General features: G+C 32.4%; 3 protein-coding genes, 1 long non-coding RNA gene and 1 other non-coding gene across 8 annotated transcripts; 3 read left to right on the forward strand and 2 right to left on the reverse strand.

The window, feature by feature from the left end:
• Positions 1-10,695: 10,695 nt before the first annotated feature.
• LOC120084111 (uncharacterized) lies at positions 10,696-12,643 on the reverse strand. The gene is made up of 2 exons (XR_005483585.2): positions 12,288-12,643; positions 10,696-12,150 (listed from the first exon to the last, which is right to left on the reverse strand). It is a non-coding gene; the product is annotated as an uncharacterized LOC120084111 (long non-coding RNA).
• An 8,219-nt stretch (positions 12,644-20,862) lies between these two features.
• On the forward strand, positions 20,863-27,857 carry LOC120073288 (uncharacterized). 2 transcript variants are annotated; one of them, XM_090311699.1, is made up of 6 exons: positions 20,863-23,433; positions 23,532-23,572; positions 25,275-25,795; positions 25,889-26,113; positions 26,190-27,146; positions 27,229-27,857. In XM_090311699.1, the coding sequence occupies exons 5-6, from the start codon at positions 27,063-27,065 to the stop codon at positions 27,781-27,783; spliced, it is 639 nt and encodes a 212-aa protein (XP_090167825.1). In that variant the 5' UTR covers positions 20,863-23,433; positions 23,532-23,572; positions 25,275-25,795; positions 25,889-26,113; positions 26,190-27,062; the 3' UTR covers positions 27,784-27,857. The 2 variants fall into 2 exon arrangements, with proteins under 2 accessions (XP_090167825.1, XP_090167831.1); XM_090311705.1 differs by having other exon boundaries at positions 25,275-25,788.
• A 16,392-nt stretch (positions 27,858-44,249) lies between these two features.
• On the forward strand, positions 44,250-44,321 carry TRNAQ-CUG (transfer RNA glutamine (anticodon CUG)). The gene has a single exon. It is a non-coding gene; the product is annotated as a tRNA-Gln (tRNA).
• Positions 44,322-44,325: 4 nt separating this feature from the next.
• On the forward strand, positions 44,326-48,513 carry LOC120070296 (zinc knuckle (CCHC-type) family protein). Its single transcript, XM_039022214.2, has 4 exons — positions 44,326-44,812; positions 45,238-45,343; positions 46,675-46,765; positions 47,279-48,513. Exons 1-4 carry the CDS (start codon positions 44,501-44,503, stop codon positions 48,144-48,146), a joined length of 1,377 nt encoding a protein of 458 aa, XP_038878142.1. The 5' UTR covers positions 44,326-44,500; the 3' UTR covers positions 48,147-48,513.
• A 5,534-nt stretch (positions 48,514-54,047) lies between these two features.
• LOC120075252 (transcription factor MTB1-like) lies at positions 54,048-57,854 on the reverse strand. Of its 3 annotated transcripts, none has more exons than XR_016523710.1 (3): positions 57,312-57,641; positions 55,060-57,149; positions 54,048-54,558 (listed from the first exon to the last, which is right to left on the reverse strand). XR_016523710.1 is itself a non-coding variant. In XM_039028478.2 (2 exons), exon 2 carries the CDS (start codon positions 57,009-57,011, stop codon positions 55,158-55,160), a length of 1,854 nt encoding a protein of 617 aa, XP_038884406.1. In that variant the 5' UTR covers positions 57,012-57,149; positions 57,312-57,854; the 3' UTR covers positions 54,778-55,157. The 3 variants fall into 3 exon arrangements, 1 of the variants encoding a protein (XP_038884406.1); XR_016523709.1 differs by having other exon boundaries at positions 54,048-54,599; XM_039028478.2 differs by lacking the exon at positions 54,048-54,558 and having other exon boundaries at positions 54,778-57,149; positions 57,312-57,854.
• Positions 57,855-72,089: the final 14,235 nt, after the last annotated feature.

The following is a 72,089-nucleotide window of genomic DNA, read 5'->3' on the forward strand; positions in this document are numbered from 1 at the left end:
TGTAGGGAAAAGAAAGGGAAAAGAAATGACCAGCTAGAAGCAAAGCTTTGTTTCCAGCGGATGTGCGTCAAGGCTACCAATGGTGCCATGGATGGGCGAAGGAGCTAACTCTCTCGAGATCTAACTCTGGTAGAAGGCTCCAGTCATCACTCGGAATGGATGAAGGAGGTGAAGAACTCTTAGGTGTCTTCTCACACATTTTGTCTGGATCACAGAGAAAATCCCCGGTTGAGGGATAATCTCTCGGATGATTGAATTTCAGCTCTTCGGCCTTTATTTATAGAGCTTGAGTTGCCGACAGCATTAATCGGACTGCTCTGAGTTTGATGTTCGGCGTGTTCGTCCTTTCTAAACTTCTGCCACTAACGGCGTGGTAGGAGAAATGTCAACATTAGCTTTGGATTTGCGTTCATTTCACCTATCTTGCGTTGATCCATTAGTTTGCATTGCCGTGTAGCCGCAATCATTCAATAGCCGCATTCGCTTAATACTGCAACTCTACACGATGACCGCAATCGCCTGACGAGCGCAATCCTCATGCGATGGACGCATTTGGCTGATCACCGCAACACCCATGCATTGATCGAAGCGTTTGCCTTGCGATGGAGAGCTTCTCCGCATGCAGTCATCTATGTGGTGGTCCAGTTTCCGCGTTTGCGTTCATTTCTTGTATTAGCTACAAAGATAGAACATTGAATGCATAATTAAAACAAAGTAACGGGTTAGCTAAGTTTCAACATGTTGATCGACGCAAACTCATATTCTCGTGAATTCCTATCATGATCGATGCATATTCTGCCTAACAACCTTCATAATTCTAAGTAAAAGGCCTAAGATGACATGCATTTTTGCATGTCATCAAAGAACATCCTCAAGTATCTTCGAAGAACGAGGGACTACATGCTCGTGTATGGATCTAGGGATTTGATCCTTACTGGATACACGGATTCTAACTTTCAGACTGATAGGGACTCTTGCATGTCCACTTCAGGGTCAGTCTTTACTCTTAACGAAGGAGCTGTAGTATGGCTAAGCACTAAGCAGGGGTGCATCGCCGACTCCATTATGGAGGCGGAGTATGTAGCGACATGCGAAGCTGCTAAGGAGGCCGTCTGGCTCAGGAAGTTCTTGACAAAACTGGAAGTTGTTTCAGATATGTCTAGGCCCATTACCCTTTATTGTGACAATAGTAGGGCTGTGGCAAACTCCAAGGAGCCTCGGAGTCACGGGCGCAATAAACACATAGAGCGGAAGTATCACCTGATCCGCGAGATAGTGCATCAAGGAGAAGTGATTGTCACGAAGATCGCTTTAGAGTACAATGTTGCTGACCCATTTACGAAGGCTCTCACGGCTACCGTGTTTGAGGGTCACCTTCAGAGCATCGGTCTACAGGACCGCCTGCAGCTGGACTAGGGCAAGTGGGAGATTTTCTTGTACGAACGCTTGTGATGTATAATATATGATATTTTACTTCATTTCTTGATTTTACTCATCTGAATGTTTTATTTGCTTTACCACAAACCAATAAACCTAAAATCTCTGGTTATCTTTATGTAACTTAAGCATGTATGTGGTGACATACAAATAGATCATGTCTTAAGGGATAACCAAAAGGGTTTGTAATATATGGATATAGGAGGGAAACTTTGTCCTGTTAACGCTACGGATGCGACCCACTTTGTGGAATAGTTACAAGTGTTGTAACATGTCACAGATGGTCTAATCCTGATCATTCGTGTAGGGGACATGCAAGTGGGGGCATCCTATACAAAAAGTTTGTATAAGACCTAACCACAAAGTGTTAACGTCTCATTATATAACACCGTTCATGACAGAGACTTCACTTCACTAGGATGACCATAGGTAACATGATCTCAATCCTGAATGAATTGGGAACTCCTGCCATTGACGGCGGTTCTTTGATTTGCATGGGTGCGAGTGGCCAGGTCACCGACTCAAACCTACCACTTTGGAGATTCGTCTGATTTGAGAGTTGGGAACTCAGTTACACAAGATGGAATTCACTCCTTCCCCGAAGCAGAGGCAAGTAGATAGATAGCTCCCTTAATGGCTGATTCCAAGGCTTGAACGATGTAGCGCCATATACCTTCTTTTGACCCGAGATGTGTTCACACATAGTTGGACTATGTTGTATTGTTCATTAGAGGGATCAGTGGTACTTAAGAAATGAGATGTAACTACAGGGGCAAAACGGTAAATTAGCCCAGGTGTACTTACGAGCATCTGTGAAGGGTTATCGTACTCATGATTGGTTATATTCAATGGACATAGAATTATATCTGTGGTAAGAAGAGTTCAGTTGTCGGTCTTTAGTGGAATGCCTGGCAGTTAACGGATGGTGGATCTCGTGGCTAAAGAGTTTAGTGAGCTATTCATGTACCGTTGGAGCTTCGAGCAATAGGTCCAAAAGGTCTGGTAGCATGGATAAAGTTGAGAATCAGTTTTTGAGTCGGTTTGAAATGTTCAAATTGACAAGAGGGAGTTCAATTATATTGATATAATTGAAGTGGTTAATTATATATGATATAATTGACTAAATGTATGAGATACATTATTTTAGAGGAAATTGGATATAAATATGATTTATATCAAGTAGAGAAGAAAACACTATCGTAGATATATGATATCAAACTATAGGTTAAGAATATAATATGATTATATCATTACTTAATTAGGCGGTTATGAGATAATTGGCCGAGTATTTCTCCGGAATCGTGTGAAAGTGGGAAGTTCGAATTCAGTTCTTGTAACTGAAGAATAAAATGAAAATTGTTTTCATTTTGCAAGAGACGCAGAAAAATAGCTCACGGTATGAAAGTATACGATTGCATAGTGTTGAGAGCCTATACAATAGTGCCCGTCTTCCTAAACGATCGCACACCCGCGCACTAAATGATTGCCCGTGATTTCTAAACGATTGCTTGCGGTTTCTAAACGATCGCTTACGTTTTCTATACGATCACTTAGTGCACCGAGCAGACCTAAATGATTGCTTACCATTTGATAGACGGTCACTTAGCTAAATCTACACAATCTTGTACCTTTTTCTAAATGAGAAGCACCCAATTATACGATAGTCTTCTACTATCTCCCACTTGCTTGTTCGTTCTACACGATCTCTTTTCCTCCTTCCCTCTTCCAATTCCATCAAAGTCCACCCTTTAGATTCTCACTTTGAGAATACCGATGTCTTCGAGTGGTGGTGTCGTCCCTAGTTGTTGTTTGTTCGTGCGCTGCTGTTCGTGTAGATGACCGTGGTGCTGCTAGGCAACTGCTTGCTGGACGATAAGGAGCAAGAAGAGTTCGCTTCCGCTGTACCGAGTTTGATTGATGATTGTCTTCAATTGGTAAGTCTCTCGGTCTTTTGTATTTTATTTGTTAAAGCATGCCAGTAATTAGTGTTACAATGCATATATGTTTGTTCGAGTGTATGTGTGGTAATTTTGTCACAATGAAATCGGAAAGATCCGCTTCTGCTCATGGATTCTCTTGTTTAAGAGTTCCTTCAACAGGGAGAGATGACTCTTCGAGTTGGTAGTGGTGAGGTTGTTTCAGCTATTGCTATAGGCAGGCTGAAGTTATTTTTGGACAAGAAATGTTATCTGTTACTGGATAATGTTTTTATAATTCCTCATATCAAGAGGAACTTAATCTCAGTTTCTTGTCTCATTGAACAAAGCTATATCGTCTCCTTTTCTGAGAGTAAAGTGTTTATTTTCAAGAATGGTATGGAGATTGGTTTTGGTTCAATGGAAAATAACTTATATGTACTAAGCCATTAGTCATAAAAGCTTTGTTTAATACTGAAATGTTCAATACGGCGACAACAGCTAAAAGACCAAAGGTTTCTCGTAAGGAAAATGCCCATCTTTGGCATCTAAGGTTAGGTCACGTCAATCTCAATAGGATTGAGCAATTTATGAAATGTGGACTTCTAAAAAATTTAGAAGAAAACTCATTGTCGGTGTGTGAATTATGCCTTGAAGGCAAGATGACCAAACAACCTTTTACTGAAAAAGGTTACAGAGCCAAGGAAGCCTTGAAGCTTGTACATTCAGACTTCTGTGGTCCAATGAGTGTTAGAGCTCGAGGTAGGTATGGATATTTCATCTCTTTCAGATTATTCAAGGTGCAGGTATCTCTACTTAATGCAATGTAAGCTTGAAACCCTTCACAAGTTCAAGGAGTATAAGGATGAAGTTGAAAACTTGTTAGGTAAGAAGATAAAAACACTACAATCTGATCATGGTGGAGAGTATATGGACTTCCAATTCTAGAACTATATGATAAAACATAGACGTACATCCCAACTATCAGCCTCAGGTACACCTCAGCAGAATGGTGTATCAAAAAGGAGAAACAAAACCTTGTTAGACATAGTTCGGTCTATGATGAGTTATGCTCATCTTTCAGACTCATTTTGGGGTTTTGCAGTGGAGACTGCATGTTATGTTCTGAATAATGTTCCCTCGAAAAGTGTTTCTGAAACACCTTTTGAGCTATGGAGAGGCTTTAAAGGTAGTTTATGCCACTTAATAATTTCAGGGTGTCCGACCCACGTGCTTATGACTAACCTGAAGAAGTTGGAACCACGTTCGAAAGTTTGCCTCTTTGTAAGCTACCCCAGGGAAACAAGGGGTGGATACTTCTATGATCCGAGTGAGAACAAAGTGTCTATTTCTACAAATGCTATCTTCTTGGAAGAAGACCACATTAGGGATCATAAACCACGAAGTAAGCTTGTTTTACGTGAGATTTTGAGTGAGACTACTGAAGGTTCAACAAGAGTTGTTGAACAGACTGACAGATCAACAAGAGTTGTTGAGGTCGGTGCATCTAGTTAACCATCTCAAGAATTGAGATTGCCTCGACGTAGTGGGAAGGTTATGAACCCACCGGAACGCTACATTGGTTTGACTGAAGTCTAGAATATCATTTCTAATGATGGGGTCGAGAATCCATTGTCTTCTAAGCAAGCAATGGAAGATGTTGACAAATATGAGTGGATTAAGGCCATGAACCAGGAGATGGTGTCTATGTACTTCAATAAAGTCTGGGAACATATGGATCAGCCTGATGGGGTAAAACCTATCGAATATAAGTGGAACTACAAGCGAAAATGAGGTGTAGATGGAAAGGTGTAAACCTTTCAGGCTAGACTCGTGGCAAAGGGTTATACCAAGTCGAGGGAGTGGACTATGAGGAAAATTTCTCACCTGTTGTCATGTTGAAGTCAGGATATTCATGTCCATAGCCACATTTTATGATTATGAGATATGGAAAATGGACGTCAAGACTGCCTTTCTTAATGGTAATCTTGATGAGACCATCTACATGGCTCAACCAGAGGGGTTTATAGTTCCAGATCACGAGCAAAAATTTTGCAAGCTTAATAGGTCCATTTATGGGCTCAAACAAGCGTCTAGATCGTGGAACATTAGATTTGACAATGCGATCAAATCGTTTGGCTTTGATCAGAACGTTGATGAGCCTTGTGTTTATAAGAAGATCATTAACAGCTCAGTAGCTTTTCTGGTATTGTATGTGGATGATATCTGATAACTTGTAGAAATACAAGTTATTTACGCTGCCTTATTCAGATATTGCGGCCAAAAGAGAGTAAATATGCGTCGATTGTATGAAAATTAGCTCAGAAATACAATAATTATGAATTATCGCAATTACACCAACTAACATCATCGAGATGGTAGAAGAGGATATTTCTATTCTGTTTTGCAGGAAACCAAGTCACCGCTTACGATCAAGGCTCAACGAGAAACTGAATAATGCATCTCTGTCACATTGTGCCAGCCAATCAACAATGAAGAGACGATTAACGCAATGATGGCGCAATGCAACAATCAATCTCGAGCTAAATTTCAACCGCATGCGGTAATAAAAACAACACCGCATGCGAGCAACCGATCGAAAGATACAACTGAGCAACGCAAATGCGGAGGATTGCGACACGTGTACAACTAACCGTTGTGCAGATTTGACGGTCTGATTTCATAACAGAAGGAATATTTATTCCTCCATCTTTGCAATTTCTATAACAAGAAGTGGGGTCCACAAGCCAAGAGTCAAAGCTTTTCACCTATAAATACCCCTATAGAATTCAGAGAAGATATACTTGATATGAGGGCTAATTGATGCTAGATTATTGAGAGAGAGGCTGGGTTGAGTACTGATTGGATGAAATCTGGGAAGAGAAGAGATAAGGCCGAGAGGTGAGTCTTAATGCGATTCTGCCAAATCCCCGCCGTGAAGCTTTGTGCTTAGATCCCTGCTACCGATTGAGTAAGCCTGAGAGGGAAGCTCATCCTTCTACACGATCCATCCATGCCGACAAGCAAATCTCCATCTAGATCGACGCCAAGATGTTGGCATTTATTTGTATTTGTTTCTAACTCTATTCATCAACTGTACTTCATCTTCTTAATCCCTTCATTCACAAATCATGTATCAGATGCTAAATAGTTTTATTGAATGTCTCAATCATTTCCGTTTCCACTTCTCTGTCTATTTCCATTCCTCCATTAATCGTTTTCTCCATGAAGTTTTCTTAACCATTAAACGAGTAACTTAATCTGTGATAAAGAGATAAATGCATTTAGCTAAGGCATGCTAGACGGCATCTTCACCTGTGAAAGCAGAAGTGAAGATGTCATTCTGATCTGTCGAGAGAAGGTTAGAAGAATGCGTTAACTAAAGCGAGTAGTACTTCCAAAGATGGAAGCAATCTTGCGTTCATTACGTTCGTCCCTGTTTCACCACAGAGATGTAGGAACGCGGCCGATCACCGAGAGGTGTATGCCAAGGGAAAAGCGGAACCGTACCTATATCTTTAACGCAATTAAGGAACTTGTGATGTTTGAATTAATTATCTTTTCTCTTTCTGATTCACACAAAAGACTTGTCACCGCATTACACGATCTTTGTATAATCTTCACAGCCAGCCTTGACCTCAGTATCTTGTATCATGAAACCTGTATCTTGTATCATCTTAGCTTAGATTTAATTTATCGCAATTTACTTTATCACAATTTAGTTTATTATCGTATTTTTACTGCTTTACTTTACTTTATCGCATGTTTAATTACTTGTACAGAAAACTCTTTTATAAATTGAAAAACCCCTGGTCGCATATATCACAAACATAACGCAATAACCTCAAACATTCCCTGTGTTCGACCTCGGATGACACCGAGAAACTTGCGGTGAAATTATACCTGGTTTCAACGCAAGGAAACTTGTGACAACGCACAGAATACTACAAGAGCATTCATTAATAACACATATCTAGAAGTAGTATCGCATATCATCGCATAAAATCTATGTCATCAAGTTTATGGCATGAACTTGCATCGTACAAAAATTTGCGTAACAATATCCTACTCATTAGGAATGATGTAGGGTTTCTGACTGACATTAAGAAGTGGCTAGCCGCCCAGTTCCAAATGAAAGATTTGGGTGAGTCGCAGTATGTTCTAGGGATCAGATTATTCGGGATCGTAAGAACAAGAGGTTAGCCTTGTCTCAGGCATCGTAAATAGATCAATTGTTGATCAGGTACAGGATGCAGGATTCCAAGAGGTGTTTGCTATCCTTCAGGCATGGAATCATTTTGTCTAAGGATCAGTGTCCTAAGAAACCTCAAGAGGTTGAGGAGATGAGACGGATTTCCTATGCTTCAGCTATTGGAAGCCTAATGTATGCAATGTTGTGTACCAGACCCGACATTTGCTATGCAATAGGGATTGTCATTCGTTATCAGTCCAATCCAAAATTAGATCATTGGACGACGGTCAAAACAATCCTCAAGTATCTTCAGAGAACGAGGGACTACATGCTCGTGTATGGAGATAAGTATTTGATTCTTACAGGATACACAAACTCTGACTTTCAGACTGATAGAGATTCTTGTAAATTAACATCGGGGTGAGTGTTCACTCTGAATGGAGGGGTTGTAGTGTGGCGAAGCATCAAGCAAGGATGCATCGCAGACTTCACTATGGAAGTCGAATACGTAGCCGCTTGTGAAGCAGCTAAGAAGGTTGTTTGGCTTAGGAAATTCCTTATAGATTGGAAGTTGTTCCAGCCGATCACACTTTATTGTGACAACGTCGGTGTTATGACAAATTCGAAGGAACCTCAAAGTTATCGTAGAGGAAAGCATATAAAACGAAAATATCACTTGATCGGGGAGATTGTGCATCGCGGTGATGTGATAGTCATGAAGATCACGTCAGAGCACAATGTTGCTGATTCGTTTACAAAAGCTCTCACGGCTAAAGTGTTCGAGGGTCATCTGGAAAGTTTGGGTCTACGAGACATGCGGCATCTTGTCTAGGGCAAGTGAGAGATGATACTAGGGTATAGAGTATGCCCTAGTTTATTGTATATTGTACTTGTATTTTTCATGTATTGTACATTAGTCTCTCGAGGCATTAGAACAAATGGGAGATTGTTAGGATTGGTGTCCTAATTCTCCCGGAGTGTCGTAGTTTGTAAACTGTACACATTATTATGAATAAAATAAGAGTTATTTTATTTTGCATTTACTCTATCTAATAAACAAAGCTCCATGGTTATTTTATGTAAACTTAAGCATGTATATGAGATATACAAGTGGATTATGCCCTAAGTGATAACCTAAAAAAGTTTGTAGTATAAGGATTAAGGAGGGATACCTGATCCTGGTGACACTATAAATACAACCTACTTTGTAGATGTTTACAAGTGTTGTGAACTAATACAGATGGTTGATCCTGAATATTCATATGGAGACATGCGAGCGGGAGTGTCCTATACAAAGAGTTTGTATAAGACTGAACCACGAGATGACTAGTCTCTTTATATAACGTCATTGATACTTGAGACTTACATCTCACCTAAACGACTATAGGTGACATGACCTTAATCCTGAGTGTTTTGGGAACTCCTGCCTTTGAGGACGGTCCTTTGATTAGTATGGGTGAGAGTGGCCAGATTGCAACTCAACAAGCCTACCTTTTTAGGGATTTTTCTGATTGGGGAGCTGAGAACTCAGTTACATAAGATGAAATTCACTCCTTCTTCGAAGTAGGGGTAAGTAGATAGATTGCTCCCTTAAGGGCTAATTCCGAGTCTTGAACATAGTGGCCACAAATTCTCTTTGGAAGAGAGAACTTAATCATAGTAGGACTATGCTTATGTTCATTAGAGGGATCAGTGGTACTTAAGAAGTTGGATGTTACTATAGGGGCAAAACGGTAAATTGGCCCAGCTGTACTTACGAGCGATCTGTGAAGGGTTATCGCATTATTGATTGGTTGATATGGACACAAAATATATCTGTAGTGAGGAGAGTGTAGATGTCGGCCTTTGGTGGAGTGCCCGACAGTTAACAGATGGTTGATCTCGTGACTAAAGAGTTTAGTTAGTTATTCACGTACCGTTGTAGCTTCAAGCTACAGGTCCATAAGATCCCCTTAGTAGCTCAATGGATTCAAGTTGAGAATTAATTCTTGGTGTTGATGTGAAATGCTCAAATTGACAAGAGGATATTTGATTATATATGATACAATCAGTATGATGTATGAGATACATCAAGTGGGGGATTGATGTAAATGTGATTTACATTAAGTGCCATAAAATAGAAAAAGAACTATGGTTTATATGTTTCATGAGATGAAATATTAAAATCATAGGTTATAAATATAATATGGTAAGTTGGTTATCATATATATTTATAATAATATTAATTATTTGATAATTATCTCGTTTCTCTAATAACCAATTGAGTAGGAGGTTTTTGGTGGTTTTATGGTAACGGTGAGATAAAAGAAAAAATGTTTTCTTAATTTTAGAAGAGTTGCTTAATTCGGAAAGAAACTCACAGAAAGACTATCAAGTGAAATTTTTCACTAAACAATAGCTCACAGAGAGACTAAACGATCGTGGAGTGTCACTATATGATAGTTCACTCAACTGGTCGTAGCTAAACGATCGCAGGGCATTGTCTATACGATAGGCTGCCTTCTTCTACACGATTGAACATTCGTCTATACGATTGACACTTCTCATCTTCCACTTGCTCAATCGTCTACAAGATTATTGTTCCTCCAGTCTCTTCCTCTAACCAAGTCCATACAGAGCCACAACTCCTGGATTCTCACACCGAGAATACCAAGATAACCATTGTGGTGGTATCCGCACTCAACTTGATTGAGTTCGAGGTTTTGGAGGTCGTTCGTTGTGTGTTCGCATAGTTCGTGTGGTGGTTGTTGTTGATCGTGTTGTGTTGCGGTCGTTGTGCTCGAGCGTTCGTGTATTGCTGTCTTGGAGACTGAACGAGCGTTCGTGATCGAGGGAGTTTGAAGAATGAGTCTTCAAGGGTATGTATACTTTATCCCTTGATCTCATCTATAAGCATGTTGTAATTTCGTATTGTGCATGACCTATTAATTTCCGTTTCTTGACTATAATTGTGTGTGTTCAATATCGAATTGAATTTGGAACGATCATTACACTGCTCATGGAAATCCTCATGTTTGATTTCCTTCAAATAGATGTAGAGAATCGTAATGATCGTTTCCATCGGAAGGGCAACCCACCGGAAAGGCATACCTCAGGAGCACCCCCGGCAAACATCAAGATGCATACCACATATATTAGTTGGAGTGTAAATTTGAAAATAATCCAAGGTCAAATCTCATCAAATTTATCCAAATTATAAGTACATGTCAATTCTCAATTTAATCCTTGTCAACTACCACATAATTGAAAACAAAAATGAATAATAAATGATATAGTAAAAATCGTTTCTAATGTTAATACAACATGAATCACAAGTTAGTAATGTCGATAACAAAAAAGATCAAACTAATCATAACCAAACATCAAACTTCCATAATTTCCTAATGGGGATTAAACACAAAAACACTTTAATAACATATTGATAACAATTAAAACAATCTAAACAAATCGGAATCCACCACATACATTCAAACAAAGTCCAAAAAAATTAGTATATAAGAATGATATTAAAAGTAATAAGAAGCCCAAAGAATCAAAACAATCCAAAAAAGAATCAACCACCTTTAGTCCAACAAAGAAAAAAGCTAATCATGTAATTAAGATAACAGAGGTCTCCGGTAGGATTTGTGGTCATTGAATAGAAAATCCTATAACAAATTATTCATCATCGACCTTGGGTTAGAAATTAACCTGTGCAATGTAGATCAAAGAACCTCACCCACCAAACTTCAATCATCAAAATCCAATCTCCTACCATGCCTCTAAAATTATGGAACCACGATAAATTTTCTTTTAAGAGACGGCAAGAGGTGGATTTTGGTCAGCCTCAAAGAATCAAAACAATCCAAAAAGAATCAACCACATGTAGTCCAACAAAGAAAAAACAAATCATGTAATTAAAATAACAGAGGCCTTCGGTAGGATTTGTAGTCATTGAATAGGAAATTCTACAACAAATTACTCATCATCGGCCTTGGGTTAGAAATTAACCTGTGCAATGTAGATAAAAAAAACCTCACTCACCAAACCCCAATCATCAACATCCAACCTCCTACCATTCCTCTAAAATTATAAAACCACAATAATTTTTCTTCTAAAAGGCAATAAGAGATGGATTCTGATTAGCGAAAGGGAGTTTCTAAGAGAGTGGATCTAAACAAAAAGAGTAGATCTATAGCAACTAGAATAAGGAGAGATTTTAATTTACCCATCTATTGAATCAGCTTAAGAGATGCCAAAGAAATTGTAGACATCGATTGGAAGAAAGAAGAACAAATCCAAGGGAAAAAAATAGTATAAATCTGAGAATCAGAACAGTTGGAATCAAAAAGAGAGATCTAAATAAAAAAGTGTTTGTGATGTTCTAAAAAGTGAATCAATGAACACCACAGACCATCAATGAAACATCAAACTGTGGCTAAAAAAAATAAATAAAATGTTCTAAAACTTGTTGACAAATTGTGCCTAAAAAGAGCAGTCACGAAAAAAACGTCAAGAAAAAAGGAAAAGAAGAGGGAGATGAAATTATGGTCAACGTGGAAAGAATTGCAAATAGATTTGAAGAGGAAGAGCCACAAAACACCGAAAGAAGTGGATTATGTACCTCTGAGGAGCATCGATTGACATGCAAGGCAACAAGGAGGAAGGGAGAGTTAGGGCTTCAGTGGGGAATGAGAGAAATAGAGGAGGAATATAAATTTGGATTTCATTGGGGAAGAAGGAGAAGAGAGATGGAGGAATACCTTTGAGGCACATCACGCGTGAAAATGAGAAAACCTGTCAAGTTACCCCTTTGGAATTCTGAATGAAAACCTGGAATATCTACCTCTTAGGCCAACCCAATTCCAATCCCATGGGCCAAACGGCCCCAAGAGTTTTAGCATCATTATCAACAGTTTTTGCAAATAGCTCCACCTTATAACTTGTAGGATCTTGAGGTATAAAGTTATTTGAAGTAGAAACCTCGTTTGAACTCATGTAAAATTCTTCCTCTCTGAAGGTTACACCTTGGCTAATTAAGCTTTTACTTGATTTGAAATCCCACAGTGTATAGCCTTGAGTGCCCTCAAGATAACCTATAAACATACACTTTAGAGTTCTAGTATCACATCCCGCCCCAAGTTACTCTACCAAACCTAGAATGTGGCATGAAGACAATAAATTTCAATTAGACTATGAAATCCATTGTCAAATCTAAAAATATTTTTCAAAAAAAGTGGCTAGAAAATATATAAGATTCTATGAAAATTTAGGCAGGGTCTCCCCTAAAAAGTGGACAAACCACACGTGAAAAGAAAACTCTTAAAAACACTTCCAAATAGTATACAAAAGAAAATCCAACACGCACGTTATTGTAAACTATTAAGAAACCAGCTAAAAAAACCATTAACCATAATAAACCAAAGCTAATGAAGAAGTACAAAATTTTAATTTACCAACCAACATAAACTAAAACGATATGATGTTAAAATCATGCTAGCCACCTTCTTTGATATAAAATCAAATTTCAATACTACAATAAAATGCAACAATTGCTATGTCATTTATATACAATTGGTGGCAGATCTTCAATTCCTGTAGGTCTGTTGGAACTTCAATACGGCTAGGTACATGGCAGAGCGAATCTCTAATCATATTATGCACCGAATAACCTTCAGGTACATAGCAAAGCAAATATCTAGTCATACTATGCACTGAGTAACCTCAGGTACATAGTAGAGCAAATATTAGTCATACTATGCACTGAGTAACCTCCAGGTACATAGCAGAGCAAATCTCTAGTCATACATGCACGTAGAGCAGCCCCCAAAAGGGCAAAACACCCCTACACATAGCCAAAGCCTATGTGTGTGCCAAAGTGGATCTCAAAGACTTCATACATATTATATCCAGACTACAGAAACACATTCACGTAGGTGTATCTGCACCATGGGTAGAGAGTTTAATAGTTTGATAACTGCTTTCAACTTAAAACTCCTCATCCTCAAGCACTCTAAAAAAAATCCTCGACACAATCCTCAAATAATTCTACAATCATGCTCTTCCTCTCTTAAACAAGATTTTCAAAGTCACACGCATAATTCATTTCATATCCAATAATTTTGAAACTTTTGTCAAACAGCTGAAATCAAGAAATTTATAAATATTTTCCTTTCAGGAGCCAAATTAAACAAATAATGCACTATAGATAAATTGCACACAAATGTAGATATTTTTTAAATTCAACTATGCTAAACCAAGAAATCATAAACATAAATCTTTCAATAGTAAACGATTACAAGATGAGCATAAGTTCCTTTGGATAATAGTAAGAACATATACCATAGTTGGTTTTAAAAATTCAAAGACCATATAGATTGTTAAAATAGTAAAAATATTTTGCAAAATAACCACTTAGAATATTATAACCGCGAGGATTCCAAGTCGATTAGAACGCCATACTCATTAATTCCAAGATCCAAAAGTAACATCCATCATGCAATTAATTTCGCAAAATCCCCCATTTTACTATTCATCTTCTTCTTTCTTATTTAATCTACCAAACATGGCTATATTGCCATCTTTTCTCTCTTTTCTTCTTCCATTCAAATACTTCTCTTTTTCATGGTTCTTCTCACATTAACTTCAAGAAACATAGTACAAATAAACAAACTCTCACAAGTGAAGGAGAATTTAAAAACTTAGAATACCTATTCTCTTATATTTTCCATAATGCTTCCACTTGTCCCCTCTATCATTTCCATTCTTTTTTATTATTAATTCTCCATTCAAACTCAAAATTAATGGTTTTGTTATTTCCCTTTCTTATTTTACTTGAACTAACCCGAAATAATACCCCCAAGGATCCACAAGATTTTTTGTGAGCATAAATACTATAAATTTATATTGAATAGATAAACTCTATGATCATTCATGCCAAATTATCAAGAATAATAACATACCGGATTCTATTGAGAAACTAATGATAGCTTGAAGATGATGATAGATGATGACTATGGTCTTCCTCAACCAAAACTCTGCCCTTAGTGGGATCTTTCTCTAGATGGGATTCAAGAAAGATCGAGTGTTTATTGTTTTGGTATGTTGGGGACCATAACCCTAAGGTCTCTTTATATACTAGTTCAATTAAAGTTTCCATTAAACTCTAATTAACTAGGAATGGGTTTCTACCCATTAAGTCCATACTCAATTAGGAATCTAGGACATTAATTAATTAGATCACATAATAGGGTCCAATCTAATAAAATAACCAATGTGATAAATTATTAATCCACATACATAGCCTATACTTTAATTAAACATATTATTATTTAAATATTTTTAACAATCTCCCACTTGAGCTATGTCTGTATACCTGTTATAATTAAATCACATAAACCTTAAGCGCGGATAAACGGGTTATTTCAATGATAGAATTTCCCTTTAGTTCAATCTGGTCCATCTCCTGTATTAGCACGGAATCAAGGCGGCTTTTATCACTAGCCTTGTAACTAAACCTTCCTTAATCACCAATTCCAATACATTCAATGACATAGATCAAGTATGGATGGATAGCATGGAAACTACATGCAAAGTGATGTAGATCATGTCTGTTTCCAACTGGTCCAAATTCCTTAATGAGATCATTCTTAAAAACTTTATGCTAAACTGCATGCATGATAAACAAGTTCAGATAATAAAACATAAACCATCAACTTTATTCATATAGAAAATAAACAAAATAAAGTCAAAGAACATCCTCAATAACAAATTCCCATTAAACTATGGAATCAGAAAAGTGACTAACACTCATGTGAGCAACATGCTCATGAAAAACTTTAGGTGGTAAACATTTAGTCAATGGATTTGCCACCATAGAGTTGTTCCTATGTGTTCTATTGAAATTTGACCATTCTGAACTCTTTCTTTAACAACCAGAAACTCTACGTCTACATATTTTGACTTCATATTGCTTCTGTTGTTGTTGGAATACATTACTGCCAACTTATTGTCACCAAATAATTTTAATGGTCTTTCTATGCCAACCACTATCCGCAACCCAGTGACAAAATTTCGCAACCATATTCCATGATTGGATGCCTCATAACATGTTATAAACTCCGCAGTCATGATAGAAGAAGCCATAAGTGTTTGTTTAACACTTTTCCAAGATACAGCTCCTCCAGCCAATATGAAGATATAGCCTGAAGTAGACTGAAAAGTGTCTTGACATCCAGCATAATGAGAATCAAAATACCCAATGATCTCCAAAACTTCTAATCTCCGATAAGTGAGCATATAATCTTTTGTTCTATGTAAATACTTTATAACCCGTTTGGCTGCTTTCCAATGATCCATCACTGGGTTACTCAAATATTTGCCTAATGTTCCAACTATGAACGCAATATCTGGACACGTGCATACTTGAGTATACATCAGACTTCCAACAGCCAAAGCAAAGGGAACCTTCTACATCTCCTTGGTTTCGAGTATGGTCTTGGGGCATTAACCTAAATGAAATTTATCACCTTTAGCGATCGGGGTATCTCCTGGTACACAATCTTTTATGCCAAATCTACTCAAAATATTTTCAATGTAGTTCCATTGTGACAATCTCAAAATACCTTGAGAACGATCTCGCAGTATTTCAATTCCTAATAAAAAAGAAGCAACACCAAGATCCTTCATCTTAAAATTATTTTTGAGAAATCTCTTAGTGTCATGCAATAAACCTATATCATTACTAGTTATGAGTATGTTATCAATATATAACACCAGAAAGATTGATTTACTCCCACTGAACTTGTGATATACACAATCTTCCAGTATATTCACCTCAAAACCAAAGGAGGTTATCACTTCATGGAATTTGTGATACCATCGACAAGAGGCTTGCTTTTGAGACTGTAGATAAATTTCTTCAATTTACAATAGACTTTGAATTACCAAACACAAAGTTTTCTGGTTGCACCATATAAATCATCTCATCAATGTTCCCACTGAGAAATGTAGTTTTTACATCCATTTGGTGTAGCTCTAAATCAAAGTGAGCTACCAGTGCCATGATTACTCTAAAAGAGTCTTTCGATGAAACTTGAGAGAAAGTCTATTTGTAATCAATGCCTTCCTTTTGAGTAAAACCCTTTGCAACAAGACGAGCCTTATATCTTTCAATATTTCTATGTGGATCCCTTTTGGTTTTAAATATTCATTTACAACCCCTGTGGGTTTCACTCCTGGTGGTAGTTCGATAAGTTCCCAAACGTCATTGTCGTTCATGGATTTTATTTTCTCTTCCATAGCACTTATCCACTTTTGAGAGTTGGAACTTTGTAAAGCTAATGGAAGTTGATTGGATCATCTTCCATTACGCCCACATCATCTTGATGTTCTTGAATAACACAATATAATCATCTAGAATTGCACTTATTCTCTCTCTGGTAGATCTTCTTGGTGGCACTTCTTGAGGTTGTTAAGTTTGAACTTCAGGTTTAACAACGTGGACTTCAATGTTGTCTTCTTCTATAATTGGTTCAATAGTGAAGTAAAAAATTGGAGCCTGAACATCATTTATAACCACATGAGGAAAAGAAACTAATTCCTCTTCAAAGACAACTTTCTTTATGTTATCTTTCTCCTAAACTCAACATCCTCAAGGAATCTAGCATTTCTTGTCTCAAACAATGATCCATAAGTGGGATCATAAAACTTAAAGCCCCGAGAGCGCTCAGAATACCCGACAAAACAGCAACTAATAGTTCTTGAGTCCAATTTTCTTTCATTAGGCCGTAAGGCCTAGCCTCAGCTGGACAACCCTAGATGTGAAGATGCATAATGCTAGGCTTTTTTCCTGTCCACAACTCATAAAGGATTTTAACTACTACTTTACTAGGTACCCTATTAAGGATATATACTGCAGTCTTTAGTGCCTCACCCCAGACAGATTCTGGTAGAGAAGAATGACTAATCATACTTCTTACCATATCCTTAAGTGTTCTATTTCGCCTTTCCGCTACACTATTCATGTTGGGTTTGCCCGGCATAGTGTATTACGGAACGATTCCACATTCCTCTAGGTATTTGGTAAAGGGCCCTAGACATTGTTCACCTGATCCATCAAATCTACCATAATATTCACCACAACGATCAGATTTGACAGCCTTAATTTTCTTTCCAAGTTGAAGTTCAACTTCAGCTTTGAAAGACTTGAAAATGTCCAAGGATTGAGACTTCTCATGAATTAGATATAGTTACCCATATCTTGAATAGTCGTCTATGAACATAATAAAATATTGTTGTCCATTCCAAGAGGCCATAGGGAATGGACCACAAATGTCTATATGTATTAGTTCTAAGACGTCTAAGCATTTGTTGGCACCTAATTTTCTTATGTTTGTCTGTTTTCTCTTAATATATTCCACACAAACGTTGAAGTCGCTTGTGCCATAACAGCGGAATTCTCATTTAATTTATGCTTTATTCCACATGAATTAGATAACAGGATCTTGTTAAATGAAGCAAAAGAATCAAGCATAGATAGACTATCAATTAAAGAACCGGTACCAATAAGCTTAGAATCTTGAAAAAGACTAACTTTATTATTTCCAAAAGAACAAGAAAAACCAAATTTGTCCAAACTAGAAATGGAAACTAAATTCCGTCTAAATGACGGTATAAAAAAAGTCTCATTCAGATCCAAATAACAACCAATTTTTAAAAGTAATCTAAAATTTCCAATAGCTTCAACTAGAGCTGCTTTATCATCGCTCACATAGATGAATCTTTTAGCATCACTTGGCGACCGGCTCCACAAGCAACCCTGCATTGATATACTTATGTGAGTACTAGCACCAGAATCTACCCACCAAGTATATGTAGGTACAGAAGCTAAATTAACTTCAGAACAAACCAAAGTAAGAAGTTTACCTTTCTTTACATGCCACTTGGCGTACTTGGGACAATTTTTCTTGAAGTGACCTTTTCTTTTGCAGAAAAAAACAAGGATTTTCAGTAGCTTGTTTCTTGTTTTTATTCTATTGAGATGTCTCCTCTACAAGATCCACAAATTTCCTTTTCTTCTTATGTCTGTTGCCAAATGAGCACTTTCTGTCTTTTCTCTCTTAATCCTATCTTCTTCTTGCACACATTGTGAGATAAGCTCATTAATACTCCATTTATCTTTTTGAGTATTATAGTTTATTTTAAACTAAGTGAATTGTGCAGGAAAAGAGATAAGTACCAGATGCATGAGTAAATTTTCATGCACCTCGATATCAAGTGCCCTTAATTTACCTGTGAGATTGGACATTTCCATAATATACTCCCTTACGTTTCCATTGCCCTTATATCTCATAGAAGTTAAAGAAGTCAAAAGACTACTTGCTTCCCCTTTTTCATTTTTAGCAAATATTTCTCATATGAGCAAGGAACTTATTGGCATTTTTACTTTCCGTGATAGAGCCCCGAAAAGACTCCAGAATGGAGTGTCTAATGATCATCAAACACATGCGATTTGATCGTTCTCACTTCTCTATATTAGTCGTATTTGGCTGTTCCTCGGTAGAAGTAGGTTTATCGGTCTTTAATGCAAGGTCCAAATCCATACACCCAAGAAGTATCTCCAGGCTTTCCTTCCAAATCTTGAAGTTCGATCCATTCAACTTAGGGATTGAACTCAAATTTTCAGATATTTGAGTAAGACCAACGGAAACAATAAACAACAAAACATATACTCACAATTAAAATATAACAAAATAATTTCACATATGTGGTGGGCCCCTTTAACAAGATACCTAACACAACATTGATGTCCAGCCTTTGGGCAAAAATACCAACTGTAAATGGTACTCTCAACGTAGTAATCACAGTACTGACAATTAACTCGGTAAAAAAATAGTCTTTCTTTGGACCGACTATTTTTCGCATGAGCAATCCTTATAATTGCCACATACTCATTACCACATGCATACCCATAATTTGGCCAAATAATTATCTTCCTTTGGGCCGAGAATTAAATTAACAGAGGCTACTTTGGTAACATATTATTTTGACCAATTCAATCTAAAATATAAGACAATAATATAATAATATTATTGTACAAAAATAAAAGAGGAAGAACACTAAATAGTTTTTACCAATATTCATTTAACAATTGCATACATATAATACAATTAAATCAACATAAACATGTGAGTATCACAAAATATCATCAATCAAGTTTGGACTTAAATTCACCAAAATATCAATCAAATTTAAATTTAAATTCACAATATGATTAATCCAATTTAAACATGAATCATCAATCAAACTCTAGATTTAAATTCACAAACTTTAAGATAAATGCCTACATAAGCATACAACAATTGTTTCCAATTGAAAACCAAAAAAATCAAACTTAGATTAAACACAATAATTTGAATTACTATATAATGACAGAATTGACATAAAATCCATCCAATTCAAATTAATAATTCAAGACAATTAATCAAATTATTTAAAGATTCAACATCCTGATTTCAATCCAAGAAAAATTATTAACTAATTACCAATTTATCAACCAATTCCTAACTAATTAGGAATCATTGATGGTTGGATTAAATTCTACTAAAAGTTCATATGGAAAATAAATCCTCTACCCCCAAATGAATCCTCCAAAATCGAAAGAAACATTCTCCTTTTGGGTAATTTTTAAATTGGGTCTTTAGAATGTGTTCTACCACAAATTCGTTTTTCCTCATGACGTCGAAGACGTCTCTTTCCCGACGAGACGTACAACCCAAAAACGATGCTTCCACCAATCAACCGTGGGTTATTAATTTTTTTTAATAATTTAACCATCTTTACCGAGGAATTGAGTCTAAGATCAATGGTCGATTAATTTAAACTTGATAATCTAACATGAAAAATATGCTCTTATACCACTTGTTAGCAAAATACTATAAATCTTTATTGAATAGATAAACTCTATATTCATGCCAACTTGTCAAGACATACCGGATTCCATTGAGAAACTAATGGTAGCTTGAAGATGATGCTAGATGATGACTATAGTCTTCCTCAACCAAAACTCCGAATGTCATTAGTGAGTTCTTTATGAGATTCTATTATTTTGGTATGTTAGGGCCATAGCCCTAAGGTTGGGCTTCTACCTATTAACTCCATAAATCTAGGACCTTAATTAATTAAATCGGCTCAATCTAATAAAATAATCCAATGTGATAAATTATTAATCCACATACATAGCCTATATTTTAATTAAACATATTATTATTTAAATATGTCTCACCTTTCTTGCTTCATAGGAAAAAGATAAACTCCAAAGAAAGAAAACCCATAAATTTATCATCAAAGTTTTCCATTTTCCAAGCTTTACCTCACAAGAAAATGGCTTGCCAAGTTGAATCCTTGTACAAGAAAAACTTCTTCGAACTTGCTCCAGCATTGCTTCCACTTTCTCAACCAATTTTTCGATTACTTGGTCGGCTTTTCCCATTTCTTTCTCCTTCTCCCTCTTTCTTTGTATTCTCGATCCCCCTCTTATTTTTCTTCTTTTCCATTTCTTTTTCTTTATTTTTCCCTCTTCCTCTCTAAGAGGGTGTTTGATGGTGAGCCCACCCAATGTTTGATGGTGGTAAAATATAAAACCGGTGGGTTTTACCCCTTATTTACTTCCCTCGTTTCACGCCCCATTTTAAAGGTTTATTCTTTAGCCTCCTCTCTCTCTTCAGTCACGCATAATTAATCATCACACACTCTCTCTCCTCTCATTTTCTCCTTTATTCCGTCGTTTGGTTTCTCTTCTTTGTCTGATCTCTTCGTTCTCCATTCGGCTGGAATGGGTTGTATGTCTCTTCATTTCTCCGATTAGAATATGTTGTATTTCTCCTCATCTCTTCGTTCTCTGCGTGTATTTTTTTTTTTTTTTTGTTTCTCTGTACGTCTCTTCGTTTCTTTGATTTTGATTGAGTTTTTGGCTTCTCTATCTCTATTCTCCGATTTCGAACGATTTTGTTGTAGATCTAGTGATATTTCGGTTTTTTTTATTTTATGGTAGATCTAGGTTTTTTTGTTCAGATCTACTTTTTTTTCTTTTTTTTTTCTTTTTTTTCTTTTTTTTCTTTTTTTTTTTTTTGGGCAATTACCTTATTCTACGCTGACGATTAGTGTTAAATCTGCCTTGATTTCCTCATACATTTTTTGTATTACTTTTTTATTCCGATTCCTGTTGTCCAAAGGAAAACCTTTATATTTTTTTTATCTATTTATGTGTTATTAGAACCATCTATGTTCTTCCTCATGTATGTTTGATATTCTTCCTTGAAGATCTTTGAAGTCCTTCCTTCGTTGTTTGATTTTCTGGTTTGGGACTATTTAATGTTCTATTTTGCGATTATAATTTCGGACTGTCCAAATCAAACCTTGATGATTTCTATGTTCCTATTATCTACTGTTCTACTTGCTTGAATGAGTTTTTTTTTAATCAATTTATATGTTATTAAATCCGTCTCTGTTCTTCCTCATGCATGTTTGATACTCTTCCTTGAAGATGTTTGATGTTCTTCCTTCGTTATTTAATTTTCTGCTTATGGACTATTGAATGTTCTATTTTGCGATTCCGATTTCAGACTGTCCAAAGCAAACCTTGATGATTTTTATCTTCTTACTGTCTATTGTTCCACTTGCTTGAATGAGTTCCTTTTTTTTATCAATTTATATGTTATTAAATCCGTCTTTGTTCTTCCACATGTTTGATTTTCTTCCTTGCAAACCTCTCTAATTTTTATAATCTTCTTCTTCCTCTTACAACTACTTTCTATTGTTCTGATTTGCTTCCTGACTGTTTTTCATACGCTTTTATCCATGTTTTCTCTTGCCGCTTCAATATTAAATCATGTGTCCTCCCTTGCCATTTTTTCTTTTGCTTTTCTATGTAAATTGGAGGCAAGTTAATTCCTGGTAGGGGATGTAGACTGTGTTATTAGAACTTAGGGGGGTCAATCCACCCAAGAACAAGTCTGCTTTCTTTTCTTTTTTTTTCTGGAGGTCGATGATGATTTCAAACTGTTTTTCCTTATCTTTTGAGTATGATTTATGTTTTAGTTTTATTTCCTTTCAACCTGTTTTCTAAGTGAATGTATTTTTTGCTTCATTCCATTAAATTTTTTTCAATATTCATACGAATTTAATTTTTGTACATTTTAAAATTGACTTCAACTTTGAAATTGTTGAAACTGTTTATTTAATTTGCTTGGAGTTAGATTTGTTCCAATCAAATGGCTTTTTGAAATCCTAAGGCCTTCATATTCACATGATATATTATATTGTATTTATGTCATTTTTTAGTTCAATCACCAAATTAATAGTGACCTGACCATAATTAATTTCTTTATTATATTGTATTTATGTCATTTTTTAGTTCAATCACCAAATTAATAGTGACCTGACCATAATTAATTTCTTTATTTTTTCTTGACTATCTTTAATATGGGTTTACTGTTTGAATTTACTGAGTTAGGTGCACTTAAGTTTACCTAACCTTCCTCACCAACTCTGTTTATTGTATGCTATACTTATATCCCAATCTGTGTTCATATTTTTTGAGATTTCTCCACAAACTCTTTTCTAAACTATGTTGGTAAGTCCCTCAACCTTCCTTTTTATTTCAACTTTCTCTTAAATCTATTTTTCATTCTAGTATGTGCTATTTGGCTATTGCAATATACTTTGTTTCCTTCTTCCACCTCTAACCTCAACCTATTCCATCAATATAAGCTATGCTTCCTTCTTTTCTTATAATCGAATTAAGATATGTCGTTAATATTTTCTTGTTTTTGTTACGCCGTCAACCGATTATTCTGCCCCCTAGTTGTGGACTGTTTTCACCATTGCTCAATCGGAACATAAAAAAAGGTATGATCTTCGTTACTGTCTATTCTTTCTTTTTTCTTGAATCGTATTAACATACATTATCACTATGATCTAACTGAACTTCTTTTTCTTCCGTGTAGGGTCCAAACTAATCGAACATATTTTTCGTAACTAGTATGAGGTTCATAAGTTTTAAATTCGGAATAATCTTTGTTACTGTCTATTCTTTCTTTCTTATACTTGTTGAGGACTATTTACTTCAAATTTATCATCATTATGTATTTTGGACTTGTATGTTAGACATTTTCCCATATTTTCTCTCTTGTGAAAATGTATGATTTTTTTCCCTTTGTTTCTTGAACAAGACTATGTCGAACTCAAAGTTATTAGAAAAATATTATATTGTATTGTTAAATTTTGGTTTGTATCAATTTACATCTTCTATCAAATGAATTCATTTCAATCACAAGTTTTATCACAATTTTATTCATTTGCATCTTTCATTGTCAAAAGTATATTAACTTATGAACACGGTATCAAACTTATAATTTTGATAATAAAATCCCAACATTTTCACAATCAAAAGAATTTGATTTAGAACTTTGTTAATTACTTCCATTACAATTTATAACTTTGTTAACTAATTATGATGTTTTCAAATATTTATCCAGCATTAATTCTAATTGTTCACTTTATTAATCTAAACATAATTATATGTTTTGAGTGATTTTTAAAATAAGTCTAAGAAGTATTAAATAATGCACTTATCAGAAGTCTTTTTTTTTTTTTTTACAAGTTTATAAGTTTAATAAGTTCCAAAATAAGTTTCCAAAAAAGTCTAATAAGTTTATAAGTTTCAAACTATATTTTTATAAAAGTTGTATTAATAATGAAGTAAGTTAAAAATGCACAACTGAAATAAGTTTATAAGTTTGAAAATATATTTTTATTTATAGTGCACTAAATGTTTCAATGTACAAATGTAATATTTGTTAATAGTGAAATAACTATACTTTTGTTATTAGTGAAATAGAAGTTTGAAATAAAAGTTTTATTAATAGTGAAGTAACTATACTTTAGAGACATTTTCAAAATAAGTAAAAATGTACAAACTGAAATAAGTTTATAAGTTTGAAAGTATACTTTTATTTATAGTGCAATAAACATTTGAAATAGTGAAATAACTATACTTTTATTTATATTGATTTTTTACTTATATACTTTTTAAGTTAAAAAAATGAAAAACTTCTTACAACGAAATTTGAAAATTAATTAGGCACATGAAAATCCAATTATGTCAAGTACTAAAATACTTAGTCACTATTACGTTAGAGACATTTATAATGTGTCAACTACTATACCTAGTGTGCCCTAGTTGCACACTTTAGTTTTTTATAGGTAGTAGTGGGTTGTATGAGGGGGCCCTTATACCATAACCTCTACATCCTAGCTCCCCAAAAAAGTCATTCACTTCAACGTTGATTACTAGTATTGATTACCCATGTCTTGAAATTATAGATAGATAGGAAAACACAAATTCTATGTCGTTTTCGTTGGTCGTATCCCAGGGATCTATCTATCCTGGCACGAATGTCGTGGACAAGTCAATGGGTACAAGGGGCATTATACAAGTCCTATGAAACATTCAATGCAGTAGAGCACACGTATAGGTCTTACAGTACAACACACATTGGACAAGTTAGTGATCAAGGTGTAGAACAATGTAGTACAATTATTGCAACTATAATAGGCTTCTTTTTGGGATGATCGTAATGTATACTTGACTTGGATAGTTGGATATGAGTGATGTACTATGTTGTCACAACTTGTCGTTTTGTAACTAAACCGAAGTTCATTGATTATAAGCGTAATCGTCTTTTCAGGATCTACATACTTCCCCCATTGCCCTAGTAAGATGGAGATTGTTCAGAAGTTGTTTAAAATTATGACAAGTATTATTGAGTCTCAAAGACAATTATTCTTTATTTTGGCAACGTTGCTTAACAATAATAGAAGGATAAAACAACAACCAGCGAACGTTAGATATTGCATTCGATAATTGACGTTCTTCTTCCTTATTTACGAGAGTGACTTGGCGTGTCATGAGAGTACTCGAATGGATAGAAGGACGTTCATGATTTTATGCAAAATGATTAGAACAACGGGATGTTTGGAGCCAGGTAGATGTGTTGGTATTGAAGAGATGGTGGCAATGTTCCTACATATTCTTGCGCATGATGTGAAGAATAGAGTTGTACAAACATATTTTTCGAGATCTGGCAAGATGGTTTTGAGATATTTCAATGCAGTTCTTAGAGCAGTAATACAGCTACATACAATGTTGTTGAAAACTGTCGAACCAATTACAAGTGCATGTATCGATGGACAATGAAAATGGTAAAAGGTAGAAAAAAGTTCTAGTACTATTCTATAAATGCATCTGAAATAAATTATGCTGACATCTTCTCGAATTTTCATGATTAAACAATTTGAACAGAATTGTTTGGGGGCATTGAACGGCACGTACATGAAAGTGAATGTCAATGTCGTAGATCGACCACAATATAGGACGAGGAAGGGGAAATTGCCACAAACGTTCTTGCGGTGTTTGATCAAAACGGAGAATTCATCTTCGTTATGCTAGGTTGGGAGGGCTCCTCCGCCGACTCTAGGATCCTAAGGGATGCAGTTGCGCGATCGCATGGATTGAAGGTTCCAAAGGGTATAAAAATCACTACATAAGCAACATTCATTTACTTCATTAAATAGACATGTATTACAATCCCAAAATGGTATAGGGTTCTACTATCTGTGCGATGCTGGCTACCCTAATGCTGAAGGATTTTTGGCTCCGTATAGAGGAGAGCACTACCATCTCTCAGACTGGCGTGGAGCGGGCAACGCACCAACAACACCAAAAGAATTTTCAACATGAAGCATTTGTCAACAAAAAATACTATTGAGCGAGCATTCGGACTTCTGAAGGGCCGATGGGCAATTCTTAGGGGCAAATCCTACTACCCGATACAAATCCAATGTCGAACGATAACTACATGTTGCCTGATTCACAACTTAATCACAAGGGAGAAGGGGATTAGTGCTTCACTTGATGATTCATTGTACGAGAATCATGCGTCTACTGTTACGGAGGGAGAGAATATTGAATTTATTGAGACCTCAAACGAATGGACCAAATTTAGAGATGATTTGGCTGCCGAAATATTTTCTCAATGGCAAAGATCGTGATTTTTTTTTTATGAAAGATATATCATCTATATGTTGAACAATATTCCTATGCTTCATTTATTTCATGTACATTTTTAATTCGACTATTTCAATCCATGGTTTTAGTGTTTTATTTTATAACATGTTGCACAAAGCTGTTTAATTTTCAGTAATGTCTTTACGATGTATGCATGGATGAATTAGAATGGCAGGCGATGGAAAACGATCAAAACATATGTGGACAAAAGTCGATGACGCTGGGTTGGTCAATGCCCTAACCTCTTTGGTAGAGTCTGGTTGGAAGTCTAACAATGGAACCTTTCGACCTAGATATCTACAACCTTGGAACGCATAATGGAAGAGAAGTTTCCAGGGTGTGGCCTAAACTAGAACACTATCGAATGTAAGATTAGAAGTCTGAAGAAACAATATTCGGGGTAACAGAGATGTTAAATCAATTAGGGTTCAGATGGAACGAGGAGTTTAAGTCCGTTCAGATGGAGAGGGAGATATTCGACTTCTGGGTTCGAGTAAGTTTTTTAAATTATTAAACAATGTATACTGAATCTGTTTTTGTATAATTTCTAATATCGCTCCCATATACGAATGCAGAGTCATCCTAACGCGAAGGGTTTGTGGAACAAGCCATTCCCCCATTATGATGAATTATCGAGTGTGTGTGGGAAGGATAGGGCAACCGGACACTATGGCGAGCCACCAGTGGTGATGGCATCAAATTTGTTTCGGGAAATGGAGGACGATATTCGGCTAGGGTCACAAGAATACCCTACCCCTGATAATGAACAAACCCAACTGCCTGAGGATGCAATAGAAGAAGACCAAAGAGATATGTCTATGAGGAGAGCAAGTATACCAAATATTTCCACCGACAGTCCGAACATATCAGCGAAGACATCAAGAGGGAGTGAGAGGAAACTACTCACCTTCCAGAATGAAATGATCGAGATCATGCAATCAACCGCTGATATTCAGTCAACGCACATGGGCATACTCGTTGCGTGGCAATCCGAGAAATATATGATGGAATTTGGGTGTCAGAAGGAGGTAGTTCAGGTCATATTTGGTATTGAAGGACCCACTGAGGATGATAGATGTGACCTAATTGATATCATTTGCACGGATATACAAAAACAGACCTCTTTTTAATTGTACCAGAAGACAAACGACTACAGTATTGTACATGCCTACTTGCTTAGAACCACTAGACTGACCACCTTTCAACCCCCCAAAAAAACATATCTTTTGTGAAATTTTTGTGATTTTTTTTTAAACGGCCACATGTTCGATCGGTTCATATTATTTTGTGATCTTCTGAAAAATGTTATTGTACTACATCACATTCTCACCATCATAATCAAATGAAAGGTAATTATCCTATGTAAAACTTCAATTCCAGATACACTATCCATATTATATAAAAATAAACTGTATGATGTGTGAAATAATAATGTTAAGTTAGCAAGATTCAATATATACACATATCATATATCAATTCATTAGTAATTGGGATAATTACCTTCAATATATATACATACATTCAATATACATGCATACAATATACAATATACCAATTAATTGAGCAACAATATGAAATGTATTTTGTTGGTATGTTTTACAGATTGAAGAGAATTAGAATTATTACAGTTTTTGAAAAGAATATATGGAAATTAATCTATTATGTTCTACAAATTGAGAAAAAATTGAAATTGTTCAGTTTATTTCATAAATGATTTGAGAAGATGCATGTATATTTGAAATCAATCAACAACAGCTAAGCATAAAACTAAAAAATAAAAAATGAAATAAAAAACAAACAGAACAAAAAATAGAACTAATCTCATTCACAAAAAACTGCATCAGATCCCCCAGCTCAATTCAACTCAACTCTACACTCAAACACAAACTTCCAAACTCAACTCAACTTAACTCAACTCTGCACTCAAACACAGACTTCCAAACTCAACTCAACTCAACTCTGCACATCAAACACAGACAATAATTACCAACTCAACTCAACTCTACAAACAATCACAGATAATTTAACTTCCCAGATAATTTAACTCTCTAGATAATAGTTACCAACTCAGCTCAACTCAACTCTCTACTTATCATGCACCAAACACCCCCTCAAATTGATTTCTAGACTTTTCCTTTCTTTTTTTTTATTTTCTTTATTTTGCTCCTTTTTGTGCGGCTTCTTTGAAGCCATACTATTTTTTTTTTTTTTAACCGCTACAAAGTAGGGATGTATATGATTTGGGTTGGGTTAGGTTGGGGGATTTTTTTGAACCAACTTGAGTGACCCAAATCAGGTCTCCAACCTTGCCCACCCAAGCCAACCTTCGGGTTATTTATTCTTTTTCTTTTCTTTTTTATTATATTTTTTATTAAATTAAAATACTTAAATTTGCATACAACACATACTAATAATTAAAATTTCATAAAACTCAAATGTAAAATATCAAAATCCAAGATATCTATTATAAACTTCATACATACATCATGAAAATATATATGAGTTACAATATATATATTTTTAGTACTATTAGAAATTCGGGTTGGGTTGGGTCAACCCAAAATTTTAGAAGTGTAACCCGAAACCAACCCAGCCCGAAAAAAATAAACAAAAAATTAATCTAACCCTGCCCAAAATTAAAAGTAACCAACCCAACTCTTACAATTTGGGTTAGATAGTCTGGGTTGTTTAGGTTGTCGAGTCATTTAAGCACCCCTACTACAAAGCTTATGGAGGATGCTTCTTTTTCTTCCTTTTTTTTCCTTCATGCCCAAACTCCTTTCTTTTTCTTCTCTTAAATTAAAGAATTTTTCTGATATCAACAAAGGTAATTTTATCCACACATATAATTCCAGTGTGTAATTTTTTTTTCTAAATAACCAATAAGGAGGTGTTTGGGGCAAGGACTATTCTAAGACTATAACAACCATCTTTTGCTATAGTAAACACTATTTCAAAACTCCAAATTAGTTACAATAATACTATTTTAAAACTCCTATTTGCTAAAGTATTTACTATTTTCTACAGTTTTTAGTATTTTACATTCATCATTTTTTTTATTCATTGCTACAATGTTTATTATTTCCTTCACAAACTAAAATAATTTACACCTCAAACACATACTACTATAACTCAAACTAAAATAACTTATACCCTAAACACAAACTATTATAACCCAACTATAGTAACTTGAGACTATAATAACCAACTCCTTGCCCCAAATGCCCCTTAAGTTTTTTTTTTTTTAAATGACACATTGCTTGAACCTTTAAAAGTGGGTCTCATATCTAGGCTTCAATTTTCCTTGATTTATATGCACATAAGCTGTGCAACCAAAAGTCTTTATGTGTGACAAGTCTGATTTATTACCTGTTCATAATTCTGTTTTGAAGTTAATCGAAGTGCACGGACTTCCATTTATAGTGTAAAAGGCTGCTACAACTGCTTCTGCCTAAAAGTTTTCTGAGATTCGTGCTTCAGAAATCATACAATGAACTTTCTCCATTAATGTTCGATTCATCCTTTCAGCTACTCATTCTGTTGAAGTGTATAAGATACAGATTTATGCCTTGTAATGCCATGATCAGAACAGAATTAAACAAATTTCCCAGAAATTCCAAACCATTATATGTTCTAAGTGTTTAACTCTATTTCTAGTTTGAACTTCTACTTTAGATTTCCATTCTTTAAACCTATCAAAAGTTTGGTCTTTAGATTTAAGCATAAAACCCATACTTTTTTAGAGTAATCATCAATTAAAGACAAGAAGTACCTGAATCCTCTCCAATAAGGTGTGCTGGTTGGTCCCCACAAGTCTGCATGTATGTATTTTAGAATGGTTGAAGTATTGTGTTTGTTGGGTTTTATGTCTTACAACTCGTGGCTTGTAAATGATGGAACGTATTCTGAAAATTCAATAAGGTGTTATTGAATAGATGTATTACTTCATAGAAATCCAATAAACTTGAAAGTCCCTTGACTACGTAGTTGTTACAAAGAGTTGTAAAGTGCTACAAATGAAGTGATCCTATTTCGTTCATGTTGGGACATGAGAAGTGGGGGTGTCCTTGTGCAAAAGGGTTTGTACAAGATCGAACCACGAAATTAGTCACTCTTACTTTATAATGCTATTTACCGTTTAAGACTGACTATTTCAAAGCGATGACCTAGGTAACTTGACATTAATCCTGAGCTAACTATGAACTCTTGTTTATTTGGAATTATCCTTAGATTTGCATAGGTGAGGGTTGGCTCAATAGCACCAGCTCAATAAACCTGCCATTTCAGGAGTAAGATCGGATAGATAGCTGGGAACATAGGGTGCAAGACGGAATTCACTCTTACCCATTTTTAGCGATAGTAGAGCGGTTATTCCCTTAAGTGCTGATTTTAGGTCTTGAACAAGGGGCCCCGCCCTCTCACTGGCCCGAGAGGGACTCGGTTTTGTTGATTGGATCACAAAACAATTGTTCATTAGGGGATCAGTGGGGACTTAAGGAACAAGAGGTAATTTCGGGGGTAAAACAGAGATTCGACCCAGCCGTTATTACGAATAACCTATGAAGAGTTGACTTACTAATCATGATTATATCGAGTGGACATAATATATCTATAGTGAGGGGAGTTCAACTATAGGTTTTAGTGGAGTGACCCATTAGTTAACGAATGGGGGTTAGATCAGTCTAATGAGTTTAGCCGATTAATCTCGGATCATTGGAGCCCATGATCAGTAGGTCCACGAGGTCCTCTACTAGCTTGGAAATTGATTAGCTCTAGATAGTGTGATAAGTTAATTTGAACCGTTCAAATTAGAATCAAACGGAATTGGAGAATATATATTTAAATATGATTTAAATATATGAAGATGAAATTGTGTAAAATTAATTTAATATTGATATTAAATTAATTAGAATTATTGAAATTGTTTAAATAATTATTTGTTAATTTTATTAGAAAATTAATTTATGAAATTAATTTGTAAAATTAATAAATTTTGATTTTAGAAATCAATTATGATTTTAAAATCAATATTAGATTTTGGAAATAGAAAAACACAAAAATGAAAAATTGGATTTTTCAACTTTATCTTCATGTTGCTCACAAAGAACCCATTATCTTCAACCTTCAATTACTCCAAGCATGAGCTGCATCCCATGCAGCTAATCTCTTTGCATGCAGCTAATCTCTTTGCATGATAGTCTACAATATATTGAAGAGATAGGAGTAAAGTTGAAGGGATTGCAACCGAAAGAATTTTTTTGAAAATTTGAGTCGAAGTAGGTGTTTTTCATTTGGGTTGCTGCAGTGAGCATTCTCCAAGTTCCCTTTGATTCCAGCTTATTTTAAGTCCCACAACTAAATCTAGAACACCAAAAGAATAGTAGGGAAGATTTTGTGGTGATCTGCACAAAGATTTGGAGGATTTAGCAGCTGGAAATCAAGATTTCAACTGTTCTTCAAAGATATGTCATGAAACTCATTAAATTCTGTTTGAGCATGTTTTCTTTTCTACCAAAATTAATCAATTAGAGTGCTTATCATCCTTGTCACTTCCGCTGCGTGCTGGTACCTATCCAACAGTGTTCACCTTTTGAGAACTTCAATCTCTTTGCATTCCCAAAAACACAATGCTCATAAAATTTCAATCTTTTTACTCCTTTTGTTTTGATTAAGCCTTGTTTCATGAGCTCAATCAATCCTCTTTAACTAATGTGTGAAAGTCTTTGATGCCAAAGGTCTATATCTTTTGATTTCTGTTTGAGTAAAGAATACATTGGAGGGCAAAGCAACATCTCTCAAAATATACAATCCACTGAGTTTTTTCCCAGTAAAAATAATTTTGTTTCCACGCTTGACTTGTAGGACTCCCTTCATACCATGAAAAGTGTAGCCAAGATCATACAGCATCCCCAAGGAAATTAAGTTTCTACTAAGCTTTGGAACATCTCTCACCTTCTCTATTATTTTTTAATTTCAGCACCACTAAGTCTATTCCGATAATTTCACAACCATGATCGTCACCTATAAACACAAAGCCACCTTCCCAAGCTTTATAGTTAATGAACCATTCCTTGGAAGATGTCATATGATAGGTACATCCTGAGTCAAAGATCCGATCCTTCCTTTCCTCTGTTTTTCGTTTAATGGCTTTATCCTCAGTAGTGACTAAAATTTTAGAGAACTTATGTTTATTCTCTTCAATAGAGGCTTCTCCTTTTCCATGTTCTTTAAGCTTCCTTTAATCTCTTTTCTTTCTCTTTGAGCATTATTGTCTTTCCATGTGGTCTTCTTTATGACCAATGAAACATTTCAGCACTATATTATTTTTCTAGTTTCTGGGGCCTTTTGAAGAATAGTTTTTCTTGAAAGGATATTTTCCTTTCATTAACAAGGATTCAGGATTTCCAACATTCTTAGATTCAGATTTGAGTTCAATTTCCTTGTAAAGCTGAAATGACAGAATCTACAGAAATTGAATCTCTTCCGTATTTAAATGCTGGTTTTACCTCTCAGTAACTCTCTAGCAAGGAGTTTATCAAAATTGTTGCTTCACTTTCCTCTCCTCCTAGCTTTTCTCCACAAAGATTATACTCTAAGGTTAGTTTCTTGAATTCGTCAAGGTTCTCATCAAGATTCTTGGACAAATTCATCTTGAATGTGAATAGCTTTTCTCTTTATCGATCACTTAACGCAACACATTATCAGAAATATTGAGGGTCAATACTCCATATGCTACTTTTTCCATGGTTTGTTTCTCTTTAGATGACAAAGTTGTTTTGGATCTTGAAGAGCGCTTGATTCCTTCTGAGAACCTAACATGGCTTGAATTCTTTTTTACCACAAACCAAAATCACCACTGCCATTCAACTTTTCAACTTCATATTTTACCATTGCCATTGTTTCTTAAACCTGACTTTGATACTAACTTTGTAAATAAACTGAAGTATTTTTGCCCAATGAATGTCAAACAAAAAGAACCTACATGTTGCACTAATATTATTCTCCCCTTCTCTCTTACTTTACCTTTTGCAGAATATTGAAGGTAAAGAAAACAACATACAACTCAGTTCACATCGTATTGAAGAAAGGAAGAAAATGAAGAACAATAAGAGAAAAGGAGAAGAAGAAGAAACAAGATTAAAGTGGTTCAGCAACTTGTGCCTACATCCACTATATAAAAGGTAGCCTCTCAACTTTATTCAATGAATCAAAGCAAATATTTTCAGATTACACATCAAATACAAGGGTTTCTCAAGAGCAAGCTATTTAGACGCCACTCTTTAGATAAGTCATCTAACTGACTCAACCATTTCAAAACTACTAATTTGTTTTGCCCTAAAGCTCATTGTTATATGTTTTTTTTAAATAATGGTTAATCATTTAATATATGCAATAATCCATTGAAGAAATATCCAAGGTTATTTTGTGTAACTTAAATATGTATGTGGTTGACATACAGCTGGATTGTGTTTAAGTAATAACTTAAATGATCTATAGTATATGGATAAGACTAGGTGCTTTATTTTGGTGACACTTCGGATATTACCCACTTTATAATTGTTACATAAGTTGTAAAGTGTTAAAAACGATTAGATCTTAATTGTTCATGTAGAAACATGTGAGTGAAGGTATCCTATACAAAGAGTTTGTATAAGATCAGATTGCAAAGTGATTAATCTCCCGTTATAACACCGTTGATTGAGGAGATTAACATTTCACAGAATGATCATAGGTGACTTGACCTTAATCCTAAGTGAGTTATGAACTCCTGTATATGAAGGCAAACCTTTGATCTGTATGGGTGAGAGCAGTCAAATTTGCCAACTCAATATGCCTATTATTTTAAGATTTGTCCGAGTAGAGAGCTGAGAACATAGCTACACAATATGGAATTCATTCCTTTTCGTCTTTGGGGTAAGTAGATAAACTGCTCTCTCAAGTGAGTAGATAAATTGCTCCCTCAAGTGCTAACTCCGAGTCTTAAACAATAGGGTCTCTCCCTCTCACTAACTCAAGAGGATTTTGTTTATGATAGGATCATAAATAGGTTGTTCGTTAGAGGGTCAGTGGGACTTAAGGAGTTAGATGTAATTACAGTAAGATGGTAATTTGACCCAGCTGTAATTATGAATGATTCGTGAAGGGTCGACTTACTGTTGATTAATTATATCCATGGATATATAAATATATCTACATGCGAAAATGTTAATATTTAATGGAGTAACATGCAAATGTCAAACTTAATTAATTAATCTCAAATCATTGGAGCTTCTGTAGGCCCATAAGTTTTCCTTACTAGCTCGTTGACGGTAAAAATAAGAATCAATTAATTTTAGATAATTTAAATTATTCAAATTAAATAAGGGAATTAATTGTATAAGATGCAATTAATATAAGGTATATAAATACATTATAATATTTTCTCAAAAAAAATATACATTATAATATAGAGTTAATTTTGAATAAGATTCAAAATTATATTTTATTATATGAAAGAGATACATATTTGAATGTGATTCAAATATTATTTATATGAATGAGATTCATATAAAACTATAAGTTAATATTAATATGAATATGATTCATATTAAAACTATAAGTTATATGAGAGAATAAGATATTTGAATAAGATTCAAGTATTAAATAATATGAATGGAATTCATATTATAACTATAGATTAAATTTAATATGAATGAAATTCATATTGAAAGAAACTATAGGTTAAATTTAATGTGAATGAAATTCAAATTAATACTATAATATACTAAAGGAAATACATTTGAATATGATTCAAATGTAACACTAATTAAATATATGATATTTAATTAATTTATATCAATTAATTAGATTTATTAATATTTATTAAATTAATTAAAATTTAATTTAATATTAAATTAAATATAAAAGTTAACTCTCCTGCAATTAGCAAGGGAGTTAACGTAAGATTAATGGGAGTTATATCCCCTCCCCTCTCACCTGTAATTTGTAGAAGGTTTGTTTTGTGAGATTCATGGAAGTAGAGAAAAAGTTTTTATGCAAAAAATGTCTTAAGCAATATCGCGCTCAACTCTTTCCCTTACCAAAATCAAGGAGCCCATACGTCCTTGATTCTTATTCCAGAGAATAGCAAGGTTTCTAAGTGATGGTGTCCTTATTCATAGTTGTTCATGAAATTACGGAGAATATGGTCTTTAAGGAGTTCATGTAGAGGAAAGCGCTAAAAAATGTCTTCAATGGTAAGTTTTCCCTTCTCCTGAAACCCATGCTTATATTAATGTATGTGTATCCTGTTCTGTATGTTTTCTCTATTTATTTTTCACGATTTCCAAAACGAATTTCGAAAGCACATGTGTTCACATGCTTCCGCTGAGGAATTCGATACTTTTAGTATTTTGACCACTCTTACAATTCTCCATCAGATGGGTTTCCTTTATTTGATCCTGGTTTATATCGTACTATTGGTGCAAGCTTGGTTTCTCCACTGTGACTCATCCATATATTATTCATGTTGTTCATGTGGTTAGTCAATTTGTCATTGCTCCTACCACAATTCATTGGACAGTCGTTCTTCCTATTCTCAGGTATGTTCGAGGCACTCAGCTTCAGAGTCTCTTGTTTTCTTCTACATCATCTTTAGAACTGTGTGCTTACTCTAATGTTGATTAGGTTGGTGATCCTACGAATTGCAAGTCAACCACTGGATTCTACATTTTTTTTTTTTTGGCAATTCTCTTATTTCGTGGAGGAGTAAGAAACAAAGTGTAATTTCTCGATCTTTTACAGAAGTCGAGTATCGTGCTATGGCCTTGACTACATATGAAATTGTTTGGCTACGTTCGTTACTAGCAGATATGGGTGTTTATCTCTGCCGTCCTACTTCATTATATTGTGATAGCTAGAGTATCATGCCGATAGCACGTAATTTAGTTTTTCATAAGAGAACCAAATATATTGAGATTGATTGTCATGGCACTCGTCATCATCTTCAACTTGGCATTATTTCATTACCATTTGTTTCCTCCTCTTTACAAATTGATGATATATTTACTAAGACACACTCCACTTTGCACTTCCGTTTTTTTACTGGAAACTCTCAATGCTTATCGTTGTAGCATCGTGAGTTTGCAGGGATGTTAACGTATAGTATTGTTTATTTATTTATTAAGGTGGATTTGTCTTTTACTTATTATTTCTTTTATTTGCCCTACCTATATAAACCTCATTAGTGTGTATGTCTTAGTTAACTTTTGATTAATAAGAAAACTCTATTTCTTCTTCTATTTTCATAGTGAGAAGAACGAGAGCGAGGAAGCCAAACGGTGAAACAATTTTGCTCTTCACCGGCGGTGATGATGCCAATAAAAAAAATAAATAAATAAATAAAAAGATGTAGTACGGTGGAGGTTAAATGAGAGAGTGGAGAAAAGGGAAAGAATAGAGGGATGCCACATCATTCAAAAATAATATTATAATAATTTTTGCTAAATCCGCTAGTTGACTAATCATATTTAACAATCACATCATTTTGCCGCAATCAACTAACAATTCAAAAAACGTCAGGGACCATTTAGAACTATTTCTCAAACCTTAGGGACTAAAGTATTAATTTTGAAACTTTAAAAACCGAATAGACATTAACTTCAAATTTCAGGGATCAAAAGTGCATTTTTACCAAAATAAACATAGTTTGAAGATAATTAACATTTACTCAATTTTTTAACATCAAATGGTCTCCTTTGTTGTACTAGTTGGAACCACATGCTTTGCACGTGTTTTATAAAGTTGAAAATAAAATGTATGTACAATCAAAATAAAAGTACCATATTCGAAAATTATTTATTTTATTTTATTTAAAACATCTTAACCGAAACAAATTTGAATTAATATGTTTTTTTTTTAACTTTTTTTAAGTTTTCAGATTAAATTTTTTATCTCCTTGTTTAAATTTCGATACCAAGAGAAGAACAAACTAAATAATATTTGTTTTTGTAATAATAAAAAAAGTTAATAATTTTTATTAGAAATAAAAACATAGTCTAATATATTTATAACTACTATTTAATCCTTTAAAAAAAACTATTCTTTTATTTTAAAAACCTATTCAATTTAAATCTCAGTCCCATACAAATTTAAGAAAAAAACACAATTCACATATGAAGAGAAAAAAGGAAAAGTTGAATAGGATAACATACCTTAACAAATTTTTTTTTAAAAAAAAAATTGTGATACCTAGCTACTTCTATCCTCAAATCAAAAATAAAAAATAAAAAGATATTAAAAAAAATAAAAAGTAAAGAACGTTGAAAAAGAATACATGAAGTAGAAAAAATTGTAAGTGATACTAGGAGTTGAAAAAAAAACTTAGAATGTTAAAGAATAAGGAAAAATACCAAAATGTGGCAATAATGATCGGAGAAATTAAAATTTAAAAAAAAAAAAAAAATTAGAGTTGAAATATTTTTACAAAAATAATTAGGAATAAAATTTGTTTTTTTTTCTTTATGATTCTACAAAGTAGGATAGAATGTGATTTTTAATGTGAATTATATAGATAGAGATTTACTTGAAAAATCAATTTTTTTATTGTGAATTTAGATAGATTTTTATTTTCAACATCTACTCATTTAACATGAACCTTATTCAATTTGTTATTGAGTCTAGTCTAAATCTGAAATCAAAATTCAATGTATACAATTAATCACATTTAATTTCACACTCAAAATGTATTCCTAAAAAGGGGAAAAAGAAGGGTGAGAGGAAGGTAAACATGAGTGGATGATTGAGATTTCTTTTAAATGACCGGACTCGTAAATATTTAATACTCAATTAGTTTTACCATATAAAAAGAAATAGATTACAGAAGGAGAAAAAAAAAAAAAAAAAACTAGGCCAATGGTGGAAATATAGTTGGAGTTAAGACCTCGGCATAATTGTGCAAAAAGAAAATAAAAAGTTATTAACAAAATAGAAAAAGAGGAAAAAAAGAAAATCCATAAAAAAAATTTGGAGGGTAAAGATGGAATCTATAGTAAAAATTTGATTTCATCTTAAAACAATCTTGAAAATAAATCAAAATTGAAAATATTTTCTTTATCATTAAAATATCATCTTAGTTCCTATATTTGATTGTTGTTCCATTTTAGTCACAATATTCCAAACGTTCAATTTTAATCTTTATACTTTTAATAAATCTTAAAAATAATCCTACAATGGAATAAAGATTCACAACTAATAAATATTAAATAAAAAAAAATAGATTGCCAAATAGGATAGAAAATTGCCAAGTCAGCAAATTGGATTAGAAAAAAGTGAATGGGTTTGAATTTATTGTACCATTTAATTTTCTATTAATTTTTTTCAATTTTTTGTTTCTCATCCTGTTTTATCTACCTTCGCATAAAATCTTGAGTGTAGGGTACCGAAGGAAATCAAAGGTAAAGAAGAAGAAAGATTACTCACTGTTCAATGCCACGTAAGTTTCATTGATCAAGATTATAGGGCCAGCAAGGAAGCTCCCCTTCTTACATCGCAATATATATATTATTAAAAGACTGAGTAAATCGGTTACAAAACAAAATTGATTTTAACAACCATACTAATATATGTTTGGAAGTGATAGTTGGAGTAGTGATTTTAAATTTTAGAAAAAGAGACTTATGTACACTTGATTTTGTAAAAGTGGTTTTTTAACAATCAAATTTAAGTATTTATTTTTTTATATATTTAAAATGATTTTGAATTATTATATTTGGTTCCAAAATGATTTTAAAATTACTAAACTATATTTTTATGTTTGGAAATTTATTTAACTAATTAATTATAACAAATATATTTTTATTAATTTTTTTCTTTGTTATAAAATATGTTTTTATATAAAAGTTGGCTGTTGATGGTCATTGGAAAAACACGTCAAAGACGGTGGTCAGAGATGGCCATCGATGGGGGGAAACGGTGGTCGAAGGTTGGCCATTAACAATCATCAAAAAACGGTCACAAAGTCTGCCGACGCGATCACCGAAAAACAGTGGTCGAACATTGGTCGGGGACAGTTGTCGAAAAGCGACCACGGAGGTTGCTTGGCAACAGTTGCTAAGAAAATGGTTGCCAAAAGTTGGTCGTCAGTAGTCGTGGGAAACATTCAACGAAAACGTGGTTGGAAAATGGCTCGTGGCGGTCGTTGGAAAACAGTCGTCGAAGGTTGGCTAGCGACCGTCAATGTAAAATGGTCACCAAAAGTTGGTCGACAGCAGTCACCAAGAAATAGTCATCAGAAGGTGGCCGAGGAAAATTATTGGAAAGCAATCGTCGAAGGTTGATCAGCAATGGTTGCTAGAAAAGCGATAGTCGAAAGTTGGTTGGTGGCTGTCTATCTACTTTCATTAGTTTATTTTTAAAAACTTTTAATAATTGAAGAGCGAATGAATTGGAGGTAGATTCTGCAAAAATCGAGCCCAAATTGATATCACCCTCTAACATTGCCCTACTCATTTACTACGCTCGTTCGTCCAAATGAAGAAGGAGGTTTCGACCAGTAACCTCATCCCAATTTAAAGTGATTTTTTATTTTTCAAAAGTCAATTTCATTTTCAAAGTGATTTTGACCATGACAAAAGTATTTTTAGTAACATTAAAGTCACTCCAAATATACCCTAAGTAAACTAAACTACTCGTGTCTTAACAGCTTCGATCAGAGGAATTTGGTTGATGCTTTGAACAAAAAATTGACAATTTCTATCGAAGAGCGAATGAATTGGAGGTAGATTCTGCAAAAACCGCGCTCAAATCGATATCACCCTCTAAAGTTTCCCTACTCATTTACTACGCTCATTCGTCCAAATGACCAATAACCTCATCCCAGTTTTTTAGCCTTTAACAGACCCATAAAAATAACCCAATCCAAATTTGTTTGACTATTCAATTTTCTATCCTATTTGGCACACATTTACCATTTTTCTATGCCAACTCAGCTTCTTGGAAATCTTAATTTAATTTTAGATGACCATTTTTAAGCTTTATTGAAAATATTGGGGCTAAAATTGTATATTTGAAAATATGGGAACCCAAATAGAACAACAATCAGAGTTAATAAATAGACACTTTAACAACAATCAGAAAATATGGGAACCCAAATAGAACAACAATCAACACTTTATTTGAAAATATGGGCACATGATGAAATTTTGGGTTAAATTAAAGACGGTGCTCAAGCCCAATATTTAGGTCTAAGCCTATACAAGGCCCATGAGAAACCTTAATAAATAGAGGCCCCACTTCTTCATTTGGGGAGGGGAGAAGAATTGGCAATAAAGTGTTGGAGCTCTAAAGCTCTCGAGACTTTTTGAAGTTATAATCAAAGCTCTCAAGATCTGATGACTAAAGCTCTAAAGATTTAAAGACTAAAGCTCCTAATTCATCAAGCTCCAAAGACCGAAGTCATCAGTGTCTGAAGAATTGAAAACCGAAGCCTTTAAAGCTCTCAAGCTCTAAAGATTGAAGCTTCTAAGTTCTTAAACTCTAAAGACCTTAAGATTGAGGCTCTCAAGTCCTAAAGAACTCAACACTGAAGTTCTCAAGATCTGAAGACCAAAGCTATGAAGATTTCAAGACTCTGAAGCTCTGATCGACTTCAATGTTACAACCTTTTGAAAATTGAAGACTTGGAAGAATAAAACTTCCTTGAATTCCATAAGAAGCTCTAATCAATCTCAAGTTTACATCTTTCTGCAGATTGGAAGAACCAGAGGCCGAAGCTCTGAAGCTCTGAAGATCTAAAGGTTGAAGCTCTAAAGATCTGAAAAATACAACTTCCTCAAAGTTTTGAAGACCATAAGATGAACTAAAGCTTTGAAGATTGAAACTCCAAATATTAACTTTTGATCTCTTGAAAATCTAAAGACTAAAGTTCAGAAGACTTCCACAAGATCAGAAAAAAGCTCTTAAATTCAGAAACAAGCCCAAATGTCGATCATCCTACAAGATCAACAAGTCCGAAAGCCGATCATCCCTTAAGATCATCAAGCCCGAAAGGTCGATCATCCTAGAAGATCATCAAGCCCGAAAGGTCGATCATCCTAGAAGATCACCAAGCCCATCCAAGAAGATCACCAAGCTCAAAGGCCGATCATCCAAGAACATCACTAAGCCAAAGGCGAATCATCACCAAGCCCAAAGGTCGATCATCCAACAACATCATCAAGGCCAAAGGTCGAAGATCACCAAACCTAAAGATCAACAAGTCATTCAAGAAATCAAAGCCTAAAGATCAACAAGTCCTTCCTTATTTAAAGGGAAAAAAAATCATTGCATGTTTTGATTACACCTTAATTTTAAACTTCAAATTAAACCATAGTATTTTTCTATATTTTATTTATTTTGAATTAAATGATTTGATTATTTTTTGATTTTAAACTTTAATTTAAACAAAAATATTATACTTTTTATTTTTGTATAAAAAATCGTCCAAAAAAGATGATTTAATGGTGCTTCTAATTTTCAATTTTTAATTAAATAAAAATATTATTATTATTATTTTATGTTTTATTTTATTTTATTGTAGATCTGTAATCATCATATTGATTTTAAAAGTTATTTCAAAAGTATACATAGATAAATTGATGTATATTTACAAAAGATTTGAAAAGAGAAAAAAAATACAAAAGCATGTAAATATAGTAAATTATTGTTCACTCACAATTCTTTGTTATTTGTCCATCTCTAAATTGCTTGGAGTTTTGAAGATTTTCTTGAACCTCAAAAGCAAAGTCTTCTCCACCTCTTTAATATACGAGCATCAATAGGTGAATCCATGTGTATAGAAAGAAAGAAGTAGGACATATGTTAAACCAAAAAGAAAGACAAATGTGACATCTCCTTCTAGACCTAAAAGAGAGGCGTCGGTTGCTCCCCAAGGTTACACAACACCCCTCAGACGTGCACTCATTAAAGAAAGATTGGAATAGAGTGAAAATTTTGCTCATAATTAAATCATTAAAATAAAGAGAAATAACGGAAAAACTCAAATTTCACTTCAACAATTTATTTTTACAAGAATCCAACAAAAAAGTTTTTCTAAATTGAATATAGAAAACGTTTCGGATATAAATTAAATACAAAACGTTTCATATCTAAATTATATAGAAAAGCGTTTTAAATCTAAATTAAATAAAGAAAAACATTTACAAATTTAAATTAAATATAAAAATACATTTAGAAATTTTGGGCTAATTTGATGAAAGTCATTCCAACAAATACTAATTGACTAGTAATTCCCAACACATATAACACTATAACTATTATCTAAAAGGGAAAAAAAAGAGAGAGAAATCAAATATTTCTTTCATAGCCTCTTTTAGTTAGTGCTAGTTGGAATATGTGGGTTGCACATGTTTCATAAGCTTGAAACTGAAATGTAAATATATAAGTTGAAACAAAATGTGATTTTTTTATTAAAAAAATCCAATATTAAAAATAAAATGTGATTTTTAAATCTATTTCTTTCTTTGTTAGAGATAAAAGCTGGTGAATAAGATTTCTTTTAATACTTATCTTAAGATAAATAGGGATTGTAAGAGTATTGAGAGACATGTATGACACATAAACTTATTATTTGAAATATAAATAAATTTCACAAAAAAGAACATAATATTAAATATAATAAATGAGAGGGGAATAACTGGGTAACCAAAATATACACTTCCTAAAGAAAACTCAATCTAATCTCCAAAATAAAGTAACCATTGAAACAAAGAGATGTTAGGTGCCTTCTTGCTTCATGCTGCCTACATGAGTCCCAAAAGATTGTATTCGTTAATCTCGGTTTGTTCTACATTGTGGTGCATCAAATTGTTTTTTTTTTTTTTCCTTTTTTTTTTTAATTTTATTTTATTTTTGTGGCTTCCTTTCTCAATATCATAGATCCAAAACCTCAATTTCAACCTAAAGAAATAGGAGAAAAAGAAGATAATATAAATAGAGAATGAGAGGAAAAAGAGGGATAAACAACAAGAAAGAAAAGAGATAAATGATATAAAAATTTTGGAAAATAAAAAATCAAAATTGAAACCAATATATCTTTTGATTTAAATAAACCATTTAAAATGTAATTTTTTTTTAAATCACATTAAAATTATAGTTTTTTAATTTTTTAAAATCCTTTTAGATTTAGATAGTATATTGATTTTTTGTTTTTTTTTTTAATTTTTAATTTTTAACATGATTTAGATATTGTTATTTTATTTTTTTTAAAAAAATATTTTTAAAGGTTATTCTTTAAAAAAAAAAAATCTTCTCTTTAACGTGATACTAAGAAAAATAAGATAATCAAATATCGGAGATAACTAAATACTAGTCCAATGTGAAATATAATTTTTTTATGGAAACACATGATTGATATTATTTTTTTGAATGATAAATTTTGAATCAAATATTAGAGATAAATTTAAGTTACATAAAATATCAACTATTTTTTTAATGATTTTAATGTAAAATTACATTATATATCCTATAATCTATACTATCTAAAAGTGACAAAAGGAAAAATCAAAAATTGATAGCTTGAAATAATAATATAAATAATATATAAGTTTGATGAATAAGTGGTTCCATGGTCTAGTGGTCAGGACATTGGACTCTGAATCCAGTAACCCGAGTTCAAGTCTCGGTGGAACCTTCTATTTTTCTATTTTCCTCTCTTTCTCTTTTTCCTTTTTTCAGCCGAAGGCAATGGAAATTCATGGCTCTACAAATTACAATACTTCCAATTGGAGACGGCTACCTATTCACAAACGAACTGTTCTTCACCGGCCGGCGTTTTCCTTTCAACTCCTTCTTCTATTCTGATATTTTCCGATGGACCGCGAGACACAACTGAAAATCGAGGAAACCGTGATTGATGTATTGAAGAAATCGAACATGGAAGAGACGACGGAGTTTAAAGTTCGAGGCCAGGTTGAAGAACGACTTGGAATCGATCTTTCAAATAGAGAATACAAGTTGCTGGTGAGGAACGTGGTCGAGAGCTTTTTACTTTCAATGTCGGAGAAGGTCTGTATGGGGAAAGAGGATGAACCAGGGCCTAGTGTTCGTTACGAGAATAAACCGATGGATCAAGAGATAGCCCCCAAGGAGTTTAACGATGATGGCGACCTTGTGATTTGCCGGGTAAATCAAAGCCATATCCTTGTTGATTCTTGAAAATAGCTGTAGTGAGTTGGAAGCATCTGCTGAACTTAGTTGTATGAAATCTTTAGGTTTGTACAAAGCTTCTGGTTCTTCTGTAGTTAAGTAAACTATAAAATTGTACATGTTTCTATGGCTACATTCTTATATATTCTTTTTTCTTGATCATTCTGCATCAAAAGGTTAGATTGTGGAAGAAACTGCATTCTCTTGCATTTGTGCATTATGATATAAAGTATAGAATTATCTATGTTTATGAGTGAAGAAATGATCATTTAGACAAGAACTTCACGGCACTGCACTTCAATTGTTAAAATTGTCCTTTTGTCCAAATTTTGGCTCTACGATTTATAACCTATCTATAATTTTGTTTCTTATTAGCGAAGGGTTTTTTTGGTTTATTTCAGCTTTCTAATAACAGGAGTGTGACAATTCATAAATTTAGAGGGGCAAATATGGTATCAATTAGGCAGTTTTTTGAAAAAGATGGGAAGCAGCTTCCTACTCTTAAAGGTGGGCATTATGCATTGGTCTCTTCCTTTACTCTTATGGTGATTCTTCTTATTTCACCCTAACACATTTGGATGAGGTGATATGTTGAAAAAATTCTGAGAACGCGATTCTATTTGATGATGTTAACTTCATTCACCTTTTACCTTTTTTTTTTTTTAAAGTTTTTTTGTATAGCTGGGAGGTGGGTTGAAAGTGCTAGATTAAGTTATTTATTAACAGTATAATTTGTTTTCCAAGAGGAAGAAGCAACGAAAACTTTAAGATCCCAAATGTCTTCCCATAGTCTTCTGACATTCTGCAAAATTCTTCTATTCTTTTTTAAACTAAATGTCCACAAAAGGCTTATGTTTCTCCAGGGAATTGTAAGCCCAATGTCTCATATGAAGCCAATTTTAACGTCCTCAGAGAAGCTCAATGGAAACTTAAAACACTGAACAGCTTCAACCAAGTTCTTTTGAGTAAAAATATAATCCCAAAAAAGATAGCTGGCTGATTCAACATTTCTACAACAGAAAGAAAGCTGAATACACTAACAATAAAATTTCAGCACATGAGAACTTTCATTTGCCAGAAGATGGAGAACTACATTGAGTTATTAAAAATATGAATATGAGATGGAAATGTTAGATCTTACAAGGTTCTTATCCAACTTTGTGAAGCTAAAATGAACAGAACTTGCCACAATTCAGTTCAGTGATCAGAAACTCAGATGTCAAACTCTTCTTTACAACACTATTCAAATTATGAATGAAGATGTTTGTATTAAAAAGAGAGAGAAACAAAGAAGGTTGAGTTTCAACTGGACTAATTGTATGAAGCTTTGTCAAGTTTACAACTGAAACCCATGTACATACACTGTTTTAAAAACCTCAAGAAGTGTACACCTAGGCTTGATGAGACAGGTTTGGGAGACTAAAATTCTGAATAATACTTCTGTATGAATTTATTAAAAGTCGAACCGGTTAGCTTAGATACTAACTCGAGGGAACGCCTTAACAACATAGGCTGTGAAGTATTAAAACAGAAACCAACTTACCACATGATAACATAATGTTTTCGGCATAATAAATAAATAAATATAGGGGGGGGGGACCTAAAACTACAAAGCCTTAACTCATTTCACAATTCCATATTGAACTCTAAACCATATAAACCTAAATTAGTTAGGCACTGTTTTGTATTATTCGCTGTCGATTTTGAATTAGACCAGATGGGAGTTTCTTTTGTTTGGGTTTGAACTAGCAAGCCATCTTGCAGTCCTATGTGCCCTGTTTTTATTTTAATTATGAAAATTTATGTTGGTTTTGGAACTGAAAATTTTCACATGGTAGGAATCAGCATGTCAACTGAGCAATGGTCAGCCTTTAAGAGTAATATTCCTGCTATAGAGGACGCCATTTTGCAGATGAAAACAAAAAAAAGGTGAGGATACTATTGTTTCTGAACCTGCTAGTTATAGTTCATCAAATTTATTTTATTGTTAAGATAACTCCAAAGTCATATGCTAGGTTTTCTGGCATCAGTGTCCAATGTAAATTCCAAATTGAATTTGTATTTCATATTTTTATTTGCTAGTCCGTTTAATAACCATTTGATTATGTTTTTAGTTTTGGGTTTATGAAAATTGTCCTCATTTTCTCGCCATTTCTTATAATGGTTTACATTTTTTTAAAGGAAACATTTGAATTCTTAATCAAATTCCAAAAACGAAATAAAATTTTAAAAACTGTTTTTTTAGTTTTCGAAACTTAGCTTGGATTTTGAAAATACATTTGTAAAATTTAGTTAACAAAATAAATAAAATTTGTGTTTATAAGCTTAATTCTCAAAAATCCAATGAGTTATCAAACGAGGCTTAAGTGGTTTTGTCGTGGCATTTAAAAATCTGGACAATAAATATATAGTTCAACTATCTGACTGTACTATATCGTGTAGATCTGAACATGATGCTGATAAAATTGGTGCTGTCTCAGAACTGACGAATAGGGTAACTCCTCCAAATTTTCCAAATGAAACCATTCGATTTGATGGAAAAAACTACAATTTATGGGCAAGTCAGATGGAGTCTTTGCTGCAGCACTTAAAGATTGCTTATGTACTTTCTGAACAATGTCCTACTCCCGTACTTGGGCCAGAATCAAGCTCTGGAAATCCTGCTCAAACCAAGGCTGCTGAACAGAAATGGATGAGTGATGACCGCATGTGTTGCCGCAACATTCTGAACTCCCTCTCCGATAGGCTTTTTAATGAATACGCAACAAAAACGATGAGTGCCAGTGAACTTTGGAATGAGTTAAAATTGCTATATTTTTTGGAGGAGTTTGGCACCAAGAGATCTCAAGTCAAAAAGTATCTAGAATTCAGGATGGTTGAGGAGAAGTCAATATTAGAACAAGTGGAAAAACTTAATAACATTGCTGATTCCATTGTTTCTGCTGGAACGCTTATTGATGAGGATTTTCATGTTAGTGCTATTATTTCAAAGCTCCCACTTTCTTGGCATAGTGTGTGGGTAAACTTAATGCATGAGCAGTATCTTTCCCTCGCGAAGTTGATAGATCGATTAAGAATCGAAGAACAATTACGTACACAAAAAAACTCACATCTCTCAGGAGTGTCGTCGGCTCCTAGTCTGTGTGGCCAACATCATATTGCAAATCACCTGTCGAAGATGGAAGATCCGAAGCTCTCAAGCCTACCACTGAGGAAAAGGGAATGGCAAAACGATGTCAAAACCTTACTCTGCTTGAATTGCGGCAAGGAAGGGCACACATCTCCGAATTGTCCAAGTAGGAAAACATAGCAGATTCTTACTGAGGTAAATATGTCTGACTTCCAAAGATGAAAATAGTGGATTCACGTTTCTTTCAAAGCATGGAATACAATAGTTGATTTGAAATTTTGAACAATTTTCAAGGACTCAGAAACTATCTAAGAGCAAAGTCAAGTTAGGCTCTATGGCCATGTATGTTCATAGCTGATATTCTTGCTATGATTTTAACATAGCTGAATTTCTCTCATTCCCCTTAGCTTAAGTGAATTGCTACGTTTTTTTACACCTTCTGTAGGAATGTAATTGACTCAGGTTGATATCTTCCTGCTATTTTGTATTATGAAGATATAATAAGCTCCTAATTACATTAACGAGGAACTTGTTAATTTTTGGACCATTCTGATGTGCACGTAAATGTTGTTAGTATGGTTACTATCTACATAAAATATTTGTATGATTTATTAGTCACTAGGTGGCTATAACCCATGAACAAAGGGTGTAATAAAAAAGAAGTTATTATATAGGGAGGGAATGAGTGTGGGAGGTGAGAAAGCTGTCTTTGTTGCTTGACTTGAATTTGTCCGAGGGGTGATTGTGTTCAAGTACCTCGAATCATTTGGAACCAAGGTATTTACTAGGGGTGATTGTGTTCAAGTACCTCGAATCATTTGGAACCAAGGTATTTACTACAAGTTCGAATAGTCACGAAGGTATAGAAGAGTCTTGAAAACTTGAAACTAATTTTTAGAACTTGACCAAAACATGGTATTTTGAGCCCAAAATTTACTTTTACATTCCTTTTTGGTCGAAACCAAATTCCATATTAAAAGTTCAGGTTCCCTATTAAACAAGTCTCATTACAACCATTCATTCCCTCAAAAAAAAAAAAATGAAAAAAGGAATTCTATGTTTATCCTTAAATTCTGTCTGTTTTTTTCTCTCTAGTCTTATTGATAAAGGATTTCCCTCCTTACCAAAAGAAAGATGCTTCTTTTACTAAAGGAGAAATCTTTTACCAAAAAAGAGAGAATAAAAATGACCAAAAAAATTAAAAGGAAGCAAAAAAGTATAAAATACATAATAAAAGAAGCATTTAAAATGGGTATGCAAGAACCACTTATAATTTGATTCACCATAAATGTGCAAATTACTGAGTTCTGACCATGATTTTGTTCTCAGAGTGGCATTGTGGTTTGGTTGTTTTAAGTATGTTCGACTGATTTCAAATCATTAAAGTACCAAACAATTTTTTTTATATAGTATTCTCATTTCTTAAAAAAAATAACATTTAAATTCTATTTCAGAAACAAAACCACACTCAAATTTTCTTTTTTCTTTCATTTTCAAAACTTGATTTAAAGCATTATGAAAAGTGAATTAAAAAATATATATATAAACTTACTAATATTACCATTTTTGGATCTTAATATTACCATTGTTCGAATTATTAATATCTCTTATTAATGAAAGTTTGATCTTAAAATATAGTTTTGTTTTTTATTATAGTCCTTTAAGTTTTTGCCAAAAAAAAAAAAAGTGACCTAACTCATTTGGTAGATAAGTGAGGATTAAATTTTTTACTTTTGAATAAGGAAGATCGTTTTTAACTAATCAAAAGAATATTTCAAACCTTTCAAAATATTCGATTATATATTCAAACATAATTTTTAAAAAGAAAAAGAAATCTAAGAAAATATTTATTGGATTAATATTTTATTCAAAGTTATCTGAAAGTTACTTAAAATCTTAGGGTCCAAATAAAATTCGTACATTATTATCCTATATCGAAAATAGAAAGTAACTTTTGCATTTTATTTATAATACTAAAACAAAATTCCCAAAAAAATAAATAATATAAATAAATAAAAATTAAAAAGTGAAGTGATCTTTGGATGCTAGAAGAGTCAGAAGTGCAAGTGGGGTTATTTATGTCATATTTCTTTTTTTTTCTCACTTTATGTAGCAATTGTCCCCTAAATTTTGTCATATTTTTCAGGTTCTGTGGCAATGGCTTCAGTCCACACGCAATGAATTTAGACATTTGAATAATTAATATCTGAAATCCAAATGTCCTTATTTTCCATTATTCACACCTTCCTTCATTTCTCCACTCTTTTTAGCTTTTTTTTTTTTTTTTCCTTTTTTCATCAACATATCAAATCACATTTTTTTTAATTATTTCCCTTTATGGCTAGCGTACCTCCTGATATTTTGTTGATGGAAACTTTATAATCCAATGTCTATTAAAGAAGAAAAATCTGAGAAAAAAATATACAAAGTGTGGTTTAAATTTAGATTTGAAGGGAATCGAAGTTCATATTAATCACTGAGCTACTAGGTTGAGGAGGATTATTGGGCCTATACTAAATCTGTTCGTGTTGGTAATTATCAATTTTAAGAGCCAAACTCTAATGCTCCATTTGAGATTGGTTTTTTTTTTTTTCCTTTTTTGAGAACATGTTTGAAATTGATTTGTGTTTGAGGGTTTTAATCTTTTACGTTTGAGATTGATTTTGAGAGCATTCAACTGTCGGAGAATTTTAACTATTTTTGTTAGAGATTAAATTTGAGAGTATTATGATGTAGGAAAATTTTATTGTTTTTTGAGTTTGATAAAATTGCTCGTGAATGAATTTATTTAGTTTAAAATTAATTTATTAAATAAGTTCATTTCAAGCTAATGGCATAAATTCGTACTATATATCAACCTCAATCTCCCACCTCATATATTATCAAAATAAATAATTAATTAATTAATGTTGATAATCTGGTGTGTTTCTAGCAACTTTTAAACTAATTTTATTTTTCAACAGTTATTTTTTCTTCTTTACTTTTATGATTGACTTCATGTATATCCTATCTCTTCATTTTTCTCCCAACTCTACTTTCTCAACTAATGAATATTTATATTATTAAATAAAATTACAGTCAAACAAAAATATCAATTTGATTCAATCAAAACAACTTTTTTCTACCTCTATATATAAAAAAGTTTAATTAATCATCTTTCAAAAATTTTATATTTCATTTAAAGAAAACTAGTAAAAAAAAAAATTTATTCTCGCCATTATAGCTTTATCACACCATAATTATCTTTTCATATTTATCAAACACTAATTTACTTCAATCAAATAAAAATACAATTGACAAGAATAATTTTATTAATCACAACAATCTCAAATTAAGTCGGGTAAATATGAGATCATACACTTAAAATAAAAGTTTCTACTTGTATGGGTAAGAATGTATTTTTTTTTTTTTTAGAGCACATCCAATAGAAACTTTATACACAATTATGTGTGTTTAGCTTAGAATAAATCTAGATTGAGCATCTTCAAGTTATAGAGAAAATTTTTAAATGTGTTGGGTGTTAACAAAAAGAAATAAACAAAAACCACAAATTAGTGCCACCTATTACATTCCATGTTCTCTCAAATAAAATTAATTAAAGAAAATAGTTTCTAATTTGTTGTTTCATTGACAGATTTTAAAGCATTTTTCCCTTATAAAGCTAAACCTATTTTAATGTTTAGTGGAGAAGAATTCTAATTTTATTCATAAATAATAATAATCAATCAATATCTTCTTTATAAACTTAAGAGAGGTGAAATTGAAAACGTATGTTAAATTTACATTCAACTGGTCCATCTATCAATTGGACCATCATAAAATTACGATTTATTACTAACTAAACCAAAAGTCTTGTATTAATTGAGTTATTACAACTTCTAAGAAGACGAAAAGAATATCAATTAAAACACGATTATAAGAGAAAATGATGAAACCACATCATTATTTTAGGATGCTCGGTCAAAAGAAAAGAGAGGATGGTAGATGACAAACCAACAACGTAGTTATTAGTAGACCGTTAATGATGGCTCAATCCATAAGAGTCAATTCATGATTCACAATTTTGAGAGTGGTTCTACTCGTAAAAATGTTATTATTACATATTATATATCCGTTTAAAAGTTAGATGTTCGAACTTTTACTCACACATTATTCAACTGTTATGTTTGACATAGAGATGAGGAATTAAGATATATCCTTATTTCAAAAACTTGAAAAAAAAATGGTTGGGAGAAAATTATATTACTATTGATTAAGATAAATGGAAGAAAGATTTAAAAAATAAATTTAATAGTAGAGGACAGAAAGCCATAAGGAAAAAAAATAAAATAAGAAGAATATTGAGTATAATAAATCTAAAATGTTAAATGCAATCATTTTCTGAAAAATACAATACTAAATTACTCACAAGTCACTAAAAAATATAAGAAAATAACTTTCACCTAGACTTTTATGTTTTAACTAGTAAAATCAATCCTATTTGATGGCTATTTGGTTATTGGAATTAAGTTTATTAATATTATTTTCAATTATAAGTTTTTACGTTTGTATATTATTATTTTTTACTGATGTTTTTAAAATTCAAACCTAGTTTTTCTCTTTTTAAATAATGTTGGTAAAGATTTATAATTATTTTTGTAGTTCAACTATAAATTTAAATGTTAAATAGTGAGGAAACAGAATTATAAATTTTTAAAATAAAAAATCAAAGATCAAATAATTATCAATAGAGCATTAAAGCACGTATGTCTCAGTAGCAATCCAAGTCTATCAATAATGGCCTCAAAAAAAATTGTCTATCAAGTGTCAATATATTTCCCATCTTAAATTGGCCATTTACAAAAATATAAATATTGATATCAAGAATTTAATTCTACGGATATATCGATAAAATATTGTTATCGGTGAATATTTCAAATTGCTAATTAAATTATTTTTATTTTCAAATTAAATTATAGATATTGTTATTAATATTTTATTTATATTGAGGTCAATAGATGATTTTATATATATTTTTTAGATATCAATCAATTTATAGAAGCATTCGGTTTATGAATATATCGATTAATAAGATTCCGTTTAGTAACCATTTTGTTTTTTAATTTTATTTTCAAAAATTAAACGTATTGACACTATTTTCACCTTCAAATGTCTTCATTTGTTATCTACTTTTCACCAGCGATTTAAAAAACCAAACCAAACCAAATTTTGAGAAATTTAAAAAAAGTAGCTTTCAAAATGTTGTTTTTGTTTTTAAAATTTGGCTAAGAATTCAACTATCATACTTAACAAAGATCAAAACTATTGTAAAAAAATATTAATAAAATAGACTTAATTTTTAAAAATAAAAACTAAAAATTAAATGATTACGAGAGGGAATCTAAATATTTTAGTCCTCCACCATATGAAAGAAAAGTAAACGTGCAAAATCCCCATATAATAATAATAATAATGCAACAAATGGATGGTGAAATAATTTGAAACGTTTAAAATGGATTATCAAAGTACAATTATTGAAATGTCCAGTGTATAGTGGAAGAACATGTCACACCAAACATTTGACTTCATCTGTTTTATTTTTTATTTTATTCCCCTTCAATAATTTATGAAATTAAATTAAATAGAGAAAAGCATTTCACATGCATCACATGCTTTGTGTGATTAACATGGCATCACATACACCATTCTGAACACTAACTTTCATATTCTTAATGTCATCCTTTTTTAAAAAAAAAAAAAAAAATCTAAATTATTCTCATTTTTTTGTTTTCACTTTTCATCCTCATCCTCCCCCTAATCCCCTACTACTTTATAGCTTTTCTATTTGGTCCTCATTTTCTAACTTTATTGCTACTACTACCAAACCAAAATGGTTTAAATATGGATGTGGTCCAAACCTGTTTGTCCTTTTACCATTTTAGTCCCCTTGGTTATTTAAAATTTTGATGTCAGTCCCTATACTTTTGTTTACTTTCAAGTTGGTCCTTTTTTTTCAACTTTTAAAGCTACCTGACCAAAATAGAAAGTAAACAGGAATCTAAAATTAAGTACCAAAATGAAAATATCACAAAGCCCAACCAATATTCAAACCTAAATTAAATTCATTGCTTTATCTTTGCTTTTCAAAAGGTGTTGAAGTACAATTTACATCAAACACTCCCATTGGCAGCAACAGTATCTTCCTCCATTCTCTTCTGCAGGAGAAAGCTTCCAAAGCTACATCTTTGCATCTCATTGCAGATTTGACATTACATGACCTAACCAGGAAGGAGAAGGATACAAAAAGGACCAAAAAAATAAAAAAAACAAAAAAATCGACTTCGAAGAAATTAATCAAAGTAGACCGATTCCAAGCTACATGTCATCTTTGGTAAAACGGTCCTAACACCGTCTTTGTCGCTTTGTCTCCATGGTCGAGGTCGACACAAATTCATATCTTACATAGATATGAATCCATATAACCACATGTTACAAATAGATGGTTGTTAATAGCTTTGTCACCAAACCCTTCTAGGATTGGAAAACAATCAGATTTGGTTGGCAAGGGAGGTGATGGCTTTTCTTCTTTTCAATTCTCCCAAGTCAAAAAACTCTATATGATGCAGAAGAAAAGGAATTACTGCATTTTTCTTCCTAATTAAACAAATTCATCAACAAGAACGTCAGAACAGGATCGTTTGCTCAATCGCAAGCAGTCGGAACAAATGATATGAAGATCAGATAGATAAACACGACTTGTAATGAAGTATCCCTTTTCATAAAAATAATGAACAGATAATGATACTGATATTGTTTGATGGTAAATAGAGAGTAAAGAACAAAAGAATTTGAGGAGTTCACATTAAAAAGAACGTAGACAGTTTAGAGGACTCTGAATAACCCAAAAGAACAGTTGACTAGACCCAATAGAAAAACTCCCTAATAACTTACAGAGATCTAGATCATCTTGCAAGAATACTTCATTATGACATAATAGTAATAATAATAACAATGTGTACTATAAACAACATAAATTCTGCTCTCCTACTTGGTTAATAATAAATAGTTATCTGCCTACTTCTCACTGGAACTGTAATTCCTGTAAGAATAATACCTGTTGTAAATCAAAACTTCTGAAGAAGCTTTCAGTTGGGCTCTTCTCACTACATACGGACAAACCTATGTATGCACTATGTTACTGTAGTTGTTGTGCTACCCAACTGTCGATAGAGGATGTAACGAAGTGGAGTCCCGGGAAAATGCGGCTATCAACTGCTCCTTCGTCAACTGCTCAGATACGGGAGACTTGATGACAAATGTGTGCAAAACTTTATCATTTGCTTCAGAGAGTTTTGAATCAACAACATTGATCTGAGCATCTTTCATTGCCTTGATAACTCTTGACGCAGGGTGTGAGTCTAATGGGCAGCTAACCTTCACAATGACTTCATCATGAGCAGCCTCGACGTCAATGTCGACGTCAAGGAATTGATCTTTATTTTCAATTTCTGGGTTCCCCTCTGAAGGGGTTGCCTCACTTGAGGTGAGGCTGGATTTCTCACGTTCAAATTCCATGGCCTTCACTTTTTCTTGAAGCTCGTTAATGTAAGCAATGGCATCTCCCAACAGTGAAGCTTTGTCCATTTTGGAGATATTGGGCACAACAGCTCGTAGAGCATAGAACCGCTGGTTCAACTTTTCACGCCGCTGCCTCTCTGCCTCAACATGATTTAGTGGTTCCTCCCTGCCATTTGCAGGCTTTCTGCCTCGTTTGCGAGGTCGTCTTTCATCAGTGCCAGGCCCCTCTTCTTTGCATTGAGGCTCTACATCTGAATGCTCCGAATCTGCTCCTACACGGTTAATCACAGAAGGCCTTGAAGTTGCTACAGAGAAATCAATTTTCATTTGGGCCAGCTTTTGTGATTGATATGGGTTGAGACAAAATTCGTCTCTGACTCCATTGACTAGCTGCTCGTGATTATTATTTACCGGCAGAGTTGGAGAGCCATAAATTTCTGCAGGATTCCCCTGCTTGAGACCATGAACATGTGCCAAACTCGGACTGCAAATGCCATTTCGAGGGCTTTGAAACTGAATTCTACCTCCATTGGCACATGCTTCCCATGACCTCTCATCCATCTTCCTAATCGCCAGTTTCTCTCTAAAATGAGATCGACCCATGTTCCCCGAGTTCAAAGTCTGCCCAAAAACCTTAGGAATCCCCCCTCCTCCTTCTCCTCTTTCTGCAATTCCCAAACCCGAAAATGGGGTGTTTTCATCTTTTCTTTCAGCCATCATCAATGTCGCTGCTGACGACCTAACTCTGTCGAGTGAAAGTTGGGATGAAAACAGTGAACTGATCAGCTGCACTAACTCTAAGCTCTCATTCACGGATCTCACAGAACCCAATTCAACTACTCCAACATCAGTCGGCACCAAAACAATCGTCCGAATTCCCGCAGATTTTGCCAGATATGATCTCACACAATACTCAGATGGCGAATTGAGCACATCCGAAAGCCAGATATGTTTCCCGGACGCCAAACACTTCCCAGGGCCCCCATCTCCACGAGGGAATGAGAAATACATTGAAGCAAGAAAAAACATCTCAGTATCAGTAACTCTGTCTAATCCAAGAGCATAATTATCCTCATCAGAGCCTCCAAAGAGTGTGTGAAGCTTCTGCAGTGCTCTTTTCTTCATCCTCTGTTGGCTCTCATCTTCAAGCCGGAGACTAAGAATCTGTGTAGAATCTGTTTCGTCTCCATCCCTAGGATCTCTACACGATCCATCTCCCCATCCCAAAACCCATTCACCAGATTTAGAATGAGAAAGTTGCCAGAAAATTGCGTAGTTCCAGCTGAAATTGGAAGCATTGGGTCTCTCAACCAGATCCGATAGCTTGTTCTGCAAATTCTCATCATTCCTCACCGCCATAAACAGATTCTCATTCGAAACAGAGCAAGTCATCAAGTAATTAAAAGCCCGCGTTCCCAAAACAGCAGCAACCACAGTCTTATCCTCATCCTTCCCACCAACACTCCGCAACCCATCTTCAATCTTCATCTCTAAACCCTCCAAAACCAAAACACAATCTCAATCTCACACACACGCTTCAAAATTACAAAACCCCAGATCAAAATCCAAGTCCAAGAACTCAAGAATTCCTCAAACCATTATCAAATACCCCCAACAGAATTAATCCTGTACCAACAACACCATCGCCAAAACATTATCTAGATCTCAGAATTAGCAAAAACGAACAAAACCCCAGATAACAAGAAAGAGAACCCAGTACAAAGAACAAAACCAATCACCCAAAAACCCAGGAAACAGGAAACGTAGAGATAGAGATAGAGAACCGACCGGTACTGGGCATGCGAAATGTGCTGAAAAGAAGATGGTGAGATAAGGGAAGAGAGAAAGAAACTTGGAAGGCTATAAACATTCCCAGGAAAGCGACAGCCTGAATCGAGGAGAAAAGATTTTTTTTCTTGGAAAACAAACAAGCAGTTATTTCACGCGACAAAATAAACGAAAGAAAGAAAGAAAAAAAAGAAAAGAAAAAATAAATAAAGCAATACCCTCTTTTCTTTCTCTGTTTTCCAGAACGGTGAAGTGAAAAAGAATACGAAGATGGAAAACGAAAACGAAAACGAGAAAGGCGAGACAAATGGGAAATGGATTTTCTTTTCTTCCTCCTGTCTTGCTGCCGCTCCTCCTTATTCTACACGAGCAATCCCTTTAACCATGGTTAACTATTATCAATATACGATGAGTCAAATATTAACCATGGTTCCACCCGGATTGGATATATTTGGTTGGGAGTTTGAGAAGTAGTCGGCAATTATGTTGTGGGCGTTTGTTTCCACAGCGGCACCTGAGATTTCTATTCATCGCAGAGGAATTGAATCAATTTTACATATTCCTTTTTTTATTACTATTATCTTCAAATAATAATAATTGTTTTTTTATATATTTATAATATAAAATTCTCAATTCTTCTTCTTATCGTTATCGTCTGTTTGTTTGTTTTCTCAGAAACTAGAATTTTCTGTTTCCTTTCTTTCGTATAATAATTAATAAGATATTAGAATTAAAAAAATGTTATTTATTTATTTAGCAGATAAAAATCGTCTCGTGAGCCTCATGCTTAATGGTCGCTTGCAATTACTCGCAAACCATGCACAACATGTGACCTTTTGAATTTCTTTTAACCCTAGTTTTTCTATTTACGGTTTTGCCCCTACTATCAATTTAAATTTAATTTCCTAATTTTTTTTAAAAAAAAATGTGAACAATATGTACTTTTACTTTCTTACGACTCTGGGTAACCGAAAATATACTCTTTAAATAAATTTAAAAAACAAAACAAAATCTACTAATTTTCAGTTTTATTAGAGAGTTGGACCACGTGTGAAAGTGGAAAGATCCGAATATCTAAATTTTTAAATTATTTTCATTTATAGATTTGTATTTTTTGTAAATCATATTTTTATATTAAAATTTAAATTAGAAATCAATTATATTCCTTAAATGTTGGGTTGTATCAATTTAAATTATAAATTAATAATTGTATCAAATTCATAAGTGGATCAATAATGTATAACTGTATAACTTATTCTATTTAAAATTAACTCAAAATTACCCAAATGAAATTATTCTCTTAGTAGAAATATTATAACGAATTATTTTTTTTAAGTAAGTATATAAAAGTATAAGTAAATAAAAATTTAAAAAATCACTCAAATTAATGAAAATTTGATAATATCCATTTTATTTTAGCATTTTACAATAATATATGTTAATCTATGCAATAAACGAAATCTTATATATGTGTGAAGTTTAGACTAAAGATTTAAATAGACACACTAGTAAAAATTTAGAATTTTAATTGATATAAATATTTTGATTGTAAATCGATACAATCAATATTTTTTTTCTCTCAATTTTATTGTGATTTTTAAATCAATAAAGGCTTATTATGACTTCCATCATAAGTTTTTATGAGTTCCACCTCAATATAAAGTTGTAGATTCGTTAAATTAACAAATGTGTTCAAAGTCCTTTTTTTCCTTTTCTTTTCTTTTTTTTTTTTTCCTTTTTTTTTTAAAGTTGATCAAAGTCCATTTAAAATATTAAAAATATGATTTTTAATTTTCATAAACTATATAAGTAATTAGTTAAATAAAGTTAGTTTGAAGTTGTAAAACCAATCTTAATATTTGATATATGGGTCTATTTCTTCTAGGTTGTGAACTTATTATTCTCATGGACAATATAAATCAAAGTTTTTATGAATTTCAAGGGTTAAAGTTTGAAAAATCTTATAGTTTAATAACTTTAAAATAAAATTTAAAAAATTATGTCTTAACTCTTTTAAATTAGAGCCTTAAGTAACAATTTTTTTTTTGTACACAACATTCAAAAGTGATTTTATTTGTTACAAATATATCCATCTTTTTAACTTGACTATGTGGGTAGAATATTTTTTTTACCGTTCACTTTTTTTTTTTTTTGGAATAATATTTACTTTCACTTTAATGTCGTCATTGTTAGGTAATTTATATCTCCAGTATTTTTTAAGATAGTTTTTAATACATATTATTATAATGTACTTTTTATTTATTAATATTAAAAAACAGTTAAAACCATTTAAAATCTCTCAATACACTATATCAACCATGAGTTATTTTATTAATATTTCCAAAAATGCTAATTTGAAATTTTAATTTTATTTATAATTTATTTTTCAAAGCTATACGCTTCCTTTTACACTCATCATAAACTTACCACGAAACATTACTCTAAGTCAACTCAAACGTATAATTGAAAATAAAATAAAAATTATTAAAAAAAAAAAAGTTAAAATTGCTTAGAGTATTAATATGATATTAAATTTATCTTCATTCCTTAGTTTAAACTTTTGGATCAATCCATAATTTAACATGATATCGAAGTATTAGATTTAGTTTTTGAACTCCTACAATTTATCCATCAACTTAATTTAAAAAAAAAAAATATTCAACGACTTTCTCTACCGACAGTGAGAAAGTACTTGTACGATGTTTTAAATAATAATGTTCTACTATGTAACATTTCGAAAAAGAAAAAAAAAAGTTTTAAAGGGAAATTTTTAAATTGTTTTTTCGAGGTGAGTATAATTCAAATGACATACAAATTATATTATCGACTTCAAAATAGAAATTTTATTATGACTTCAATAAATTATAAATTAGATGCTTTTTCAAAATATGCTTTCTTAACGCGTCGTAATATATGAAACTAATTTGTTAAATAATTTATAAAGGCGTAATTTATTACTAGTTTGAAATGAGAAGGTTGGACAGCAAAAAGGGTTTGACCAATACCATGATGGGACCCAAGATGAAGAAGATTAAGGAAGGTGAGAGAATAAATAACATTTGTTTTAAAAAATTACAACTTTTAGGATTATTTTCAAATATAGAAAAATGAACCAAAATATTTATAATTAATAGTAAAATATCACAATCTATTTGTGATAGACCGCGATAGATAGCAATAGTAGTCTCTCGTAGTCTATCACAGATAAACTGTGATATTTTGTTATTAGTAAATATTTTTTAGCAATTTTATTATTTAAAATAATTTCCTTAACTTTTAAGTAGGTGCATGTTTAATCCACCAACTTTTAAAATTATAAATCTATTTCTCTGTTTGATAGTCATTTGATTTTTTTTTTTTTATTTCTAGTTTTTAAAAATTAAGTTTACAAACACCTCTTCTATCCTCAATCTACTTTCTACCAATTGTTTCAAAAAACTAACCATTTTTTTTTTAATTAAAAAAACAATAATAATACTTTTCAAAAGTTTTTTTTTTTTTTTAATATTTGACTAAAACTTCAACTATTTTACTTAAGAAATATAAAATCCATGATAAGAAATTGAGATAAAATAAACTTAATTTTAAAACTTAAAAAAAAAAATGATCAGCAAACAAGACCTAAAACTTTGGTTTTTTAAATTTTCATGGAAAATTCGCTAAAGTTAAATTTTAAATTTAGATTAAAAAAGTAATAATTATTTTAAAAATAAAAAAAATCAAAATTTGCAAAATAAACTTATAATTAAGGAAATGAAAGGAGAGGATTAAGGTTTGATAAACCCTACAGCGAGAGCGACAGATTGAAAGTGAGAAAGAAAGAGAATGGGAGTGTGAGTCTAAGAAACAGAGGGGGGAAAAAAAGGTATAAATTTGGTGGGTTTGAGGTTTTAATAAAGCTTAAGGAAGATACGTGTCTGAAAAAGCATGAGCTGAATGGTGAAGAAAGTGGTCACATATGTTTTTAAATGACCCATCTAACTTGCCTCTCCCCTTTTAATGGAGTAGAATCTAAGCTAAACCCCTCGAAAGCGATTCCTCACCAAATTTCTCTCTCTCTCTAATTACAATACAAAAATATTCAACCTCCGACCTCAAAGGAATGAATGTCAATTACTCTTAAATTTATAATCTCGTTGTAATCTCGTTTCTTAGAAAATCTTTGGAGCGAGAAGTCCGAAAGTAGTGAGTTGTGAATTTCACTCGAATTTGTGGGTCCCACAATTTTTTTTTTTAAAAAAAAAACACCAATTTCATGTTTTATTAGCTACTTACACTGTGAGTTCCAAATATTCACTATTCCACATAATTCACAACTCCATTCTTTATCGTAAAACATTCTTTTAGTCTTCAAGTTACACAACACATGTTTTTATATGTAAAAACTTTATTCTTGTTTTATTTATAGAATTATAGAATTTGTATTATTAATATAACGTTCCTCAATTTCACATAGAACGTTTATTAAAGCACCACTATCTTTATGTAGTTTTATGTCTTGAGGTGTTTGATAAATGGATATGAGTTATTGAGTTGAGTGGGTATTTATTACTCATGTTTGTTAAGCCCATAAAGAAAACCTATGGATTATTAAAACCTCTTTTTTACCCACTCAAAACTCTCTTTTTTTATCCCTCAAAACTAGGACCATTTATATTAATATGGTTGTTTTCAAAACTTATTAAGTAAATAAGGTTGTTTTGGAACTTATTAGAGAAATATTGTTGTTTTGCTAGAAGTCGAGGGTTGAGGATTCGATTAATGTAGAGGTCGAACGTTGAGAACTCGACAAACAAATAAAAACTTGGAAACAATATGTATATTAGGGTTGTCGAAGGTTGAAGTTTCAACATACATAGGTCGAACATTAATCGAACGTTGAGAACTCGAAAAACAAAGAAAAACTTGGAAACAATATGTATAAAGGGTTGTCGAAGGTTGAAGTTTCGACATACATAAGTCGAAACTTCAACCCTCAACAAGTGAAATCTCGCTAATTTTGTGATGAGGATCTCACTCTACAAGGGAATCTCGCTATAAATGTGAGCTGAATCTTGCTGGTAAGGTGAGCATCACTAGGAAGACAGTTTGTTAAAGAAATGCTTGATCTCACTTATGAGAATCTTGCTCATGAGAAGGATCTCGCTCATAAGGAGTATCTCGCTCATGAGGTCTCACTCACGAGGAGGATCTCGTTCATCCTAAGCTTTTTTTCATTTCCAATTTGGTAGCTAATTTAATAGAGTTTTTGTGTTATATTACATAAATATTTTTTTTCCCAGTTCATAGCTTACTTTTTAGTTTTACAAAAATTTGATATGATGATTTGGTTCATTGTTTTTATATTTCTATTTACTTGACTTTACTATTTCTATTTACTTGACTTTACTATTTGTATTTACTTGACGTTACTACCAACGTGCTACTACTTACTTTCAACTAACATTCAAATTAATTTGGTTAAATTAATTTCACTCTTTAATAAATGCACCCAACTCTCTCCAACAACCATTTCTTTCTCCCTCTTCTATTTATAGATGAGTTCCCACTCATACTTTTTATATTTCCACTATCTTTCTCCACTATGGGTGTTAAACCTTAAAAAAGTATGCTTTTGTTGGTTACTGTTTAGTTCAATTTTTTTTTTCTTTGTTTGTTACTGTCATTCCTAATTAGTTTGAGGAGGTTTGCTATTTTGAGGTTCAAAGTATCTCCTTTTTTTAGGACTTATTTTTTTATTTTTTTTCATGAAAATATGTTATTTGTTAATTATTGGTCACATTTCTTTGGGAATATTAGTTCACAAATTGTTTTATTAATGGTTGGCGACATTATATTTTTTAATCTGATACTTCTCAAATTTTTGATGAATTGTGGGTGAAATAGTATTGTTATGTAATTTTTTTTATCTAATAATATGTTCATTTCAATTTTTTTTCAACTTCAATAAGAACATATTCTATACATTTTGGTGTGTTATTATCAAACTAGTTTCAAGATTAATTTTAGTATGTCTTACCATCATGTCGAAAAGAATGATAACTTTTGCATACATCATGACATGTAATTTTTGTGTTTGTATTATGACACAGATATTATAAGTATCGAAAAGAACATATATTTTGTGATTTTTTTTTTTGAAAACGGCCACATGTTTGGTCGGTTCATATTATTTTTGTGATTTTATGAAAAATGTTACTGTACTACATCACATTCTCACCATCATAATCAAATGAAAGGTAATTATCCTATGTATAATTTCAATTCCAAATATACTATCCATATTATATAAAAATAAACTGTATGAAATGTGAAATAATAAAGTTAAGTTAGCAAGATTCAATAATACAATATACCAATTAGTAATTGAGACAATTACCTACAATATATATAAAACATTCAATATATATACATACAATATATAATATACCAATTAATTGAGCAGCAATATGAGATATATTTTGTTGGTATGTTTTACCGATTGAAGAGAATTAGAATTATTACAGTTTTTTAAAAAAGATATATGAAAAATAGTCTGTTATGTTCTACAAATTGAGAAAAAATTGAGATTGTCCAGTTTATGTCATAAATGATTTGAGAAAATACGTGTATATTTGAAAATTAATCAACAATAGCAAAGCATAAAACTAAAAAATAAAAGAATGAAATAAAAAATAAACGGAAAAAAATAGAACTAATCTCATTCACAAAAAACTGCATCAGATCCCCAACTCAACTCAACTCGATTCTACACAACAAACGCAGACAATAATTATCAACCCAACTCAACTTTGCAAACAAACACGGACAATTTAACTCCCTAGATAATTTAACTCTCCAGATAATAATTACCAACTCAACTCTCTACTTTTATCACACACCAAATACACCTTAAGTATTTTTGTAGCTATTGAAATTGTGGCTAGGATTTCAAGATATGGGAGTATTAATGTTGAGTGTCATACGACCCTTCATTGCATTCATCTATATCTATATAGTTGGTCAAACTTGACATAAATTGAACTCGTTAAAACGTATTTTTGCCAGTATTTTAGAGGTTTTTGTTAAACTACAAAAATAATTAAATAAGAAAAATACAAGCTATGTCATTTTTAATTTGTTTTTCTATTCGTTTTATTTGTTTGGTATTTGTAATAGATAGTAAAATAAAGGGAAAAATCTAAAAAAAAATAACACCTTTTTAAAATATTTGCAAAAGTGTTGACTAGTCAACTTTTGAATTTTTATAATTTTCAATTTTACCCTCATTTGTCTTGTTGCACACTTTTCTTTACTTTACCTTTTTTTTCTTTCTCCCATTTTTTCTTCCCCTTTTTTTTTTTTAAATTTTCTATCCTTTCTCCATGTTTTTCTTCACGCTTTTTTTTTAAAAAAAAAAAGAAAATTCTTTCCTTTATCCGGTTTTTGCTTCTCCCTTTTTTTCATAAGAATTATGAGACTGGATTTCATTCCCAAGACTTGAAAGTACCCCATTCATAAGTGACTTAACACCAACAAACCAATCACTAAGTTTGATTATTATAACGAAACATTAAATACAAATAGAAAATGAAAATGGATTTGAAATAAACTACTTTTTTAGTCCACAAATTTGCACCATTTATAACAAGTTTATTTATCAAAAAACGAGAAATGCGAATGATATAAGACAAGCCAATGGTTTTTTTTCTTTTTATAGGACTTTAAAAGTATGATGACTATCGGAAATAAACTTGAAAAAAAGACATAGATGACTCAAAATGAATACCATAGACTGAAATATTAATGTATTTATGTACCGTAATATTTGTTTACAATATCAAACGAAGAAGAAGGGTTTGGTTTGGTTGTTTGTTGTTTTGACAAAAGTGCCTTTGAGAGGTATCGAAAAGAAAAGGGAATGTACGAATGTCTAAAAAAAACCAAGGAAAGGGACAATAAGGTGGTCAATATGATGGAACAAACATTCATAAAACGAAAGCAAACATAATCAATAAGCACTCTAATTACACTTAGTTTGAGTTTAAAAGCATGCATTAAACTAATTTACAATAAAGAGGGTTTCATATAACTATACCACTACAAGAATTTCGAGCTTTAATATTGGTTTGAAACCGACATTAAAGGGCTTTAATGTCGGTTGACAACCGACATTAAAGATAGTGTTCTTAAAACCCTTTAATGTCGGTTGTCTTTAATGTTGGTTTACCCCTGCTTACCGACATTAAAGGGCTTTAAGAACACTGTCTTTAATGTCGGTTATCAACTGAAGCCCACAATCCAGTGAAGCCCTTTAAACCGACATTAAAGCCCAGAATCTATGTTCGTTTTTTCAATTATTGTCCTTTTTTAAAAAATTTCGTTGTCGAAGCTTAATCATTTGAACAAAACATAAAATTAATGAAATAACACTTGAACCACACCAATCAAACTTAATCATCCAAGTAAGACCAAATTAGTTTATATATAATTGAAAGAAAAGGATCTTGATATATACTTGAACCACACCAAACAAGACTACCAACCAAGTACATATTTTTCAACTAATTTCATTCCAACATCAACAAATTTAAAAAAGCCTAATCATTGGAATAAAACATAAAATTAATGAAACAATACTTGAACCACACCAATCAATAATCAACAAATTTCAAGACTACCAACCAAGTATATATTCTTCAACTAATTTAATTCCAACATTTCAAAATTTCAATAAGCTTAATCATTAAAATAAAAATAAAATGAATTAAATAACTTTAAAATTACTAAATTGAAAATTTATGTGAAAATAAAATTATACCTTTCCAAACAAATAACTTAAACAACCCAAAAACTTGAAGAAATTCGAACTGGAGCTCGAAGATTGGAACGTCGGTGAGCACCAGACCTTTGCGAACAGAGTTAAGACAGCACATCTGACAAATGGCGGGTTGACCACGACACCGGTGGCCCACCTCTATGACCGGAACCAGCTGGACCGAAACCCCACTTAAAGAACGTGTCGGCGAAGAAACCCCGCGAAGAACCACCGAAACACGCGAACAACAACGAACAACCCACGCGTCGATGGAAACCAACCGAAGAACACCCACGACGATGACCCACCACTGGAAGAAGCCCACGACAATAGAGATCCAAGCAAAACCAGTGACGAAAACCTACGGGAACACCCATGCACTGACGAAAACCAATCGAAAACCCACGAACACCGATGACGACAACCTACGAACTGATGTGAACAACCGCAAGCTGAGAGCACCGGTGAAAACAACCGAAGAACTGATGTGTATGACCAAGCTGAGAGAAGAGAGGGTTTGGCGTAAGAGAGGGTTTAGTAAGAGTGAAGTGAAAAAAGAGAGAAGATCATTTAATTTGAAATGGATTTTTAATAAAGTTAAAAAAATAAATAAATGAGAGGCCTTTAATGTCGGTTTTAAACCGACATTGTAGCCCATCTTCAATGTCAGTTTAAAATCAAAATTAAAGATCTTTTTTTAAAAAAACCGACATTATACATCCGAGAGCACTTTTTTCAACCGACATTGAAGCCGACATTGTTATAGTGTACCTTAGTAGTAACTCTCAAATCCTTGCTCAACTCGACAAATTGACCTTCAACACAGTAGTAGACTACTAAGAGAATCTTCTCTACTAATCTCAATCTTGGATTGAGTGATGAAAATTCTCGATTAAGAAGGATCTTGAAAGGATTTGAGAGATTTTAGAGTAAAAATAATTTTCAATAAAATCCATTTCCTTTTCCAATTGCATCAAGTTCATAAATCTGACTTATGAAGTATTTAACAAGCTTAAACATGCAAGCACTCAGTGATTCAGTCTGATGACACCTCAATAAGCACTATGTGAGTGGCCTAGGTATCAAAGATAACCCACTAAAAAGCACATTATGGGACTTTTCCACTCAAGAATCAAATTTTCTTTAAATTAATTTCAATTAATTTAAATAATAAACTCGATTTCCTATAATTGAATTTATTAAATTTGAAAATGATTTTATTTAAATAATTAATTAATTAACAATAATTTAATATCAAATATTAAATTAATAAAACACTTAATTTAAATATGAATCCGATTCATGTAATCAATATTTAAATACTTTAAACTCTCCAATTTACATTTAATTTCAACAAATTAAAACTTTTATTATATCAAATATAATTATTCAAACCCCAAAAAAAGAATTTGAACATTTCAAATTCAAAACTCTAATTTTGAATTTTGAACACTTCAAATTCTCTTAATTTTTCTAATCCAAGGTGTTAATGTTTTACAAACTAGTAGAGGGATCTTATGGACCTACAGATCATGAACTCCAACAATTTGAGATTGATCGGTTAAACTTTTTAACCCAAGTCAATCAATATTCATTAACCACCGAGACATACCACTATATCTCGATAGTTGCATTATCCCCACTTTAGATATATTTCTGTCTACTTGATTTAATCATAATCAATAAGTCGATCGTTTACAGGTTGTTCGTATTTACAACTAGGTCAAAAATACTATTTTACCCCTATAAATACATCTTGTTCCTTGAGCTCTCACTGATCCTCTATTGAATAATTGGTTATAGTCCAACTAACAAACCATGTCCCTCTCTGCCAAGAGAGAGCGGGGCCCCTATATTCAAGACCAGGTATCAACACTTAAGGGAACAACCTATTTGCTAACCCTAAAACCAGCTATTTATGCGGTCATACCCCAAAATGGGAGGCTTGTTGAGCAGTGTTGTTGAATTACTCTCACCTATGCAGGATCAAAAGATAATTTCGAATAAACAAGAGTTCGTAGTTAGCTCAAGATTAAGACTAAGTTACCCTAGGTCATCAAATTGAAATAGTCCGTTTTAACAGTAAACGGTCGTTATAAAGAAAATGTGGCTATTTCGTGGTATGGTCTTATGCAAAACTCTTTTGCATAGGATGGCCCTACTCGTATGTCTTCATATGAACGATCTTTAGGATCACGTCGTTTGTATCATTATACAAAGTAGGTCGCATCCACGGTGTCCCTAGAATGAGATACCTAATCTCATCCATATACTTATAAACTTTTTTTTGTTATATACTATAACTTGATCATCTTTCATGTCTCTACATAAAATTACAGTATTCATGCAATAGACATGGATTCATCTATTGGATTTACATAATGCAATCTCAATAATACTTTTATTGAATAAAAACTTCAACGGTACTTTTTTTTTTTTTATAAATAGAATATGTTTCCATGATTTACGAAATGTAAGTTTTAGGATATTCCCAACATAATAGCTATCACTGATAGAAGCTACCACTTATAGCATGTTATCGATGATAGAAGCAAACGGCGATAGCACATTATCAGTGATAAAAGCTACCACTAATAGCATATTATGGCGATGGAGAGTTCACATTATCAGTGATAAAAGCTACCACTAATAGCATGTTATGGCGATGGAGAGTTATCATTAATAGCATGATATCAGTGAGATCATTGATAGCATGATATCAGTGAGATCATTGATAGCATGATAACAGTTAGATCATTAAAAACATCACTGGCGATGGAGAGTTCACATTATCAGTGATAAAAGCTACCACTAATAGCATGTTATGGCGATGGAGAGTTATCATTAATAGCATGATATCAGTGAGATCATTGATAGCATGATATCAGTGAGATCATTGATAGCATGATAACAGTTAGATCATTAAAAACATCTTATCAGTGATGTTATCAGTGAAAGAAGCTATCAATGATATTATCAGTGAAAAAAGTTATCACTGATGTTATTAGTGAAAGAAACTATCACTGATAACTATGATATGAGTGATATTAGTGATATCGGGAATAGAAGTTAAGTGAAATCTATATATCAAGTTTCTTTTAAAGTTCATAACTAGTTATAGAATTTTATCATTGCTAGTCTTAAGTCTTAACATTTCAAGGTTGATTATAATTGATGAATGTCTATTAGTGATAGAGACTGATAACTACTATCAGTGATAGCTACAGTAATAGATTATTAGTGATAGCTACTATGTTAATCTTTTAAAGTTGATAGTCATTTATGAAAATCTATCAGTGATAGTCACTAATAGTTTTCCATCACCTGTATAGCACAATCTTTCAAAGTTATGTTAATAGCTACTCATAAACGTCTATCATTGATAGCTACTGATAGTCTTAACTGTTAATATTTCAAAGTTGATCCCATCTAATAAAAATATATCAATGACAACCACTGATAATTGATAGCAAAATAGAAGCTAATATTTCAAAATTGATATTTCTCAAATTGAAAGCTACCACCAATAACAACTATGGTGATAATAATTGATAGCAACTATCAGTAATGATAGCTTTCAATTTGAGAAAATCGGGAAAAAGCGAGTAAAATGATGGCTAGGTGTGAGTTTTTTAGTCCTTTATCATTTTTTGTTCTATATATGTAATTATTTTATTCTTATACTATATATTCTATTATTTTAAGCTTGAATTCCATTTATGCAGCGGACCATTAAACAGTTGAATGCATTGAATATATTTATTCATAGAAGGGAAAAAAAAGCTTTTTGTTTTAAATCTTTATGATATATGTGGCGCAATTAATAGTGTTTTTAATGTGGGTTGATATGGACTTGTTTTGTTTTATAGTCATGTTAATGGAATCAATTGTTTTTTTGTTTTTTTTTTTCCTTTTATTTGGAAAAGGAAAAACAATTCATATTGGATTTGAAAATGGATGGCTTCTAATTTAATAAATAGCACGGACCAAAGACAACGTTTTGGGGAATTTCAATGAGATAAATATCATGTTCTAAATTATTAGAACTAGGAAAATTGATCTATAGATATAATTATAATTATAAAAAATTTATTGTGTTTGACTGTTATGGTCTTATAGATGATTAGTCATTTAGTAATGAATAATTTAAACTAAAAATCATAGAGATTGGATTCTTCATCCAAAAAAATAATAATGGTTTATAATTTCTCAAAAAAAAAAATTGTGATGTAACTTTTATTCTTCATTATTAATAGTTTTAAAATAAAGTAGAAAATTAAATCATATTTTTCTGGAATAAGAAAAATAAATCACATCTTTGGTGCGTAGTAATTATATTTTATTCATATTTAACTATCGAAAATGATTTAGTTCTTCTACTTTTAAATAAATAACAATTTAATCATTAGATTTTAATATGTAATCATTTAGTTTTCATACTTTCAAATTTGTAACAATTTAATCCTTAAAACAATAAATCTAATAACAAAACAAATAAGTGTCAATTTTTATAAAGATAATAATATTTTTTATGATAAAAGATTAGATCGTTACAAATTGCAAAGTATAAGGCTAAACCTTTTTTTTTTAATCTAAACAAAAAGGTTAAGGGTGTGTTTGGAATACATTTTCAAGTGTTCAGTTTAAAAATTAAGTCATTGTGAAAGAAATTGAATTGTTTGACAATGACTCAAAATAGCTTTTTAAATGTATTTTAATCCGTTTTTATCATAAGTGTTTAAATACAAATGAGTTTTTTGAAGAAAAAAAAATAGTCAATCCAAACGGGTCCTAAATTGTTAATGATTAAAGTCAAAAGGCTAAATTGTTATAATTTTTTAGTATGAATAATAAATTATGGTCTGTTTGATAGAGAATTCAAATTTTGTTTTATGATTTCAGATTTACTAAATACAAAAATATGTGTTCCGCAAACAATCCGAATTTTGTTTCTGAAAATTGTTTTCGGATTATGTTATCCAAACAGTTCAAAGTATAAAAACAATATTTTTATGTTTTTATTATATCAAATTTTTAATTTTAAAATTTATAATGCATAATTATATTAAACAAATATAACATAAACATTTAGAAATATATCATGTCATAAATTCAATTTATTTTTTTTTAAAAAAAATACAATATATACTATGTAATGTGTGATAAATTATATAATATTACAAAATAATATTTATAATTTTTTAACATAAATCATATTAATATGTTAGTTAATAATAATTTATCATCAACTAAACATGAGTAGACAACTACAACTATGATTTGTAAATATATAGCATCAAATATATATTTTCTAAATTTGTTGAAATTAGAATCCAACTTTTAAATTATGAAAATATGAAATACATCTCTATTATCATTTATTCTTTTTAAATTTCCATTTTGAAAATTATTGTACAAATTAAAATATAAAGACTAAATTGTTGATTTTTAAAATTCCGACTAGCAATATTTTTATACCTACAAATAATAAGTAATAATATTAAATGAAGAATATTGATCGATTGCCAACGTTGAATTATGCTCATCATATTAGTTACGGTATATTATTTATTCGTTTTTTACATTTTTTTTTTTTTAATAATATGTAAGATGGGAAATTTAGATTTTTAATTTTGATATTAATAATACATATTTGATATCTCTTAAGCTATCGGCGTATTATTGAATTAAAGAAAGTTGAAATTTATTTAAATGTCAATACTTGTTTGACCAATATTAAATAATGGGACGAAAGTTTTAATCTAATCACATCCACATAATCCAACGGATTAGAGTTAATCTTCGTTGCTTTAGGAGTTTAGAGGCTTGACAACTCAAATGGTCAAATCATCTATTGAAGACAAAATAATTTCAATAATGTAATGTAGGCAATAAAGGAAATGTTTATCATGACAAAATCTAATATGTCGCACATGATCTTGTAATAAATTATCAATATTCCCATCAAATTTAGCCGTTGT

The sequence above is a fragment of the Benincasa hispida genome, chromosome 1 (assembly GCF_027475165.1).
Source record: "Benincasa hispida cultivar pf3 chromosome 1, pf3_genome.v1.1, whole genome shotgun sequence".
NCBI classification, from domain to species: domain Eukaryota; kingdom Viridiplantae; phylum Streptophyta; class Magnoliopsida; order Cucurbitales; family Cucurbitaceae; genus Benincasa; species Benincasa hispida.

Coding starts and splice junctions, on each gene's coding strand:
- LOC120075252 (XM_039028478.2), bottom strand. CDS start 57,011: ATGAAGATTGAAGATGGGTTGCGGAGTGTTGGTGGGAAGGATGAGGAT.
- LOC120070296 (XM_039022214.2), top strand. CDS start 44,501: ATGGACCGCGAGACACAACTGAAAATCGAGGAAACCGTGATTGATGTA. Junction 45,344..46,674: donor GCAGCTTCCTACTCTTAAAG/GTGGGCATTATG, acceptor TTCACATGGTAG/GAATCAGCATGTCAACTGAG. Junction 46,766..47,278: donor CAGATGAAAACAAAAAAAAG/GTGAGGATACTA, acceptor TATATCGTGTAG/ATCTGAACATGATGCTGATA.
- LOC120073288 (XM_090311699.1), top strand. CDS start 27,063: ATGTTAAATCAATTAGGGTTCAGATGGAACGAGGAGTTTAAGTCCGTT. Junction 27,147..27,228: donor TATTCGACTTCTGGGTTCGA/GTAAGTTTTTTA, acceptor ATACGAATGCAG/AGTCATCCTAACGCGAAGGG.